Source organism: Hyla sarda, chromosome 4 (genome assembly GCF_029499605.1).
Source record: "Hyla sarda isolate aHylSar1 chromosome 4, aHylSar1.hap1, whole genome shotgun sequence".
NCBI lineage: Eukaryota > Metazoa > Chordata > Amphibia > Anura > Hylidae > Hyla > Hyla sarda.
In genome coordinates, this window is record NC_079192.1 from 62,432,509 (window position 1) to 62,504,597 (window position 72,089).

At 42.0% G+C, this 72,089-nt stretch overlaps 1 protein-coding gene and 1 long non-coding RNA gene across 2 annotated transcripts; one reads left to right on the forward strand and one right to left on the reverse strand.

Moving 5' to 3' along the window:
• Positions 1 to 11,302: 11,302 nt before the first annotated feature.
• LOC130366814 (uncharacterized) lies at positions 11,303 to 27,124 on the reverse strand. Its single transcript, XR_008891935.1, has 3 exons — positions 27,055 to 27,124; positions 24,977 to 25,143; positions 11,303 to 11,503 (listed from the first exon to the last, which is right to left on the reverse strand). It is a non-coding gene; the product is annotated as an uncharacterized LOC130366814 (long non-coding RNA).
• A 20,875-nt stretch (positions 27,125 to 47,999) lies between these two features.
• NKX3-1 (NK3 homeobox 1) lies at positions 48,000 to 53,270 on the forward strand. Its single transcript, XM_056569183.1, has 2 exons — positions 48,000 to 48,529; positions 52,471 to 53,270. The coding sequence occupies exons 1-2, from the start codon at positions 48,325 to 48,327 to the stop codon at positions 52,890 to 52,892; spliced, it is 627 nt and encodes a 208-aa protein (XP_056425158.1). The 5' UTR covers positions 48,000 to 48,324; the 3' UTR covers positions 52,893 to 53,270.
• Positions 53,271 to 72,089: the final 18,819 nt, after the last annotated feature.

The following is a 72,089-nucleotide window of genomic DNA, read 5'->3' on the forward strand; positions in this document are numbered from 1 at the left end:
TCACCTTGTAGATTGTAGGTCCTCACAGGCAGGGTCTTCTCTCCCTCTCCTCACATTGTAGATTACACGTCTTCACAGGCAGGGCCTTCTCTCCCTCTCCTCATATTGTAGGTTGTAAGTGTTCACAGGAAGGGCCTTCTCTCCCTCTCCTCACATTGTAGACTGTAAGTCCTCACAGACAGGGCCTTCTGTCCTCTCCTCACCTTGTAGATTGTAGGTCCTCACAGGCAGGGCCTTCCCTCCCTCTCCTCACCTTGTAGATTGTAGGTCCTCACATGCAGGGCCTTCTTTCCTCCTCTCACCTAATAGATTGTAGGTCCTCACAGGCAGGGCCTTCTCTCCCTCTCCTCACATTGTAGATTGCAAGTCCTCACAGACAGGGCCTTCTTTCCTCTCCTCACCTTGTAGATTGTAGGTCCTCACAGGCAGGGCCTTCTCTCCCTCTCCTCCCCTTGTAGATTGTAAGTCCTCACAGGCAGGGCCTTCTTTCCTCTTCTCACCTAGTAGATTGTAAGCCCTCACAGTCAGGGCCTTCTCTCCCTCTCCTCACCTTGTAGATTGTAAGTCCTCACAGGCAGGGCCTTCTTTCCTCTTCTCACCTAGTAGATTGTAAGCCCTCACAGGCAGGGCCTTCTCTCCCTCTCCTCACCTTGTAGATTGTAGGTCCTCACAGGCAGGGCTTTCTCTCCCTCTCCTGACCTTGTAGATTGTAGGTCCTCACAGGCAGTGCCATCTTTCCTCTTCTCACCTTGTAGATTGTAAGTCCTCACAGGCAGGGCCTTCTTTCCTCTTCTCACCTTGTAGATTGTAAGCCCTCACAGGCAGGGCCTTCTTTGCTATACTCACTTTGTAGATTGTAGGTCCTCACAGGCAGGGTCTTCTCTCCCTCTCCTCACATTGTAGATTATACATCTTCACAGGCAGAGCCTTCTCTCCCTCTCCTCACATTGTAGATTGTAAGTGTTCACAGGAAGGGCCTTCTCTCCCTCTCCTCACATTGTAGACCGTAAGTCCTCACAGTCAGGGCCTTCTCTTCCTCACCTTGTAGATTGTAGGTCCTCACAGGCAGTGCCTTCTTTCCTCTCCTCACCTTGTGGATTGTAGGTCCTCACAGGCAAGGCCTTCTCTCCCTCTCCTCACCATGTAGATTGTAAGTCCTCACAGGCAGGGCCTTTTTTCCTCTCCTTACCTTGTAGATTGGAGGTCATCACAGGCAGTCTTCTCTCCCTATCCTCACCTTTTAGATTGTAAGTCTTAACAGGCAGGGCCTTCTCTCCCTCTCCTCACATTGTAGATTGTAAGTCCTCACAGGCAGGGCCTTCTCTCCCTCTCCTCACCTTGTAGATTGTAGGTCCTCACAGGCAGGGTCTTATCTCCCTCTCCTCACCTTGTAGATTGTAAGTCTTAACAGGCAGGGCCTTCTCTCCCTCTCCTCACCTTGTAGATTGTAAGTCCTCACAGGCAGGCCCTTCTCTCCCTCTCCTCACCTTGTAGATTGTAAGCCCTCACAGGCAGGGTCTTCTCTTCCTCCCCTCACCTTGTAGATTGTAGGTCCTCACAGGCAGGGCCTTCTTTCCTCTCCTCACCTTGTAGATTGTAGGTCCTCACAGGCAAGGCCTTCTCTCCCTCTCCTCACCATGTAGATTGTAAGTCCTCACAGGCAGGGCCTTTTTTCCTCTCCTTACCTTGTAGATTGGAGGTCCTCACAGGCACAGTCTTCTCTCCCTATCCTCACCTTTTAGATTGTAAGTCTTAACAGACAGGGCCTTCTCTCCCTCTCCTCACATTGTAGATTGTAAGTCCTCACAGGCAGGGCCTTCTCTCCCTCTCCTCACCTTGTAGATTGTATGTCCTCACCGGCAGGGTCTTCTCACCCTCTCCTCACCTTGTAGATTGTAAGTCTTAACAGGCAGGGCCTTCTCTCCCTCTCCTCACATTGTAGATTGTAAGTTCTCACAGGCAGGCCCTTCTCTCCCTCTCCTCACCTTGTAGACTGTAAATCCTCACAGGCAGGGCCTTCTCTCCCTCTCCTCACCTTGTAGATTGTAGGTCCTCACAGGCAGGCCCTTCTCTCCCACTCCTCACCTTGTAGATTGTAGGTCCTCACAGGCAGGGTCTTCTCTCCCACTCTTCACCTTGTAGATTGTAAGTCCTCACAGGCAGGCCCTTCTCTCCCTCTCCTCACCTTGTAGATTGTAGGTCCTCACAGGCAGGCCCTTCTCTCCCACTCCTCACCTTGTAGATTGTAGGTCCTCACAGGCAGGGTCTTCTCTCCCACTCTTCACCTTGTAGAGTGTAAGTCCTCATAGCCAGGGCCTTCTCTCCCTTTGCACCAGTCTGTCAGTCATATTTGTTGTAGTTGATTTTATGTTGTGTTATGTATTTTAACAACCACCCCCTATTATATGTACAGTGCCATAGAACCAAGGGTGCTCTAAGAATAAATAATAATTCTAATAATCTTGGTAGGGAGTAACCTTTTGGCCCTCCAAGACACTTGTTCACTTGTTGCAGGTCTGAGGAGGTATAGGGATTCATCGAGAAATCATTATGCTCAATAATCATTTTTCAACACAGCCCCAAGAGACTAATAGCAACTTGTTGCATTTCCATATTTTATCGGCTTATAAACTGAGAACAATATTGAGATTTTCCTTCTGCTCAATAAGATATGTGTTCCAGTGATGTCACATTAATACCACTGCTGTAAACCATAAGGCTATGTTTTATGAAAATTTTCGGTAACCAAAGAAATGTCAATTATATTTTGTCTTGGAATGCATTGGTTCCAGCCCTGTAGATGTCACTAGTGAGCTGCTGTTCACACAAAGGACATGAAATCTATAGAACCAGGAGGTAAAGAGCACACAAGACACCTAGTGGCAGCTGTATTTACTGCATCTCAATCTTTATTCCAGAACAAGGGGATACAAATTGGGTCACATTGCGCACCCCATGGATAATAAACAGGGTTATAGAACAGTAACAGCATAAGCCACCAATATTAGATTGGCAGGGTAGAACTCCCTTTTGCAGCTATTTAAAGGGGTACTCCACTGGAAAACTTTTTTTTTTTTATCAACTGGTGCCAGAAAGTTAAACAGATTTTTAAATTACTTCCATTAAAAAATCTTAATCCGTTCAGTACTTATCAGCTGCTATATGCTCCACAGGAAGTTCTTTTCTTTTTGAATTTCCTTTTTGTTTGACCACAGTGCTCTCTGCTGACACCTCTGTCCATTTTAGGAACTGTCCAGCGCAGGATATGTTTGATATGGGGATTTTCTCCTACTCTGGACAGTTCCTAAAATAGACAGAGATGTCAGCGGAGAGCACTGTGGTCAGACAGGAAATTCAAAGAGAAAAGAACTTCCTGTGGAGCAAATAGCAGCTGATAAGCACTGGAAGGATTAAGTTTTGAAATAGAAGTAATTTACAAATAGGTTTAACTTTCTGGCACCAGTTAATTAAAAAAATGTTTTCCAGTGGAGTACCCCTTTAAAGGGGGCCACAACGCTTCAGTCTCTCTTTTCCAAACAGTGTGTCTCCAGCTGTTGCAAAATTACAACTCTAAGCATGCCCAGAAGGCCGTCTGGGCATGCTAGGAGTTGTAGTTTTGCAACAGCTGAAGACACACTGTTTAGAAAAAAACTACTCTACTTCACATTTCTTTTTGGCTGGACCACTGAACAACTATCAGAGAGGATGGATGGTGGAGGCCCCATGACATGAGTGTCATGTGGATTTCCTAAAATCCAGCCCTGTCCATGTATGCTGGGTTAGGAAACACTGAAGTAAATACTAAAATACAGTATACTGCAAAGCTGTTAAATAGAAAATTGCAATACCCAGAGTAACCATTAGGTGGCTACTGGAGCTAGTTTTGAACAGAATTGTACAGCAGGAATTTGGGAATTTTCTGGTATTCTCATTGCAGAACATTCAGATGAAGTGTTAACAGGGGCCAGACGGAATGACAGTAACTGGGGTCAGTGACCTTCCCTGTTATAGAGGTTATCACAACCTTCACTGTCATTACTCCATCATGGGATCATGTCAGACATGTATGATAAAATATACAAAAATAACTGTACAGTTACACAAACTGCTGTTCCATTGATTATATATATATATATATATATATATATATATATATATATATATATACATACATATAAAGATATATATATATATATATATATATATATATATAACTCTGGGGAAATAATCACAACCAACTGGGGCTGCACCAAAAAAACACCTACATCGACAAGGATAGATCATCGACAGTAATTGGGTCCGTCAGGATTCCGTCCGGCTTCCATTTATTTAGCAGGACCTGGCCGAACAAAATAATTAACCCTTAGGCTAGGTTCAGACCACGGAATTCCGAGGGCGGCCAGCGCTGACTGAATCAGTCGGCGCTAGGACCGCGCGGACACTGCAGTCTCCAATAGACTGCAATGTGTTCCGTGTGGATTTCCACCTGAAGAAAGAGCAACCCCTTTCTTTCCAAGCGGATTTTCCGTTCACAAATTCCGCTTCACAAATTCCGAAGTGTGAATTTGAAACCCATTCACTACACTATACATTTTAGCAAGCGGAATTTCCACCTGCAATTTCAAAGCGAAATTGCAGGCGGAAATTCCGTAGTCTGAACCTAGCCTTACAGCATTTTTTTTGTTCACTCAGGTCCTACTAAATAAATGGTTTCTGCGCAGCTCCACCACAAATGTGAACATAGCCTGAGACTGTCTAGTCTAAGTTTCTACCTCATACTCGGCTCACCTTGCAGCGCTTTGCAGCACTTTTGCAGCACTTTATGACAAGCCTGCTAACCCAAGTAAGATGTGAAAAGGGCTTTACAAATAATAATAGTGATGCAAATGTGAATAAGATGCACAAAATATTCCAACAAGGTCTAGGTGCAAACACAGTAATAAATCTTCCATGTCAGCTGCTCATTGTGTGGCCCGACATTTCCTTGTGCGTTATGTTACTGTTACATGGACTTCTCCTAGGCCAAAGCAAAGAAACCTGTATTGACAAATGTGTATTTAATAAGAACACTGACACATTCTGCATCACATTGTTCTTCTATTATCCTGGGCCAAGGGCCAAAGAGTGTCACTATCATTCTGCTTTATTAGGGGTGGAGAGGTGAAGGAAGCACCCCGAGAAGCCACCATAGCACCGGGTGACAGTGACACCTGAATTGTATTCACATCGTTTTTACGTTTTCTGGGCATGCTGGGAATTGTAGTTTCACAATAGCTGAATAGCCATATGCTAGTGACCTCTAAATCACATAGTACATATGGGGCCGGTTCAAGGCTCTGGTGGGCCTTCAGCCGCCACAAATGAAGAATTCTTCCAAACATAACTTGTCTCAGAATCTGCAAGAAAAACATATTAGGTTCCCCTTTTTTCAGAACATTCCCAACCGTTTGGTAAGTGTGTTGGGAGGAAGAGTAGAGGTGTTGGGTGGTTTATTCCCTTTATAAGGTAGATTCCCCAAGTAGGTAGAAAGATAGATAGGTAAGGTATCCCCCAGTAGGTAGGTAATCCCCCATCAAGTAGATACCCCCGTTAGGTAGGTAGATAAGTAAGGAATCCGAATGCCCCCAGTATGTAGGTTGGTAAGGAATCCCCCAGTAGGTAGGCAATTAGGCAAATCTCTTCTCTCCCCCAATTAGGTAGATACCTCCAGTAGGTAGCTAGGTATGGAATCCCCTTGTAGGTAGATAGGTAGGAAATGCTCCCCGTTAGGTAGATAGGTAGGGAATCCCCAAGTGTGTAGATAGGTAGGGAATGTGCCCGGTAGGTAGGTTATCCCCCCCCCCCCAATAAGTTGATATATAAGTAGTTACCCACAATAGTTCCCACAATAGGCACTTCTGATCCAAATCCCTTGTCAGTGGCTGGATTCTGACATTCCCCACCCAACACCCCAGCTGCCTTATGGGCAGTGCATTGTATTGGTCTCCAAATTGTGGACCTTCAGCTGTTACAATGCTACAATTTCCAGCATGCCAGGAGTTGTAGATTTTCGCAGTTTTGACACCTTTTCTCAATATCATATACAAGAAAGTGGTCATGTTTTTCAAATCCCATTGAACTCCAAACACATAGGTTGGCTCAGTAGATGCAAATACTTCTGGCAACTTATTTTCCAGCAAAGCAATGAGTGGACATCAAAATCAAATATGCCTAATATAGACGGGATGCCCCCATACATGGCAGCATGGTGTCTGTTGTATGGACAGGTGCACACCCATGCCCATGGGCCGTCGTTCTTCTCTGCCACCTTATTCTGGTGTCATGACTTGTCTAGGACATAGCTGCTGTATTTAGGACCTTCTACATCCTTTCCTCTAGTATTGGATTAGCAGGCTTTTAGGTGTTACAAGATAACATCATTGATAGGGATTTATGGGGCTGGGTCACATCCAAAATCCATAAGCTAAGCAGCTGTCCTGGCCCTTGTCTGTGTTCGTTTTCCCCCGAATTAATCTTTTAGGTTGTTCTACCACTTACTGATCAATACAAGGACTTCCTATGAGCATTAAGAGACTTGGAAACTATGGGAAACAATTAGCATTAAGAGACTTGGAAACAGGGCTGGCCGAAGACATTGTGCCTGGGTCCAAGAATGCTGCCCCCTCCCAAAATAAAAAGAAATAAAAAAGAAGAAAAAAGAAAAAAAAAAGTTATATGCCATAAAATTGCACTGCAACTCACAGTAATCTGCAGCATTAGGTAGGTAGCAGTTTCCCCACATTAGGTAGCAGTTTCCCCACATTAGGAAGCATAGATTCCCCACATTAGGAATCATAGCTTCCCACATTATGTAGCAGCTTACCCACATTAGGTAGCAAAGTTTCCCCACATTAGGTAGCATAGTTTCCCACATTTGTTAGCATAGATTCACCACATTAGGTAGCATAGTTTCCCCACATTAGGCAGCATAGATTCCCCACATTAGGTAGCAGTTTCCCCACATTAGGTAGCAGTTTCCCCACATTAGGTAGGCAGCAGTTCCCCTACATTAGGTAGCATAGTTTCCCCACATTAGGTAGCAGTTTCACCATATTAGGTAGCATAGTTTCCCCACATTAGGCAGCATAGTTTCCCCACATTAGGCAGCATAGTTTCCCCACATTGGGTAGCATAGTTTCCCCACATTAGGTAGCACAGGTTCCCCATACTAGGTAGCATAGTTTCCCCACATTAGGTAGCATATATTCCCCACATTAGGTAGCATAGATTCCCCACATTAGGTAGCATAGATTCCCCACATTAGGTAGCATAGATTCCCCACATTAGGTAGCATAGACCCTACTCGAGAATAGAATTTCCTCTATAGCATATAGCTGCTAATAAGTACTGGAAGGGTAAAGATTTTTTAATAGACGTAATTTACAAATCAGTTTAACTTTCTGGCACCAGTTGATGAAAAAAAGAAAAATAAAATAAATGTTTTCCACCGGAGTACCCCTTTAACCATTTCCCAAGTAGTACCAGTGTATGTATTTTTTATCTAGTTTCCTACCACTCGGGCTCAGTGGTGGGTTATTGTTGTTGGTGCATGTATTATTGCTTTTTACTGTTTTTTAATAAATATATGAAATTGAAGCATGGTCTCCTGACAATTTTATATTTTACGGTCTAATATTATGCATCAATTTTTATGGTGAGGTCCTTGAGGTTGGGTTGTTTTGCTTTTATATAGAAGTAATTTACAAATCTGTATAACTTTCTGGCACAATTTAATTTGAAAAAAAAAAAAAGTATTTTCTTCCGGAGTACCCCTTTCTCATTCTACATTGCCTTGAGTCATACACATCCTGCTTTCTATGTAACGCACTGGAAATTCCCATGGGCGAGTATTGTCAGGGGACAGATCTGCTGCTTGTTTTCAGTGGTCAGAACAAACAAGGGACCTGCACTAATTCCTGGTGAGCCCTGACTCATTATAAAACAATTAGCTCTTCCCTATGTATACAGGAAGATATCTGCCCCAGTCATCAGCTCAATTACCCCCCCCCCCCCATCTGATGATCCTACCACTCCTGCTAACAAACTGCACAAGCAAATCACCTCGCTGCCCACCCCACCCACACACACTGGGGTTAAGTAGCACGAAAATAAGAGCGATCTGTCTTCCATCACCCACCAGTGACAATACCTGTCAATCTACATCATTACCATTAAAAATGTGTTAGTGGGGCCTGGTATCCTAAGATCCTTCTAACAAATAGTTGATAAGGGTTAAAAAAGGATACAGGTCCATAAAGTGCAACCTATAATCCAGTGTTTTCTAAGCAGGGTGCTTCCAGCTATTGTAAGACTACAACTCCCAGCATGCCCGGACAGCCGAAGGCTGTCCGGGCATGCTGGGAGTTGTAGCTTTGCAACAGCTGGAGGCGGCCTGGTTGGGAAGCACTACTTTAAAGGGGAACTCCGGTGGAAAAAAAATTGTTTTCAAATCAACTGGCGCCAGAAAGATTTGTAAATTACTTTTATAAAAAAAAAACTTAAAGGGGTACTCTGGTGGAAAACTTTATTATTATTATTTTAATCAACTGGTGCCAGAAAGTTAAACAGATTTGTAAATTACTTCTATTAAAAAATCTTAATCCTTCCAGTACTTATTAGCTGCTGAATACTACAGAGGAAATTCTTTTCTTTTTGGAACACAGAGCTCTCTGCTGACATCACGAGCACAGTGCTCTCTGCTGACACCTCTGTCCATTTTAAGAACTGTCCAGAGTAGGAGAACATCCCCATAGAAAACATATGCTGCTCTGGACAGTTCCTAAAATGGACAGAGGTGTCAGCAGACAGCACTGTGCTCGTGATGTCAGCAGAGAGCTCTGTGTTCCAAAAAGAAAAGAATTTCCTCTGTAGTATTCAGCAGCTAATAAGTACTGGAAGGATTAAGATTTTTTAATAGAAGTCATTTACAAATCTGTTTAACTTTCTGGCACCAGTTGATTAAAAAAAAAAAAAAAAGTTTTCCACCGGAGTACCCCTTTAATTCTTCCAGTACTTATCAGTTGCTTTATACTACAGAGGAAGTTGTCTGACCACAGTGCTCTCTGCTGGCACCTCTGTCCATGTCAGGAACTGTCCAGAGTAGGAGAAAATCCCAATAGAAAACATATGCTGCTCTGGACAGTTCCTAAAATGGACAGCGATGTCAGCAGAGAGCCCTGTGCTCGTGATGTCAGCAGAGAGCACTGTGTTCCAAAAAGAAAACAATTTCCTCTGTAGTATTCAGCAGCTAATTAGTACTGGAAGGATTAAGATTTTTTAATAGAAGTAATTTACAAATCTGTTTAACTTTCTGGCACCAGTTGATTTAAATAAAAACCGGAGTACTCCTTAAATTCTTCCAGTACTTAGCAGCTGCTTTATACTACAGAGGAAATTGTCGGACCGCTGTGCTCTCCCCTGACACCTCTGTCCATGTCAGGAACTGTCCAGAGCAGGAGAAAATCCCCATAGCAAACCTTTCCTGCTCTGGATAGTTCCTGATACAGACATAGGTGGCAGCAGAGAGCACTGTGATCAGACTGGAAAGAATAACACAACTTCCTGTGGAGCATTTAGCAGCTGCTAAGTACTGGAAGGGTTAAAAATTTTATATAGAAACAATTTAAAATCTGTATAAATCCCTTTAACTCTATTCTGTTGATCTGGCGGACGGCACAAGCCACTACAAGGTATATGTAAATTGCCCCTTACTATAAGTATTCAAAAAAAGACAATTACAATTAATCCCTGGATCAATGTTTCATCTTTATAAATCTATAATCTCCATAGTCCTAATTTTGGCCATATACATTAGATAGCTGTTGGGAGTCACATTAGACAAGCGACTGGTCCCACACAGATTGGTTGGTTCAGGCAACACACGTCTAATGCTTATAAGACCGTGAGGCTATGTTCACACGGCTGAATTTCTGAGCGGAATCCAGTGAAAAAAATCTGCTCGTAAATACCCTTGCAGCAGAGTCCCATTGCACCTTGCACACAGCGGAATTTCCGCAGCAGAATCCACTCTGAAAATGCATTGATGTCTATGGAGAACGCACATTTCCGAGCGGTCCTAGTGCTGCAGAGAGCACTGCGATCAGACTGGAAAGAATTACACAACTTCCTGTGGAGCATTTAGCAGCTGATAAGTACTGGAAGGGTTAAGATTCTATCGTCACCCACTATTTGCAAGAAATCCGCCTAAAATTTTTCCAGGCGGACATTCTGTCGTGTGAACACACCCTAAATGTACAGAGAATATGTGGCCACCATCCCCGTAACCTATATAATCACAATGTAATTGACCTTCCTAATAAAGTGATATAGGTTCGGCTGGATCCAACCTCTGTGACTATTGCGGAAAATAAAGGTACCAAAATATTCATTTTATGGATGGAAAGCAGGACAGACATGCAACACTGTTCTCCAAAAACATGAATGGGGGCAACATAGACTGTCAAATGTGGAAAACCCCTTTCAAAGTTGATCATTTATGGTTTGTTTGGAGAGTCACACCTCAAGACCTTATCAGGAGATCTATACAATTTGCTGTTGTCTTACGTGAGTCTTGATCAAGGCGTTAATGATCTAATCACAACGTCTACACCAGTGGTCTCCAACCTGCGAACCTCCAGATGTTGCAAAACTACAACTCCCAGCATGCCCGGACAGCCGTTGGCTGTCCGGGCATGCTGGGAGTTGTAGTTTTGCAACATCTGGAGGTCCGCAGGTTGAAGACCACTGGTCTACACCTCACCAATACATACCTTAAAGGGGTACTCCGGTGGAAAACGTTTTTTCCTGGTGCCAGAAAGTTAAACAGTTTTGTAAATGACTTCTATTAAAAAATCTTTACCCTTCCAGTACTTATTAGCAGCTGTATGCTACAGAGGAAATTCTTTGTTTTTTTAATTTCTTTTTTGTCTTGTCCACAGTGCTCTCTACTGACACCTCTGTCCGTGTCAGGGCCTGTCCAGTTTCTGAAAAAGAAGGAAAAGAGAGGGACCGTGCCTCGTGTATTACCCAAGACACTAGGTGGACCCGGGGATGGGAGAGTGGCACCAGCCTTTCGGTTGGCCGCTCACTTTATAGCAGATAGTCAACGCTTATCACCCCTTAAAGGGGTAAAGACATACATAGCCTGGGAAGGAACGAAACTGCAAGCCCAGTGCGTCACAGGGGTGGAAGATCCAGTCCTGTTCTGATTAGTAGAAATGAAGTACAAAATGACACAAAGATCAGGCGCTGTTTCAGGTTCCAAAATTACGAAGCCAATGCAGATGTAACAGTTAAAGTAACAGCAGGTACTGTATTTATTAATTCAGAAACCAATGACGCGTTTCGGAGGTGAAATCCTCCTTCCTCAGATTGGCATCTGTCCAGAGCAGCATAGGTTTGCTATGGGGATTTTCTCCTGCTCTGGACAGTTCTTGATACGGGCATCAGGTGTCAGCAGAGAGCACTGTGGACAAGACAAAAAAGAAATTCAGAAAGCAAAGAATTTCCTCTGTAGCATACAGCTGCTAAAAAGTACTGGAAGGGTAAAGATTTTTTTTATAGAAGTAATTTACAAATCTGTTAAACTTTCTGGCACCATTTCATTTAAAAATAAATCTTTTCCACCGGAGTACTCTTTTAAGCTGCCCATTAGCCAAAGCCCCCCAATTTAATTGAGGGCTGCTGAACATCTAATGTGTATGGGGGTCTTCCAACTTTCCCATAGATCCAGAAGTGGGGGAAAGAAGGATCAAGCAGTTGGATCTCCACATGCCTGATCCTTTTGTTCTCAGGGCAGATGAACCACCACAAGAGCCGAGTGTGCATGTGTATGAGGGCTTCAGGAGAAATTGCTGCAGTGTCCAGTTGACAGCTAAGTTGTATCGTCAGCATTAGCCTTTTTGGCGCAAATATATTTTGAGCAGAGTTCAAGTCCTTATTTCTTCACATGTGATTGCAAGTATGGTAACATCTTGTATAGGTCTATAATCACACTAATGACTCCTTTGGGCTCACACTGTCCCTTCCTGTCCCTGTGATTATGTATGGAAGCATATTGAGTATTTTTTATGGATTCTGTGGGAATAAGAACATATCTTGGCATCCAGCGGCATTTCCCTCTGGTGTTGTAGAAAAAGTATTTGAATGGGACAGTTCACAGTTATCTTGCACCCCAATATGGATGCCAGATGGCTGGCAGGCCCGTGTCTACAGGACAGGCAAACCAAGCAATTGCTTGGCCCGGGTTCGGCAGCTCGCCCTGTCGGCCGGCCGGGTCAGCAGTGCGAGAGCCTGGAGCGGGAGGCAGAGACTAAAGCCGCTCAGTTTCCGGCTCCTATTTTTGTGCCCGCCCTGGCTCACCTGTAGACTAGGCTGTAGTTGCCGGGAACTCAGGATGTCCCCGCCCCCAGTACCGTACAGCTACGCGCGTGACATGTCGGCCTCGTATGACTGTTGAGACCCAATTAGCTCCTAGCAGGCTATAACTACCCCTCCCCCTTACTACAATAATTAATTAAATAATAACTGACACAACAACAATTCAACTTTTTTATGGGTGGGGATCGGCCACAGCTTTATTTATAAAATTACTTATATAAATAACAATTTAACAGTAACAAAGACACCGATTGGCTTCTTACCAACCCGAGAGGTGCTGCCACACTGTCCTGTGTGGAGGTCTACCCCGGGTTGACCCCGCTTTCACCGTCTTCTTACCGCCAAGCTGTGACTTACAATAAACAGAGATACAAAAAGGGAGGGAGGGAGGGCAAAACTCCGGGTCCTGGGCAGATTGAGGGGGGAAGGGAGGTACCACAGCAATGAATACCCAGGGGAGGGCCCCTGAAAGCCCGGGAAACTATTACACCCCTGATTGGTGCACTCCTTCCCCCCCACCCATGGGACATACCACTATAATTACCAACAAGTTTTTACAGGCGGGGGAGGGGGCTAAAAACCTTGCCTGTATATTTCTTAACCCCTTAACTGCTCACCAGTCAGGGGGCAAGCTAGTTATGCACAGCTTGCCCCTCCATGACATTCGCGGCGCTCACGTCACATCACGCTCCCAGAATTCAAGGGCCGGTGTTACTACGTCCTGACGCCGGCCCTAGGTATTCTAAGAGTGTGACGTGCGCGGTGCGTGAATATCATTACTGCGCGCTACGCAGCAGAGGTACCAGCCGGGGGGGGTTCTAATCTAGGGGTACTAGTAGTTGAACCCCATCCCCCCAGTGGGCAGGTCGTACTGTACTACCTGCCTACTGGGGGAGGGGGTTAATCTGGGGGTACTACCTTCCTACTAGGGGGAGGGGGTTAATCTGGGGGTACTACCTGCCTACTGGGGGGGGGGTTAATCTGGGGGTACTACCTGCCTACTGGAGGGGAGGGGGTAAATCTGGGGCCCCCAGATTAACCCTCCCCCCCCCCAGTAGGCAGGTAGTATCCTCCATGTCTATTTTGCTTGGGGCCCCCAAATTCCTTCAAACAGCCCTGATGGCTGGACACGCTGCACAGTGCCAGACAGGGAAACGCATCTTGCAGCGTTCCCCCATGCGGCGTTTAGAAATACTGGATGCCGGATTCTAAATGACTGATGTTAACTCATGCTCCTAAGTCATCAGTCGTGACATCAGTTGCGGAAAGTTTTAGGCAGGGTTCACTGAGTTGGATGCTGGATATATGTCAAACATTCAAGGTTCACTGCAAAAAGGTAACATCTTAGATTTCATCAAATAGAAAAACCTTATTCCTCCAAAGTACAATCAGACATGTGACGTTTCAACCCTGTAAGGCTGGACGCCTCTATTTTTTGTGATTGCTATACAAGGTCCATGACTGTAACAGTGTTCTGCACATGGACCCCACCATTGGGTTTATATATTCCGATCATTTCTCCAGTTGGACACCCAACCGTTTAGTTAATATCAGGTAGAGATGGATCTGATCTAATTTAACATGAAGAGATATTTTGAATAGATGGGAATAGGAAGCATTATTTACACCCTGGCAGTATAAGGTCAGGTTCACATGGCCAAGAATGTGCAGAATTTCCACAAGTCTATTCTTTCTGCAGACTCCGGCATCACGATTTCTGCAGAAGAAACATCTGCCGTGAAAATTTGCCGTGTGCACAGTGCAACGGAATCCCACTGAATTTGATGGGACTCTGCTGCAGCGGAATGTCCGTGCAGAATATTCTGCCGTGTGAACATACCCTTTGGGATCTTCCTTGTATAAATATAAATCTTTTATAAAAGTGAGGGAAACATTGGATCTGATCACATAGAACACATAGAACTTATCACTACTATGGGACATTCTTAGTCTAATCATATCATAAATGGTCACACGTAAAGCAGGTCATACTGCAGATTTTGGCAGGAACTGCAACAGTTTTATGTAAATTGAGGCCCTTCTATAGTACCCTATCAGTAGATGTTGGAGGCAGGAAGAATAGGACGTGATGGATTTCAATGTTATTGCAGAAGATAAGCCAGTGCCAGGGGACTTCTTTCTCTCTCCTGAGCATACATATAATGCCTAATGGTGGCCGGACGTAGTAACAAATGTTGTTATGCACACTAAACTGATTAATAGTAGGAGTGAAGAGTGGCAGCTCCAAGAACCTCCCGCTGATACACCTGAGATCGGGCTGGCGGTAGGCGTAACCCGCCGTAACAGCAAGACAGAAACAGAATGTCCGGCACTAGGTGTCCAAAAGCTTCTTACGTTTATTTTGGCATAAAATCCAAGAGCACAGAGCGTATAACCATGATGCCATGACTAAGGGTAGCAATTCCCGAAACTCGTAGGCTATACGCTCTGTGTTCTTGGATTTTATGCCACAATAAACGTAAGAAGCTTTTGGACACCTGGTGCCGGACATTCTGTTTCTGTGTAACTGATCAATAGTCTCCAATGGAAAAATTGGTCCTTTGAGAGTCACGAGTTAGGAATTGTTCAAAACTTTTTTCTTGGCCTTTACACATAAAAGGCCATAATATTCACAATCTTTGACCAGATAACATGGTATGCCTCTCCAATAAAGTGTGGAAGATTTCGGAAAGCTGGTGGGATCATGGTCAGGGCACCCCGTCTATGGACAGCTTTAGCTAATAAGAAGCAGTGAGGATCCAGAAGTGAGACACACTCCTCACACATGAGTAGTCCCCACTCACTCCAGTGTACATACGGGAGGGGGGTCTCCTGCCCTCATGAGCAAAGAGGTCAGATGTTGTCTGCTCTCCAAACAAACAGTACAATATGTCCTGCAGGTGAGGAGTCCTTAAACTGTTGAGCAGATAGAAGCGGCTCTGGGCAGCCCACCCAGCCAGTCCTCTGGCCATTACAGCACCCCCTGAGCCCTGCACTCTATTAGGAGAGGAGATCAGAGGGCATGACATTGGGCAGACTCACCAAATACTGTATGGTTTCAATTGCCCTATAAATCAGTACAAACTGCCTCTCTGGGGTGATAAGCATGGCCGGGAAGTGTAATGTTACAAGCTCAATGTTTCCAATATGGACACCTTAGTCAGCAAGTTGTTTGTAGAGTCATAAAAAAAAGGCCATGCGGGAGAATTGTCCCAGGAAGGAAACATATTGTGGGATTGTTCTCTAGTAAGACTGAAGACAGACTCAATAATACGACCACTGATGAGTCCTCATAATGATGATTGTTCCCGAAGGGATCGTATACAGTCGACTGGAATCCTATTGACTCTAAGGAAAGAATTTGGGACATATTGTAGAATTGTTATCGTTTTATCATGTAATAGTGACAGCCTGTTATTCACCACAAGGTAGGGCTGGGAGGTGAGGGTGAGCAAGGAGGCATGCCAGATTGTGACCCTTTATTAGCTTGGCTCCTCCTTCTTGACACTTGACTGAGGGAAAAAACTGAGATTTTATATGTTTGGCAACCACCATCAGCTCCACGAAAGGTACAGCTTGCTTTTATCTCTTAGACTAGGTTTAGATTATGGAATTTCCAAGGGTAATTCCGCTTAGAAATGACGGAATTTTAGCTGCGCAGCCTCCACTGCCGAAAGATTGACTAAGGGTATGTTCACAATGCGTAATTCTTCTGTGAGACCCGTTCACACTGAGGAATTTCAGCGGCGGACAATTCCGCTGCTCAAATTGTTCCGCACAAAGAAAGAAAATTTTCATTCTTTGCGCGGAAGTCTGCAAGCACTGCATAGTCGCCAATGTTGACGGCGCAGTGCTGGGCGGTCCTACCGCCGAAGTATTTTCGGTGGCGGCTGCAAGGTGGAATCTCCGCTAGCGGAATTCTGCAAGCATAGATTCCTCAGTGTGAGCATACCCTAATGCTGATTTGTTTTGGCAGAATACCACACAGAATACATTATGGTCTATCGGGACCAGCAATGTCCCCAAAGGATAGGGGATAAATGTCTGATCCTGGGGGCTCCGACCACTGGGACCCCCCGAGATCTCCTGAACAGGACCCCTATAGTCCCCAGGAAGAGGGCGCTTTGACCCCCGCCCAAAACAGCGGCTGACACGCCCACTCGGTGTATCTATAAGGGAGAGCCGGAGATACCCGAACGCTGTATCGCCAGCTCTCTGATAGAAATGTATAGGGACTGCCGTGGTGCCGTGCCGGAGATCGTGGACCCCCCTGCAGTCACACATATCTCCTTATCCTTTGGATCGGGGATTAATGCTCCTGCACTGGAGTACTCCTTTAAATGTTATCGGGGAGATTTATCAAAACATGTGCAGAGGAAGAGTGGTGCAGTTGTCCATAGCAACCAATCAGATTGATTCTTTCATTTTTCACAGGCCTCTTTAAAAATGAAAGAAGTGAGCTGATTGGTTGCTATGGGCAACTGCACCACTCTTCCCCTGCACAGGTTTTGATAAATCTCCCCCTATATGTTTGGGGTCATTGGAGGAGATTTATCAAAACCTGTGTAGAGGAAGAGTGGTGCAGTTGCCCATAGCAACCAATCAGATCGATTCTTTCATTTTTCACAGGTTTCACTTTTTAAAAGTGAAAGGAGCAATCTGATTGGTTGCTATGGGTACTGCACCACTCTTCCTCTACAGAGGTTTTGATGAATCTCCCCCCATTATCCTGCTGCCTAATGATAATTTGGAGCCAATCACTCACCTCCCTGATGGGGGGGACATCTTACTTTGCATCATTTGTTCCCACACCTGCCCTAAACTTTTGCGCAGTGCCATATATGTGCGAACTGTACAGGGGTCCAGTAGTGAAAAGGGCCCACTGCTACCCTCAAGGCCCAAATACACATTAGATATGTGTTGGTCAGCCACCACCAGAGGTGTCTGGCAGCGGCCTATCTACTGTATATTTTTCATTGAGAACACCATGAACACTGGGCTTGGCCGAGCATTCATGTGTATGGACATATAGGGAAGAGATAGTTGTTGACCAAATGAACATTTATTTGACACCTATTGAAGGTGAACGTCTACTGTATCAGTACCTTCTCACCATCTAGCAGTGGTCTTCAACCTGCGGACCTCCAGATGTTGCAAAACTACAACTCCCAGCATGCCCGGACAGCCAACGGCTGTCCGGGCATGCTGGAAGTTGTAGTTTTGCAACATCTGGAGGTCCGCAGGTTGAAGACTACTGATCTATAGGATTTCTTGTATGGATTTGAATGATAGTCTCCAAACCATGGACCTCCAGATGTTGCAAAACGCAACTCCCGGTATTGCTGGGAGTTGTGGTTTTGCAACATCTGGAGGACCACAGTTTGATGACCACTGTTCTACAACTTGCTTTTGGGGACCAAGGATGATATATTGTGCTTGCACAGGGACCCTCTTCTTTCAGTGCCAGTAGAAAAATAGAAGAAAAGAAGTATATGCATAAAAAACAATGGGATCTCCGGGACTGTTCATACCCCCTCCCCAGCATTGCTGGATCCTGTGTATTCCACACATATTATACATATATATAATTACTCGCCTGTAATCCACAAAGCCCCGGAGTGGAAATACTCTTATTTGTGTAGAGGAAGCAATGAGAATAGCTGAGTCTAAAACCAAAACAGCAGTAGCGGGCGGATTATGCCCAGGAAGTGGCTCTGACCATTGGTTGCCAGTCTGTGCCCACCAGAGTGACTGTAATTATCTGCCGCCTAATTATGATCTGTAGCCCCCGGCTAATGATAGGCGTCATCCTACAAACACCAACACATTATCTACATGTTATTAGTCCGGGGGGGAAATAGCAACAAGTCAGTGCATCCTCATCGCATGTCATTTTGTGTGCAACTGCTTCTGGGTGCACTGGATGGGTAGAAGGGCACCATAACAGCTTTCACAGAGGATGAGGAGCCGTGCACAATACTGAATTATATATATATATATATATATATATATATATATATATATATATATACTGTATGTAGAAATAGATAGATAGATATGAGATAGATAGATAGATAGATATGAGATATGAGATGAGATAGATAGTTATGAGATAGATAGATAGATAGATAGATATGAGATAGGTAGATAGATAGATATGAGATAGGTAGATAGAAAGATAGATATGAGATAGATAGATATGAGATAGATAGATATGGGATAGATAGATAGATATGAGATAGATAGATAGATATGAGATAGATAGATATGAGAAATTAAATAGATAGATAGATATGAGATAGATAGATATGAAATATGAGATAGATAGATATGAGATAGATAGATATAGATAGATAGATAGATAGATAGATAGATAGATAGATATGAGATAGATAGATAGATAGATAGATATGAGATAGATAGATAGACAGATATGAGATAGAGAGATAGATAGATAGATATGACATATGAGATGAGATAGATAGATATGAGATATGAGATGAGATAGATAGTTATGAGATAGATAGATAGATATGAGATAGGTAGATAGATATGAGATAGATAGATATGAGATACCGTATATACTCGAGTATAAGCCGACCCGAGTATAAGCCGAGGCCCCTAATTTCAACCCAAAATCCCAGGAAAAGTTATTGACTCGAGTATAAGCCTAGGGTGGGAAATACATCATCCCCCCTGTCATCATCCAGACCCCCATCATTAACATCCTCATTATCATCACCGCCTGTCATCATCCAGACCCTCATCATCATCACCTGTCATCATCCCCTTGTCATCATCCCACACCCCCCCCTTCATCATCCCCTTGTCATCATCCCCACCCCCCTTCATCATCCTCTTGTCATCATCCCACACCCCCCCTTCATCATCCTCTTATCATCCGCCCTCAGTGGTCTTCAACCTGCGGACCTCCAAAGGTTTCAAAACTACAACTCCCAGCAAGCCCGGGCAGCCATCGGCTGTCCGGGCTTGCTGGGAGTTGTAGTTTTGAAACCTCCGGAGGTCCGCAGGTTGAAGACCACTGCGGCCTTCGACATCATCCAGCCCCCTCTCACCCCCTTTTAGTTCAGTACAGTACTCACCTCCGCTCGGCGCTGGTCCGGTGCTGCAGGACTGTCCGGAGAGGAGGTGGTCCGGTGGGATAGTGGTTCCGGGCTGCTATCTTCACTGGGGGCGCCTATTCTCCGCGCTTCTGGCCCAGAATAGAGGCGTTGCCTTGACGATGACGCAGAAGTACGTTGGTAATGAACGTACCTCTGCGTCGTTGTCAAGGCAACGTGACTATTCTGGGGCCGGGCCCGAAGCGCTTAGAAGAGGCCTCCCCGGTGAAGATAGCAGCCCGGAACCACTATCCCACCGGACCACCTCCTCTCCGGACAGTCCTGCAGCACCGGACCAGCGCCGAGCGGAGGTGAGTACTGTACAGAACTAAAAGGGGGTGAGAGGGGGCTGGATGATGTCGAAGGCCGCAGTGGTCTTCAACCTGCGGACCTCCGGAGGTTTCAAAACTACAACTCCGAGCAAGCCCGGACAGCCGATGGCTGCCCGGGCTTGCTGGGAGTTGTAGTTTTGAAACCTCTGGAGGTCCGCAGGTTGAAGACCACTGCGGGTGGAGAGTTCACTCGAGTATAAGCCGAGGGGGGTGTTTTCAGCACGAAAAATCGTGCTGAAAAACTCGGCTTATATTCGAGTATATACGGTAGGTAGATAGATAGATAGATATGAGATAGATAGATAGATATGGGATAGATAGATAGATAGATAGATAGATAGATAGATAGATATGAGATAGATAGATAGATATGAGATAGATAGATATGAAATATGAGATAGATAGATATGAGATAGATATAGATAGATAGATATGAGATAGATAGATAGATAGATATGAGATAGATAGACAGATATGAGATAGAGAGATAGATAGAGATACATAAATAGATAGATATTAGATAGATAGTTAGACAGATGGATATTAGATAGATAGATAGCAAAAAAGATCTCGCCACAGCACCAATTCAATCCAACGTGAAATTTATTCCGTAACGTCTGTCGTTACAAAAAGTGACGTTTCAGCCGGCTCAACCCAGCCTTTCTCTGTAGATAGATAGATATGAGATAGATAGATATGAGACAGATAGATATGAGATAGATATATATGAGATAGATACAGTAGGGATGAAAAGTTTGGGCACCCCAGGTAAAAATTTGTATTAATGTGCATAAAGAATCCAAGGAAAGATGGAAAAATCTCCAAAAGGCATCAAATTACAGATTAGACAATCTTATAATATGTCAACAAAAGTTAGATTTTATTTCCATCATTTACACTTTCAAAATAACAGAAAACAAAAAAATGGTGTCTGCAAAAGTTTGTGGCACCCTGCAGCGTTAATATCTTGTACTGCCCCCTTTGGCAAGTATCGCAGCTTGTAAACCAAGAGTCTTTCAATTCTTGTTTGAGGTATCTTTGCCCATTCTTCCTTACAAAAGTCTTCCAGTTCTTTGAGATTTCTGGGCTGTCTGTCACGCACTGCTCTTTTAAGATCTATCTATAGATTTTCATTTATGTTGAGGTCAGGAGATTGTGAAGACCATGGCAAAACCTTCAGTTTACGCCTCTTGATGTAATCCCCCATGGATTTCGAGGTGTGTTTAGGATCATTATCCATTTGTAGAAGCCATCCTCTCTTTACTTTCAGCTTTTTCACAGATGGCATCAAGATAGCATCCAAAATTTGCAGACATTTTATTGAATCCATTTTTCCTTCTACTCATGAAATGTTCCCTGTGCCACCGGCTGCAATACAACCCCAAAGCATGATTGATCCACCCCCATGCTTAACAGTTGGACAGAGGTTCTTTTCATTAAATTCTGTTCCCCTTCTTCTCCAAACGTACCTTTGCTCATTCCGGCCAAAAAGTTCAATTTAACCTCATCGGTCCACAGAACTTGTTTACAAAATGCATCATTGTTCATTTGAAAAGTTCAAACGCAAATTTTTGTGGTGAGGATGTAGAAGAAGTTTTCTTCGGATGACTCTTCCATGAAGACCATATTTGTACAAGTATCTCTTTATAGTGTACCACAGCTCCAGTGTCTGCCAGATCTTTCTGGAGGGATTGTGCAGTCAAATGTGGGTTTTGAATTGTTTTTCTCACAATCCTGCGAGCTGTTCTGTCTGATATTTTTCTTGGTCTTCCAGATCTTGCTTTAACTTCCACTGTTCCCGATGACTGCCATTTCTTAATTACATTCCGAACAGAGCATATTGACAACTGAAAACGTTTTGCTATCTTCTTGTAGCCTTCTCCAGCTTTGTGAGCGTCAACTATTTTCAGTTTTCAGATTTCTAGACAACTGCTTAGAAGAACCCATGGTGCTGATTGTTGGGGCAAGGTCAGAGAGTCTGGGCATTTAAAACCTTTGAGATTGACATCACCTGGTCTTCCCAGACGATGATTGAGAACAATCCATGACATTGGCCGGTCTCAGCTTTGCAAAGGGGGCAGTGCATGCTATAAATTCTGCAGGGTGCCCAACCTTTTGCAGATGCCATTTTTTTGTTTTCTGTTATTTTGAAAGTGTAAATGATGGAAATAAAATCTAACTTTTGTTGACATATTATAAGAATGTCTAATCTGTAATTTGATGCATTTTGGAGATTTCTCCATCTTTCCTTGGCTTCTTTATGCACATTAATACAAATTTTTACCTGGAGTGCCCAAACTTTTGATCCCCACTGTAGATATGAGACAGATAGATATGAGATAGATAGATAGATAGATAGAAAGAAGGAAAGATATGAGATAGATACATACGAAATAGATGATAGATAGATAGATAAACAAAGAATTAAACAGTAGAATTAGTCCATAAATGAATCCATAATTAATGGTGTACAGTGTCTGTGCTAATTAGTGATACCTCAGTGAAGCAGGGAGGGAGGAGCTCCAGCATGCATATGCTATCCCCCCCCCCCCCCCCCCCTGCTGCACTGAGGTATCAATAATTTGCACATTGTACCAGGGGTCTCAAACTCAAATTATCAGGGGCCACTGGAGGTAGCGGCTGGGTGAGGCTGGGCCGCATGCGCCCCTCACATATAATGCCCCCATCATGCGCCCCTCACATATAGGGCATCTTATTTATTACGATGGTGCAGCAGGATGATGAATTTTGCGCAGCTTTGCTGTGGTGGGAAAAGCTCTACCACATACACTTTTTCTAGACGTTTGTGAGGGAGGGAAGTAAACACTTTCCCGGGTCCTGAATTTGGTAATTTAGGTGTTTTTATTTACTTTCACAGAGCTGCCGGGACATTTTTTACTTGCATTTTAGATGCTACAATCAAACTTGATTGTGGTGTCTAAGGGGTTAAAGCCGGGCACCACCGTGATCGGTGATGTCTGGCATTAGAGATGGGTCCTGGTGGCAGATAGCCCAGCTAGGACCACCCAGCTATGACCCACACTCGGCTCCTGAGCGTGTGTCATAGAAGGGGAGTGGGACGCTCTCGTCCACAAGAGGTTAAAGGTTGAATTGCGGAAGGTAGAAATTATTCTCATGCCTACTAGTAGGTGGTGTAGCTTTGCGCCTATAAAAGTAAATTTGCGCACAAAATAGTGACTTTTGACAAAAGTCGCAAATTATAAATATGTGACCACTGTATTGTCAAAAAAAGATCTACAGGTAGGCAAAAAGAGTGAAACTGTCTATATCAAAAGGCGCATAAAAGTCTCAAAATATGCTGCTTGTATCTGAACTGCGTCAAAACATAGACAAAAAAATGCTCTAAAAGCAATGATGAATCTCCCCCATAATGCCCCCATCATACGCCCCTCACATATAATGCCCCCATCATACGCCCCTCACATATAATGCCCCCATCATACGCCCCTCACATATAATGCCCCCATCATGCATCATGATGGGGGGGGGGTGCTACTTCTGGGGGGGGGGGGGAGCATTAGGTAGGCAGCAGTTTCCCCACATTAGGAAGGTAGCGGTTTCCCGACATTAGGAAGGTAGCAGTTTCCCCACATTGGGAAGGTAGCAGTTTCCCCACATTAGGAAGGTAGTGATTTTCCCACATTAGGAAGGTAGCAGTTTCCCCACATTAGGTCGGCAGCATTTTCCCCACATTAGGAAGGTAGCATGTTCCCCACATTAGGAAGGTAGCAGTTTCCCCACAATAGGAAGGTAGCAGTTTCCCCACATTAGGAAGGTTGCGTGTTCCCCACATTAGGAAGGCAGCAGTTTCCCCATATTAGGAAGGTAGCATGTTCCCCACTTTAGGAAGGTAGCAGTTTCCCCACATTAGGAAGGTAGCGGTTTCCCCACATTAGGAAGGATGCATGTTCCCCACATTAGGAAGGTAACATGTTCCCCACATTAGGTAGCATTGTGTCCTGCTCCCCCCCCCCTGACACACACACACACACACACATAGACACACACAGACAGATACACATACACACGCACATAGACAAAAACAGACAGACACACACACATACACACATAGACAGACACACACACATGCAACACACACATAGACACACTTACCTGTACTGCGCTGCGCTTCTCCTCTCCTAAGGCGGGCTGACCAGTGACATCACTGACGTCCTCCAGCGCGGGTCTACGGAGGGATGTCACTTGCGCGACGTCCCTCATCAGACTCGGGCCGGCCAACCAGAGACGGGAGGGAAGAGGGCGGGGTAAGTGAAGGTAATGGGCTCTATTGGACGGGTGGGGTGAAGTCTTCTGGCATTTAGCGCTACTTGCCCAAAGCAGTGCTAAATGCCTGAAGAAGTCAACTGCCCGGCGCCCGGAACTGCATGTCCTGGGCGTCGGGCAATACAAATTACACATCCCTGATGCTAAATTTCATTCCGCCGGCCGGGACTTTGAGACCCCTGCAGTACACCATTAATTATGGACTCATTTATGGACTATTTCTACTGTTTTATGCACTAAGTTTTATATTTACATAGTAAGAGCTGCTTATAAGTGTATAGAGTCTTTTTATGAACCTGATCTATGTAATCTTAATCACGGGTTGTCTGTAAATGTCTTAATTATTTTGTCACTGTAACACTAATTGTAATATTGGATGTAAGCTATTTATATCCAGCACTTTGTACCATTTGTTGCTCGACAATGGCCGTGAGAGACGGCCGAAATGTTGCCTATGTTTGGTGAATAAAGCCACATATTCTTTGTATTCCAAGATAATAGGAAGGATGAAATGTAGAGGATCGCACTCAACACATGTGCCCAAGAGTCTTTATTATAACATTTACGGCAGGTACAGGTAACTCAGAGGCGGGGGCGCCTCCGTGGGACGGTGTCCGTTTCGTGTGACAAGCGCACTTCGTCTAGCCAACGCTCACCGAGTGGCACATGTGGTAAGTGCAATCCTCTACATTTCATCCTTCCTATTATCTTGTTATGCACTGTTTTGTGATCTGCACCTCCACGCCTGGACACACATGCTGACACCCACCTCTGCACCTGCATCACAGGGTTCATACTTACCCGGAGTGAAGTGCCAGACATCTTCTACTTTCTCGTGTATCATTCTTTGCATTCCCTAAGTGCTGCTGCCATTCTTTGTTTGTGGATTACCCTGGACTTGTGGACTCAAGTAAATTACAGCCTGCTCCACCGCACAAATCTTCAGTGTTAACCTGCTTCTGGATTTCCTAGATAGATAGATAGATAGATAGATAGATAGATAGATAGATATGAGATAGATAATTTCAGTGAAATTCCACCTGGAAAAGCCCATTAGTCGATTGGACTTTGAATTGCAGGGGTTAATTTTAGCAGCAGATTCCACAGAAAATGAACCTGGGAAGTGTGGATCTTTCCATAGTGTGTATTGGCCCCAACACCCTTCTCCAGGCCACTGAACCTGAAGTCCACTTCTAAAGCATTACAGACGCTGGGGTTGTATCACTGCACAATGCTATGCCATTCAAGGCTTCTGGGTGACTACCCCTATGGAACCTTTTGTGGTATGGCAGGGTTTGTGGTGCAGGGCAGATGTTGTTACCCTAGGGGCAGATGGTATTAACCCTTTGTGTTCGCGATGCCAGGGCGTGGTTTAGCCTTAAAGGGGTAGTCCAGTGGTGAAAAACGTATCCCCTATCCTAAGGATAGGGGATAAGTTTGAGATCGCGGGGGGTCCAACCGCTGGGGCCCCCTGCGATCTCTCTGGCTCTCCGGCCAGATAGCGGGTGTTGACCTCCGCACGAAGCAGCGGCCGACACGCCCCCTCAATACATCTCTATGGCAGAGCCGGAGATTGCCGAAGGCAGCACTTCGGCTCTGCCATAGAGTTGTATTGAGGGGGCGTGTCGGCCGCCGCTTCATGCGGAGGTCAACACGCCCCCCTTCCCGCGGGCTATCGGGGCTCCGTACAGGAGATCGCAGGGGGCCCCAGCGGTTGGACCCCCCGCGATCTCAAACTTATCTCCTATCCTTAGGATAGGGGATAAGTTGTTCACCACTGGGTCACCACTGGACTGGACATAGGACTGTGACTTTAGTTTACTGTGCACTTGACTTGAGACTGCAGGACTTGACTTGAGGCTGCAGGACTTGACGTAAAGGGGTATTCCAGGAAAAAAAAAACTTTTTATATATCCACTGGCTCCAGAAAGCCAAAACAGATATGTAAATTACTTCTATTAAAACATTTTTTATCCTTCCAATAATTATCAGCTGCTGAAGTTGAGTTGTTCTTTTCTGTCTGGCAACAGTGCTCTCTGCTGACATCTCTGCTTGTCTCGGGAACTGCACAGAGTAGAAGAGGTTTGCTATGGGGATTTTCTTCTGCTCTGGACAGTTACCGAAACTTCTACAGAAAAGAACAACTCAGCTTCAGCAGCTCATAAGTACTGAAAGGATTTTGATTTTTTAATAGAAGTAATATACAAATCTTTTAACTTTCTGGTGCCAGGTGATATATATAAAAAAAAGTTTTTTTCCTGGAGAACTCCTTTAAGGCCTCCAATGTTCTGGACACACACACTAAGATTACTTGATTGCACTGGACCTCAGGAACAAGAGCAGAGCTCAAAGAGAGAGAAGCTCCACCCAGGGTTTATATGGGGAGACTAGCATGGAGCCCATAGGTCACCTTTGGGGTCAGCTGGTCACTAGTACCTCCTGGATAACAATCACATGGTACATTTATTAAAGTCACAACACACAATAAAATGCATAACATATTTGCATGGGGGAAAACAACTGCAAAGGACTATGCATTTTAGGACAGCATCAGCCGTCAGCTGTACCTCCCTCATCCTTCATCCAAAACAGCGTCCCGCCTCATCACTGCCTGACAGGGCAGGAGAGTACGGGGAAACGCCATCCTGCACTGGGCAACCACTTTGTTTTGTGCTTTATTCATTTTGGGTGAAAATTCTCTTTAAAGGGGTTGTCCTTTTTGTTGATGTCCCAAAGGCTCTGTGTGATTAATTAATTATTGATTAAATGCCCAGTGGCCCCCAGATGGAGAGCTGGGTTACATTCTGTGCCCGTTGTTCTAATATAGAAGGTTTGTGAGAGATGTTTGTGGTGACACAGGGTGGTGTTGGTGGAAATACCTGATCAGTTTGTGACGCCAGGGCACTGTTATCCTATCCACGGTACGAGGTTTGGGTACAGCTTCTCCTGGGCCAGACATGGGGAGCAAATGAACACGCTGACATCAGGTTATGGATAACTGTCCTTACTGAGCTGGGTGCAGATGGTATTACACATAAAGCTGGCTTTAGGTGAGAGAGTGCAGCATAACCCCTTGGGAGCCCTGTTGCCATGCTGAGACTTGTGGTGCTTTCACCAGACATAATTTTACTGACTTGAGACTGAAGATTAAATCTTGGTTGATATGGTCCTGCCAAAGTACAGAAGACTGTTCTGCTGAGGCAGGAATTTCCTCCTTGCGAGTAATCCTTGCAGGATGACCAGTTGAGAGATTAGAGTAGAAGTAGGCCTCTCCTCAGAGCACACAACACACAGCACACCTGAGCTAAGCTGTTGCTCAGGAGCCACACTAGGGTGAACTAACAGTGGACTGACTAACTCCTCCCCTGCAGCTCACTATACAGGGGAGACTTTTCGGGTCTCATTGGCAAGCAGGGTCACATGGGGTTCACTGCTCACTAGGGATCGAGCGATTATCGGTATGGCCGATATTATCGGCCGATAATCACGATTTTGGGCATTATCGGTATCAGCAATTACCTTGCCGATAAGCCGATAATGCCCCGCCCCCCGCACCGCCCCCACCGCACCGCAACCGCCCCCGACCCGCCGCACCGCACCGCGACCGCCCCCCCCCCGACCCACCGCGTCGCACCCCCACCGTAGTGCTGGGCAGTATACCGGTATGGAATTTTGCCCATACCGCTATACCGGTCGGGCCCCTCCCCCACCCTCCGAGTCAATAAAAAAAAATTAAATAAACGTACCCGTAATGGGGGTGGTCCGAGCCATCCATCCACCACTGCGCAGCGGCGTCTATGCAGCGTACTAGGCCGGAGCCTGCCCGGAGTGGAGAAGAGGACCGCTGGAGAAGAAGGACAGCCCAGACCGGTGCACCCTCCACCCGGAATGCCGCCGGACACTACAGTAAGGAAGGAAGGAAGGATGGATGGATGGATGGCCCGGACCACCCTGACAGGTAGGGGGAGAGAAGCGGGTGGCGGCGGCGGCCTATGGCACCGCAAAAGCCACTGCAGTGCATTGATTTAAAGCGCTTTAATCTCCACCGATTATCGGTATTGGCCCTAAAAAAACGATATCGGTCGATCCCTACTGCTCACAATTAAAGGCACAGTAACAGGAAAACATTTGTACATTCAAGAATAACAAAATTAATTTAGAAAAATATATTATCTGTCGTTATCATTCTCACTCATTAATATAACTGTAGCATTCTGGTGGGCCCAACACCTTGTCCTGCCAAGCTGCCCAATATAGTCCAAAACCACGGGACAGCTTCTGCTGCTGGGACATCACATGTTAATAATTGTGTCAATGATATCCCAAACAGGATTGGTCCTCCTTGTTAAAGGGTGGTTTCCAGCTCTATGTTTAGGAGATTCTCTGCTTTGAACAATCTCTACTTGTTAGAAGGGACTTTTGACAACACACAGATTGCAAAGTGTCCACCTGCTGATTACCTGTAATCTGTGGAGAAAAGCTGGTAGTAAATGTCCAGACTGTTGAGACCCAATTAGCTCCTAGCAGGCTATATCTACCCCTCCCCCTTATTACAATAATTAATTAAATAATAACTGACACAACAACAATTCAACTATTTTATGGGTGGGGATCGGCCACAGCTTTATTTATAAAATTACTTATATATAAATAACAATTTAACTGTAACAAAGACACCGATTGGCTTCTTGCCAACCCGAGAGGTGCTGCCACACTGTCCTGTGTGGAGGTCTACCCCGGGTTGACCCCGCTTTCACCGTCTTCTTACCGCCAAGCTGTGACTTACAATAAACAAAGATACAAAAAGGGAGGGAGGGAGGGCAAAACTCCGGGTCCTGGGCAGATTGAGGGGGGAAGGGAGGCACCACAGCTATAAATACCCAGGGGAGGGCTCCTGAAAGCCCGGGAAACTATTAAACCCCTGATTGGTGCACTCCTTCCCCCCCACCCATGGGACATACCACTATAGTTACCAACAAGTTTTACAGGCGGGGGAGGGGGCTAAAAAACCTTGCCTGTATATTTCTTAACCCCTTAACTGCTCACCAGTCAGGGGGCAAGCTAGTTATGCACAGCTTGCCCCTCCAATTCCCCACAGCACCACCACAGGAGAAATGGGGTATTACACAGTGATCACATCAATCACTGTGGACAGGTCCTTCAGATACAGATTCACTCTTTGTAACTGTTGTCCATGATAAATAGATAGAGAGAGAGACAGAGAGAGAGAGAGAGAGAGACACAGAGAGAGAGAGAGAGAGAGAGAGAGAGAGAGAGAGAGAGAGAGAGAGAGAGAGAGAGAGAGAGAGAGGGAGAGAAATAGAGAGAGACAGAGAGACAGAGAGACAGAGACAGAGAGAGACAGAGAGAGAGAGAGAAATAGAGAGAGAGAGAGAAATAGAGACAGAGAGACAGAGAGAGAGACAGAGAGACAGAGAGAGAGACAGAGAGAGAGAAAGACAGAGACAGAGAGAGAGAGAGAAATAGAGAGACAGAGACAGAGAGAGAAATAGAGAGACAGAGAGAGAGAGAGAGAGAGAGAGAAATAGAGAGAGAGAGAGAGAGAGAGAGAGAGAGAGAGAGAGAGAGAGAGAGAGAGAAAGAGAGAGGAGAGAGAGAGACAGAGAGAGAGAGAAATAGAGAGAGAGAGAGACAGAGAGAGAGAGAGAGAGAGAGAAATAGAGAGAGAGAGAGAGAGAGACAGAGAGAGAGACAGAGAGAGAGACAGAGAAATAGAGAGAGACAGAGAGAGAGACAGAGAGAGAGACAGAGAGAGAGACAGAGAGAGAAATAGAGAGAGAGACAGAGAGAGAAATTATATATATATATATATAGAGAGAGAGAGAGAGAGAGAGAGAGAGAGAGAGATATGTGTGATTGATGATAGATAGATATGAGATAGATAGATATGAGATAGATAGATATGAGATAGATAGATATGAGATAGATATGAGATAGATAGATATGAGATAGATAGATAGATATATATGAGATAAATAGATTTGAGATAGATAAATATGAGATAGATAGATAGATAGATAGATACGAGATAGATAGATAGATATGAGATAGAAATGACATAGATAGATATGAGATAGATAGATATGAGATAGATAGATAGATAGATAGATAGATAGATATGAGATAGATAGATAGATAGATAGATAGATATGAGATAGATAGATAGATAGATAGATATGAGATAGAAATGACATAGATAGATATGAGATAGATAGATAAATATGAGATAGATAGATATGAGCTAGATAGATGAATAGATAGATAGGTATGAGATAGATAGATAGATAGATAGATAGATACAATGCAAATAGAAACGGCACTACCAATATCCAGAGTAGAAAAGAAATTTGGGGTGCCTGCATATCTGGAACCTGGGTCCTCCGGTTCCTTAATCCAGATAAAGCAAATATGATGCAGCACTCCACAGATAGCAAAGAAGGGGGTTTTATTCCATCATGTGCATAGGCAAAGTTTCACCAGTCTCACACTCTGTGTGAGACTGGTGAAACGTTGTCTATGCACATGATGGAATAAAACCACCTTCTTTGCTATCTGTGGAGTGCTGCATCATATTTGCTTTATCTAGATAGATAGATAGATGTGAGATAGATAGATATGAGATAGATAGATATGAGATAGATAGATATGAGATAGATAGATATGAGATAGATAGATAGATAAAACACGTCCTTGAAGCGTATAGTCAGAGAAGGATGGAGCACGCAGAAAACAATTCCCCACTGTGATGCATTGTGCTGTCCCCAGGAATGATACTTTTCTTGCGCATATATCAAGATCACACCTACCTCATATGAACTCTGTACTATGCGCAAGAACATCTTGTACCGATACATAGAAGGACTCTTCTGAGCATGCGCCAGTTACGGCACAGTCCGGAGTCGGGTCTCTATGGATACATAGACCCGGAAGTACTTCTCTTCTCCTTGATGCACACTACACACATGGCGCTTTGGCGCCTGGGATCAGGAAACCTCGCGGCGGGACCCCGGAAGGCATTCACGGCTATACACGTAATTATGGATCACAGTCACTACACTATCTGCATTTTAAGTAAAACATTTATGTTTATATAACTGATGATTACTGTATGTTTATATATGACTTTAGCACTATGTTTTTGCATTATTGATTGCACAATGTACCATGATCGCTTCTGTTTACATATGTAAATCATGCATTGCTTATGTCACATGACCCAGTGGGCGGTCTATAAATACCCACCTGTATCACTATTATTCACTTGAAAAAGCCAGTGGGAGACTGGTGAAACGTTGTCTATGCACATGATGGAATAAAACCACCTTATTTGCTATCTGTGGAGTGCTGCATCGTATTTGCTTTATCTAGATAGATAGATGGATATGAGATAGATAGATATGCGATAGATAGATAGGTAGATATGAGATAGATAGATATATATGAAATAGATAGATAGATATGAGATAGATAGATAGATAGGAGATAGATAGATATGAGATAGATAGATAGATAGATATGAGATAGATAGATAGATAGATAGATAGATAGATAGATAGATATGAGATAGATAGATAGATATGAGATAGATAGATAGATATGAGATAGATAGATATGAGATAGATAGATAGATATATATGAGATAAATAGATATGAGATAGACAGATATAAAATAGATAGATAAATATGAGATAGATAGATAGATAGATAACATCCAATGATTCCACAGCACACAGGAGTTTATCCAAAAAAAGAGAAGGTGGTTTATTCCATTCCCAGTGTTACAAGATAAGTGCTACGTTTCAGCAGCCTCACGCCGCCATTTTCAAGCATGTTCAAGTGACTTATGGAGAGGGTATATATAGCCCCTCCCATTAATCAGTGTCTTTACATAATTATACATAATTATACATAATTTAACATCATAAAGTGCATATAAGGTATGATTTTCAAGTAAACACATTATAAAGTGCATCAGTGTACAGTCTCATATAAAAAATAAGTGCAAATTCAAAAACATTACAAAAATAAAGTGCCAGTGCATGTAATACCTTATAAACTAATCCACCTGTGTTTCATAAAAACAATAATAGCGATAATCGGTGGAGGGGGGCGTTGCACATACCATTGTAAACACAGTACATCGCATCTCCATGCTTGTCCTCCATATTGGCGTGGATCCTCTCTGGTGCGCAGCCGCGCACCGGGTAAGCCGGAAGTTGTAGCTCCCATCTTCATCCAATAGTGTAGAAGCTTCACCGTAGTCACGGAAACTCTTCAGTAGTGATTTGCGCATGCGCGCCCACCTCCTTTGCTCCCCAAGTCGCCATCTTAGATATGGGCAAGTTGCATAAAGTCCGTGCATATAAAAAATTAACCCATAACCCTGTCGGCGGTGCGTGAGCAGACACATCCAGAGACCATGGAGCCATCAGCACCACCGTCCCTGGAAAAAGCGGAACGAGGCACCGCACCAACCATATAGTCGGCGCGATGCTCCTCCCACTCAGTTGGCTACCCCGCACCGCCGCTCACAATGTAGGGTATAGGGTGTCAAATCATTCATGCATAATATTGGACCTGTTGGAAGCCATAGGTGATAAGTATAGATACTCAGAGTATTCCAATGATGAATATTATATGGATGGGCATTATTGATGAGGATCTTGACTCTAAAGTAAATGGTTATGTGCAAACGCCTCCCCATTCCACGTTTCTAGAAAAATAAAAGAGAAAAAAAGCGTTTAGAATATATTACTGTCAAATGAACATCCTACTCGGATCACCGCAGACCCATCACCCTGAGGACCACTGCGGGGGTGCCCCAATCCAAATAATCCCACCATGTAGACTTAATCTCCTGATTTCACATCATCATAATAGTCTAAAATCTAAATAATGTCTCAAAAAAATACCATAAAATTATGTAATTAATAACATCAATATGATAAAAAATCAATAAGTCTTAAATATTAATTTAACTTATCTAGTATTATAGAATAAATTATAAATATTAGATATATTAGATTGACATACCAGGGGTTACTTTGAAATCTACATTTAGCCCTCTAGGTTTTAATGCGCCCAGTCTACAGATCCATTGTAGTTCACGTTTTTTTAAAAGTAAACTTCTATTACCACCTCTTTTTGGCACTGGGATATGGTCAATAATCATAAACTTTAGGTCTCTTTCTTTGTGGTTAGCCTCTGTGAAGTGCTTTGAGACTGGTAAATCCAGTCTCTTCTTCCGTATGGTGTAACGGTGCTGGTTCAGTCTAGTTTTAAAATCTAGACTGGTTTCTCCTACATAAAGCATCTCACACGGGCACCACAAGACATAGATGACAAAACTGGAATTACAGTTAAGATAAAATCTAATGTCATATTCTTTTTTTGTATATGGATGGACAAATTTTTCCCCTTTGCACATGTAGTTACAACTCACACACATACAGCAAGGGTAACATCCTTTTCTCTTGACCGTTAAGTATTTTTGTGTATCATTTTTCGGAATAGCTACATCGGTTTTTACCAGCTTGTCCTTCAGATTAGAGCATCTGCGGTATGACATGAGGGGAGAATGTTCAAAATCAGGTACTTGTTTATGACAGTCCTTAATAACATGCCAATGTCTACGTATACTTTTAGCCACCAAGTTGGAGCATTCGCCATAGGTTGTTACAAATGGTATACATTTTACGTTTTTCTTGTCATTTTTCTTCAAATTTTTCTTTATGATTGCCATTTTCTGTTTTTCCACCAATATTTTTGGATAGCCTCTTTCACAAAAACTGGCAGCCATTCTGTCCAAAGCTCTCTCCCTCTTGTCATCTGAATCCACTATTCTATCCACTCTCAACATTTGGCTGTACGGTAATGATCTTATCATCGCCTTGGGGTGGCAGCTGTCAAAGCGCAGTAAATTATTACAGTCCGTAGGCTTGCAATATATATCAGTTGAGATAGTCTCATTTCTTATCGTTAATGTCACATCCAAAAAATTCACCTTTTCATCTGAGTACGTTAGTGTGAAACTGATGCCATCCGTGATGTTGTTTAAAAAAGAGTGGAACTCACATAATTGGTCTGCAGAACCTGTCCACAGGAGGAAGACGTCGTCAATGAACCTCCACCACCCCAGTACATGACTGAAGTGGTGGGATCCATAGACGATGATGATGATGTGAAATCAGGAGATTAAGTCTACATGGTGGGATTATTTGGATTGGGGCACCCCCGCAGTGGTCCTCAGGGTGATGGGTCTGCGGTGATCCGAGTAGGATGTTCATTTGACAGTAATATATTCTAAACGCTTTTTTTCTCTTTTATTTTTCTAGAAACGTGGAATGGGGAGGCGTTTGCACATAACCATTTACTTTAGAGTCAAGATCCTCATCAATAATGCCCATCCATATAATATTCATCATTGGAATACTCTGAGTATCTATACTTATCACCTATGGCTTCCAACAGGTCCAATATTATGCATGAATGATTTGACACCCTATACCCTACATTGTGAGCGGCGGTGCGGGGTAGCCAACTGAGTGGGAGGAGCATCGCGCCGACTATATGGTTGGTGCGGTGCCTCGTTCCGCTTTTTCCAGGGACGGTGGTGCTGATGGCTCCATGGTCTCTGGATGTGTCTGCTCACGCACCGCCGACAGGGTTATGGGTTAATTTTTTATATGCACGGACTTTATGCAACTTGCCCATATCTAAGATGGCGACTTGGGGAGCAAAGGAGGTGGGCGCGCATGCGCAAATCACTACTGAAGAGTTTCCGTGACTACGGTGAAGCTTCTACACTATTGGATGAAGATGGGAGCTACAACTTCCGGCTTACCCGGTGCGCGGCTGCGCACCAGAGAGGATCCACGCCAATATGGAGGACAAGCATGGAGATGCGATGTACTGTGTTTACAATGGTATGTGCAACGCCCCCCTCCACCGATTATCGCTATTATTGTTTTTATGAAACACAGGTGGATTAGTTTATAAGGTATTACATGCACTGGCACTTTATTTTTGTAATGTTTTTGAATTTGCACTTATTTTTTATATGAGACTGTACACTGATGCACTTTATAATGTGTTTACTTGAAAATCATACCTTATATGCACTTTATGATGTTAAATTATGTATAATTATGTATAATTATGTAAAGACACTGATTAATGGGAGGGGCTATATATACCCTCTCCATAAGTCACTTGAACATGCTTGAAAATGGCGGCGTGAGGCTGCTGAAACGTAGCACTTATCTTGTAACACTGGGAATGGAATAAACCACCTTCTCTTTTTTTGGATAAACTCCTGTGTGCTGTGGAATCATTGGATGTTATATACTGAAGGAGTCCTTCACCTAGACTCTGACCTCTGCGAGCACCTCTTCATTTATTTTTTCTACATTTTTAAATCTGTAGTTGTGCTGTTCTGTTTGGGATTAGATAGATAGATAGATAGATATGAGATAGATAGATATGAGATAGAAATAACATAGATAGATATGAGATAGATAGATATGAGATAGATAGATAGATATGAGATAGATAGATAGATAGATAGATAGATATGAGATAGAAATGACATAGATAGATATGAGATAGATAGATATGAGATAGATAGATAGATAGATATGAGATAGATAGATAGATATGAGATAGATAGATAGATAGATAGATAGATATGAGATAGAAATGACATAGATAGATATGAGATAGATAGATATGAGATAGATAGATAGATAGATAGATAGATATGAGATAGAAATGACATAGATAGATAGGAGATAGATAGATATGAGCTAGATAGATGGATAGATAGATATGAGATAGATAGATAGGTATGAGATAGATAGATAGATACAATGCAAATAGAAACGGCACTACCAATATCCAGAGTAGAAAAGAAATTTGGGGTGCCTGCATATCTGGAACCTGGGTCCTCCGGTTCCTTAATCCAGATAAAGCAAATATGATGCAGCACTCCACAGATAGCAAAGAAGGGGGTTTTATTCCATCATGTGCATAGGCAAAGTTTCACCAGTCTCACACTCTGTGTGAGACTGGTGAAACGTTGTCTATGCACATGATGGAATAAAACCACCTTCTTTGCTATCTGTGGAGTGCTGCATCATATTTGCTTTATCTAGATAGATAGATAGATGTGAGATAGATAGATATGAGATAGATAGATATGAGATAGATAGATATGAGATAGATAGATATGAGATAGATAGATAGATAGATAAAACACGTCCTTGAAGCGTATAGTCAGAGAAGGATGGAGCACGCAGAAAACAATTCCCCACTGTGATGCATTGTGCTGTCCCCAGGAATGATACTTTTCTTGCGCATATATCAAGATCACACCTACCTCATATGAACTCTGTACTATGCGCAAGAACATCTTGTACCGATACATAGAAGGACTCTTCTGAGCATGCGCCAGTTACGGCACAGTCCGGAGTCGGGTCTCTATGGATACATAGACCCGGAAGTACTTCTCTTCTCCTTGATGCACACTACACACATGGCGCTTTGGCGCCTGGGATCAGGAAACCTCGCGGCGGGACCCCGGAAGGCATTCACGGCTATACACGTAATTATGGATCACAGTCACTACACTATCTGCATTTTAAGTAAAACATTTATGTTTATATAACTGATGATTACTGTATGTTTATATATGACTTTAGCACTATGTTTTTGCATTATTGATTGCACAATGTACCATGATCGCTTCTGTTTACATATGTAAATCATGCATTGCTTATGTCACATGACCCAGTGGGCGGTCTATAAATACCCACCTGTATCACTATTATTCACTTGAAAAAGCCAGTGGGAGACTGGTGAAACGTTGTCTATGCACATGATGGAATAAAACCACCTTATTTGCTATCTGTGGAGTGCTGCATCGTATTTGCTTTATCTAGATAGATAGATGGATATGAGATAGATAGATATGCGATAGATAGATAGGTAGATATGAGATAGATAGATATATATGAAATAGATAGATAGATATGAGATAGATAGATAGATAGATAGATATGAGATAGATAGATATATATGAAATAGATAGATATGAGATAGATAGATAGATAGATAGATAGATAGGAGATAGATAGATATGAGATAGATAGATAGATAGATAGATATGAGATAGATAGATAGATATGAGTTAGATAGATAGATAGATATGAGATAGATAGATAGATATGAGATAGATAGATAGATAGATATGAGATAGATAGATAGATATGAGATAGATAGATAGATATGAGATAGATAGATATATATGAGATAGATAGATAGATAGATATATATGAAATAGATAGATAGATATGAGATAGATAGATATGATATATATATATATATGATATAGATAGATAGATAGATAGATAGATAGATGGATATGAGATAGATAGATAGATAGATGGATATGAGATAGATAGATAGATATGAGTTAGATAGATAGATAGATAGATAGATAGATATGAGTTAGATAGATAGATAGATAGATATCAGATAGATAGATAGATAGATAGATATGAGATAGATAGATAGATAGATATGAGATAGATAGATATGAGATAGATAGATATATATGAGATAGATAGATAGATAGATGATAGATAGATATGAGATAGATATGAGATAGATAGATAGATAGATATGAGATAGATAGATATGAGATAGATAGATATGAGATAGATAGATATGAGATAGATAGATATGAGATAGATAGATAGATATGAGATAGATAGATAGACAGATATGAGATAGATAGATATGAGATAGATAGATAGATAGATATGAGATAGATAGATATGAGATAGATAGATATGAGATAGATAGATAGATAGATATGAGATAGATAGATAGATATGAGATAGATAGATAGGATATGAGATAGCCCTGAACACCCAATCCTGCAGATGAATATTGGACGGTCACTATCAGTCATGTGCAGTGTCGGCCAATAATCCGGATACAGGTGACCTGTAATCCCTCAGGCTGTGGCCCCGGAGAATTTCCCTTCTCTATCAGATACCAGTGAATGCCTCTTCCCATAGCGGATTATACTGACACAATGAGATAACGCAGGATAATTATCACTTGTACAGATATACTGGGGGCACACAGTGATATGATGGGCACATACAATGATCTCTACTATTATACTACATATATACCCATCATCACCTGTACAGATATACTGGGGGCACACAGTGATATGATGGGCACATACAATGATCTCTACTATTATACTACATATATATACCCATCATCACCTGTACAGATATACTGGGGGCACACAGTGATATGATGGGCACATACAATGATCTCTACTATTATACTACATATATACCCATCATCACCTGTACAGATATACTGGGGGCACACAGGGATATGATGGGCACATACAATGATCTCTACTATTATACTACATATATACCCATCATCACCTGTACAGATATACTGGGGGCACACAGTGATATGATGGGCACATACAATGATCTCTACTATTATACTACATATATACCCATCATCACCTGTACAGATATACTGGGGGCACACAGTGATATGATGGGCACATACAATGATCTCTACTATTATACTACATATATATACCCATCATCACCTGTACAGATATACTGGGGGCACACAGGGATATGATGGGCACATACAATGATCTCTACTATTATACTACATATATACCCATCATCACCTGTACAGATATACTGGGGGCACACAGTGATATGATGGGCACATACAATGATCTCTACTATTATACTACATATATACCCATCATCACCTGTACAGATATACCGGGGGCACACAGTGATATGATGGGCACATACAATGATCTCTACTATTATACTACATATATACCCATCATCACCTGTACAGATATACTGGGGGCACACAGTGATATGATGGGCACATACACTGATCTCTACTATTATACTACATCTATACCCATCATCACCTGTACAGATATACCGGGGACACACAGTGATATGATGGGCACATACAATGATCTCTACTATTATACTACATATATACCCATCATCACCTGTACAGATATACTGGGGGCACACAGTGATATGATGGGCACATACAATGATCTCTACTATTATACTACATATATACCCATCATCACCTGTACAGATATACTGGGGGCACACAGTGATATGATGGGCACATACAATGATCTCTACTATTATACTACATATATACCCATCATCACCTGTACAGATATACTGGGGGCACACAGTGATATGATGGGCACATACAATGATCTCTACTATTATACTACATCTATACCCATCATCACCTGTACAGATATACTGGGGGCACACAGTGATATGATGGGCACATACAATGATCTCTACTATTATACTACATATATACCCATCATCACCTGTACAGATATACTGGGGGCACACAGGGATATGATGGGCACATACAATGATCTCTACTATTATACTACATATATACCCATCATCACCTGTACAGATATACTGGGGGCACACAGTGATATGATGGGCACATACAATGATCTCTACTATTATACTACATATATACCCATCATCACCTGTACAGATATACTGGGGGCACACAGTGATATGATGGGCACATACAATGATCTCTACTATTAAACTACATATATACCCATCATCACCTGTACAGATATACTGGGGGCACACAGTGATATGATGGGCACATACAATGATCTCTACTATTATACTACATATATACCCATCATCACCTGTACAGATATACTGGGGGCACACAGTGATATGATGGGCACATACAATCATCTCTACTATTATACTACATATATACCCATCATCACCTGTACAGATATACTGGGGGCACACAGTGATATGATGGGCACATACAATGATCTCTACTATTATACTACATATATACCCATCATCACCTGTACAGATATACTGGGGGCACACAGTGATATGATGGGCACATACAATGATCTCTACTATTATACTACATATATACCCATCATCACCTGTACAGATATACTGGGGGCACACAGTGATATGATGGGCACATACAATGATCTCTACTATTATACTACATATATACCCATCATCACCTGTACAGATATACTGGGGGCACACAGTGATATGATGGGCACATACAATGATCTCTACTATTATACTACATATATACCCATCATCACCTGTACAGATATACTGGGGGCACACAGTGATATGATGGGCACATACAATGATCTCTACTATTATACTACATATATACCCATCATCACCTGTACAGATATACTGGGGGCACACAGTGATATGATGGGCACATACAATGATCTCTACTATTATACTACATATATATACCCATCATCACCTGTACATATATACTGGGGGCACACAGTGATATGATGGGCACATACAATGATCTCTACTATTATACTACATATATACCCATCATCACCTGTACAGATATACTGGGGGCACACAGTGATATGATGGGCACATACAATGATCTCTACCATTATACTACATATATATACCCATCATCACCTGTACAGATATACTGGGGGCACACAGTGATATGATGGGCACATACAATGATCTCTACTATTATACTACATATATACCCATCATCACCTGTACAGATATACTGGGGGCACACAGTGATATGATGGGCACATACAATGATCTCTACTATTATACTACATATATACCCATCATCACCTGTACAGATATACTGGGGGCACACAGTGATATGATGGGCACATACAATGATCTCTACCATTATACTACATATATACCCATCATCACCTGTACAGATATACTGGGGGCACACAGTGATATGATGGGCACATACAATGATCTCTACTATTATACTACATATATACCCATCATCACCTGTACAGATATACTGGGGGCACACAGTGATATGATGGGCACATACAATGATCTCTACTATTATACTACATATATACCCATCATCACCTGTACAGATATACTGGGGGCACACAGTGATATGATGGGCACATACAATGATCTCTACTATTATACTACATATATACCCATCATCACCTGTACAGATATACTGGGGGCACACAGTGATATGATGGGCACATACAATGATCTCTACTATTATACTACATCTATAACCATCATCACCTGTACAGATATACTGGGGGCACACAGTGATATGATGGGCACATACAATGATCTCTACTATTATACTACATATATACCCATCATCACCTGTACAGATATACTGGGGGCACACAGTGATATGATGGGCACATACAATGATCTCTACTATTATACTACATATATACCCATCATCACCTGTACAGATATACTGGGGGCACACAGTGATATGATGGGCACATACAATGATCTCTACTATTATACTACATATATACCCATCATCACCTGTACAGATATACTGGGGGCACACAGTGATATGATGGGCACATACAATGATCTCTACCATTATACTACATATATACCCATCATCACCTGTACAGATATACTGGGGGCACACAGTGATATGATGGGCACATACAATGATCTCTACTATTATACTACATATATACCCATCATCACCTGTACAGATATACTGGGGGCACACAGTGATATGATGGGCACATATAATGATCTCTACTATTATACTACATCTATACCCATCATCACCTGTACAGATATACTGGGGGCACACAGTGATATGATGGGCACATACAATGATCTCTACTATTATACTACATCTATACCCATCATCACCTGTACAGATATACTGGGGGCACACAGTGATATGATGGGCACATACAATGATCTCTACTATTATACTACATATATACCCATCATCACCTGTACAGATATACTGGGGGCACACAGTGATATGATGGGCACATACAATGATCTCTACTATTATACTACATATATACCCATCATCACCTGTACAGATATACTGGGGGCACACAGTGATATGATGGGCACATACAATGATCTCTACCATTATACTACATATATACCCATCATCACCTGTACAGATATACTGGGGGCACACAGTGATATGATGGGCACATACAATGATCTCTACTATTATACTACATATATACCCATCATCACCTGTACAGATATACTGGGGGCACACAGTGATATGATGGGCACATACAATGATCTCTACTATTAGTGTTGCTCGCGAATATTCGCAATTCGAATTTTATTCGCGAATATCGCATATTCGCGAATTCGCAAATATAGCGCTATATATTCGTAATTACGAATATTCGTTTTTTTTTGGTTTTTTTTTCACAGTGATCATCCCTCTCTGCTTCCAGCTTGTGTGGTGTAAAGAAGGCTCTAATACTACTGTGTGAGACTGGTGTGCGAATCGCATATGCGAAAATGTGCATATGATAATTTTCGCATATACGAAACTTAGCTTATGTTAATTTTTGTATATGCAAATTTTCGCATATGTTAATTTTCGTACACGCGCATATTCGCATATGCGAAAATAAAACGAGAACATTACGAATATGCGAATATGACGAATATTCGTCCATATATTCGCGAATATTCGCGAATTCGAATATGGCCTATGCCGCTCAACACTATCTACTATTATACTACATATATACCCATCATCACCTGTACATATGTACTGGGGGCACACAGTGATATGATGGGCACATACAATGATCTCTACTATTATACTACATCTATACCCATCATCACCTGTACAGATATACTGGGGGCACACAGTGATATGATGGGCACATACAATGATCTCTACTATTATACTACATCTATACCCATCATCACCTGTACAGATATACTGGGGGCACACAGTGATATGATGGGCACATACAATGATCTCTACTATTATACTACATCTATACCCATCATCACCTGTACAGATATACTGGGGGCACACAGGGATATGATGGGCACATACAATGATCTCTACTATTATACTACATATATACCCATCATCACCTGTACAGATATACTGGGGGCACACAGTGATATGATGGGCACATACAATGATCTCTACTATTATACTACATATATACCCATCATCACCTGTACAGATATACTGGGGGCACACAGTGATATGATGGGCACATACAATGATCTCTACTATTATACTACATATATACCCATCATCACCTGTACAGATATACTGGGGGCACACAGGGATATGATGGGCACATACAATGATCTCTACTATTATACTACATATATACCCATCATCACCTGTACAGATATACTGGGGGCACACAGTGATATGATGGGCACATACAATGATCTCTACTATTATACTACATATATACCCATCATCACCTGTACAGATATACTGGGGGCACACAGTGATATGATGGGCACATACAATGATCTCTACTATTATACTACATATATACCCATCATCACCTGTACAGATATACTGGGGGCACACAGTGATATGATGGGCACATACAATGATCTCTACTATTATACTACATCTATACCCATCATCACCTGTACAGATATACTGGGGGCACACAGTGATATGATGGGCACATACAATGATCTCTACTATTATACTACATATATACCCATCATCACCTGTACAGATATACTGGGGGCACACAGTGATATGATGGGCACATACGATGATCTCTACTATTATACTACATATATACCCATCATCACCTGTACAGATATACCGGGGGCACACAGTGATATGATGGGCACATACAATGATCTCTACTATTATACTACATATATACCCATCATCACCTGTACAGATATACCGGGGGCACACAGTGATATGATGGGCACATACAATGATCTCTACTATTATACTACATATATACCTATCATCACCTGTACAGATATACTGGGGGCACACAGTGATATGATGGGCACATACAATGATCTCTACTATTATACTACATATATACCCATCATCACCTGTACAGATATACTGGGGGCACACAGTGATATGATGGGCACATACAATGATCTCTACTATTATACTACATATATACCCATCATCACCTGTACAGATATACTGGGGGCACACAGTGATATGATGGGCAAATACAATGATCTCTACCATTATACTACATATATACCCATCATCACCTGTACAGATATACTGGGGGCACACAGTGATATGATGGGCACATACAATGATCTCTACTATTATACTACATATATACCCATCATCACCTGTACAGATATACTGGGGGCACACAGTGATATGATGGGCACATACAATGATCTCTACTATTATACTACATCTATACCCATCATCACCTGTACAGATATACTGGGGGCACACAGTGATATGATGGGCACATACAATGATCTCTACTATTATACTACATATATACCCATCATCACCTGTACAGATATACTGGGGGCACACAGTGATATGATGGGCACATACAATGATCTCTACTATTATACTACATCTATACCCATCATCACCTGTACAGATATACTGGGGGCACACAGTGATATGATGGGCACATACAATGATCTCTACTATTATACTACATATATACCCATCATCACCTGTACAGATATACTGGGGGCACACAGTGATATGATGGGCACATACAATGATCTCTACTATTATACTACATATATACCCATCATCACCTGTACAGATATACTGGGGGCACACAGGGATATGATGGGCACATACAATGATCTCTACTATTATACTACATATATACCCATCATCACCTGTAAAGATATACTGGGGGCACACAGTGATATGATGGGCACATACAATGATCTCTACTATTATACTACATATATACCCATCATCACCTGTACAGATATACTGGGGGCACACAGTGATATGATGGGCACATACAATGATCTCTACTATTATACTACATCTATACCCATCATCACCTGTACATATATACTGGGGGCACACAGTGATATGATGGGCACATACAATGATCTCTACTATTATACTACATCTATACCCATCATCACCTGTACAGATATACTGGGGGCACACAGGGATATGATGGGCACATACAATGATCTCTACTATTATACTACATATATACCCATCATCACCTGTACAGATATACTGGGGGCACACAGGGATATGATGGGCACATACAATGATCTCTACTATTATACTACATCTATACCCATCATCACCTGTACAGATATACTGGGGGCACACAGTGATATGATGGGCACATACAATGATCTCTACTATTATACTACATATATACCCATCATCACCTGTACAGATATACTGGGGGCACACAGGGATATGATGGGCACATACAATGATCTCTACTATTATACTACATATATACCCATCATCACCTGTACAGATATACTGGGGGCACACAGTGATATGATGGGCACATACAATGATCTCTACTATTATACTACATATATACCCATCATCACCTGTACAGATATACTGGGGGCACACAGTGATATGATGGGCACATACAATGATCTCTACTATTATACTACATATATACCCATCATCACCTGTACAGATATACTGGGGGCACACAGGGATATGATGGGCACATACAATGATCTCTACTATTATACTACATATATACCCATCATCACCTGTACAGATATACTGGGGGCACACAGTGATATGATGGGCACATACAATGATCTCTACTATTATACTACATATATACCCATCATCACCTGTAAAGATATACTGGGGGCACACAGTGATATGATGGGCACATACAATGATCTCTACTATTATACTACATCTATACCCATCATCACCTGTAGAGATATACTGGGGGCACACAGTGATATGATGGGCACATACAATGATCTCTACTATTATACTACATCTATACCCATCATCACCTGTACAGATATACTGGGGGCACACAGTGATATGATGGGCACATACAATGATCTCTACTATTATACTACATATATACCCATCATCACCTGTAAAGATATACTGGGGGCACACAGTGATATGATGGGCACATACAATGATCTCTACTATTATACTACATATATACCCATCATCACCTGTACAGATATACTGGGGGCACACAGTGATATGATGGGCACATACAATGATCTCTACTATTATACTACATATATACCCATCATCACCTGTACAGATATACTGGGGGCACACAGGGATATGATGGGCACATACAATGATCTCTACTATTATACTACATATATACCCATCATCACCTGTACAGATATACTGGGGGCACACAGTGATATGATGGGCACATACAATGATCTCTACTATTATACTACATATATACCCATCATCACCTGTACAGATATACTGGGGGCACACAGTGATATGATGGGCACATACAATGATCTCTACTATTATACTACATATATACCCATCATCACCAGTACAGATATACTGGGGGCACACAGTGATATGATGGGCACATACAATGATCTCTACTATTATACTACATATATACCCATCATCACCTGTACAGATATACTGGGGGCACACAGTGATATGATGGGCACATACAATGATCTCTACTATTATACTACATATATACCCATCATCACCTGTACAGATATACTGGGGGCACACAGTGATATGATGGGCACATACACTGATCTCTACTATTATACTACATCTATACCCATCATCACCAGTACAGATATACTGGGGGCACACAGGGATATGATGGGCACATACAATGATCTCTACTATTATACTACATCTATACCCATCATCACCAGTACAGATATACTGGGGGCACACAGTGATATGATGGGCACATACACTGATCTCTACTATTATACTACATCTATACCCATCATCACCAGTACAGATATACTGGGGGCACACAGTGATATGATGGGCACATACAATGATCTCTACTATTATACTACATATATACCCATCATCACCTGTACAGATATACTGGGGGCACACAGTGATATGATGGGCACATACAATGATCTCTACTATTATACTACATATATACCCATCATCACCTGTACAGATATATTGGGGGCACACAGGGATATGATGGGCACATACAATGATCTCTACTATTATACTACATATATACCCATCATCACCTGTACAGATATACTGGGGGCACACAGTGATATGATGGGCACATACAATGATCTCTACTATTATACTACATATATATACCCATCATCACCTGTACAGATATATTGGGGGCACACAGGGATATGATGGGCACATACAATGATCTCTACTATTATACTACATATATACCCATCATCACCTGTACAGATATACTGGGGGCACACAGTGATATGATGGGCACATACACTGATCTCTACTATTATACTACATCTATACCCATCATCACCTGTACAGATATACTGGGGGCACACAGTGATATGATGGGCACATACAATGATCTCTACTATTATACTACATATATACCCATCATCACCTGTACAGATATACTGGGGGCACACAGTGATATGATGGGCACATACAATGATCTCTACTATTATACTACATATATACCCATCATCACCTGTACAGATATACTGGGGGCACACAGTGATATGATGGGCACATACAATGATCTCTACTATTATACTACATATATACCCATCATCACCTGGGGGTACACAGTGATATAATGGGCACATACAATGATCTCTACTATTACACTACAGCTATACTGGGGGTATATGCCAGGTCCTGGCTGGCACAGTATCTGGGTATGGGATGGCAGGAGGATGGGTGTGACACTGGAGCTGCTCTACCTGCTTTATCCCTGAGTACAGAGGAGGGGTGTGAACTCACAGATCAGAAGTGAAGGGGTGTGAGCTCAGCCAATGAGAAGTTACACAGGGGTGTGAGCTGAGCCAATGAGGAGTTTCCCAGGGGTGTGAGCTCAGCCAATCAGAGGACAGAAGAGGAGCACAGCTGGAATATATACAGAGAGGAAGGTTCTTAGCAGAATAAGGAGACAACTGCCTGATGTGACCATCTGGGATGCAGTGACCTCAGGAGACCACCTATATTCCTTCTGCTGGACCCTATATTCTTCTCACTCCCCCTCAGGAGACCACCTGTATTCCTTCTGCTGGACCCTATATTCTTCTCACTCCCCCTCAGGAGACATGTCTCTCTCCTCCAGACCTCTCACATCTTTCCTCATCCAGGACATCCTCTCAGACCTGGGCTGCAAAGGCAAAGAGAGACACTTGGAGGTGCAACCTGAAGACCATGAGAGGCAATCCTCAGGAGACCTCTCCCCCAAGACAGAGCCCTCAGATGGTGATAGAACCAAAGCCCACTACTCACTGGAGACCAATCTCATGACAGGTGAGGGCATACATTCCTCTGCACCCTCACAAACCTGAGGTGTATATGCTGGGACCTGTGGTTCCACAAGTACAGACTGGCAACCCATGCCTCAAAGTTATTAAAGGGGTATTCCAAGCAAAAACTTTTTATATATATATATATATATATATATATATATATATATCAACTGGCTCCGGAAAGTTAAACAGATTTGTAAATTACTTCTATTAAAAAATCTTAATCCTTCCAATAGTTATTAGCTTCTGAAGTTGAGTTGCTGTTTTCTGTCTAACTGCTCTCTGATGTCTCACGTCCCGGGAGCTGTGCAGTTCCTATGGGGATATTTTCCCATCATTCACAGCTCCCGGGACGTGACATCATTATTGAGCAGTTAGACAGAAAACTTCAGAAGCTAATAACTATTGGAAGGATTAAGATTTTTTTAATAGAAGTAATTTACAAATCTGTTTAACTTTCCGGAGCCAGTTGATATATATATATATATAGAAAAAAAAAAGTTTTTGCCTGGAATACCCCTTTAAGCAACATTTCCAAACCTGCTGCAAAAGTTATGTATGCAAGGATAGTGCCACTGTGTAATAGTCTGCAGTGCAGAACATCACCCTGTCAATGCACTAAGTCTGCTGGTCAGGGGTTATTATGGTGTATAGCAGTGGTCTCCAACCTGCGGACCTCCAGATGTTGCAAAACTACAACTCCCAGCATGCCCGGACAGCCAACGGCTGTCCGGGCATGCTGGGAGTTGTAGTTTTGCAACATCTGGAGGTCCGCAGGTTGGAGACCGCTGGTGTATAGAAATAGACAGCAGCTACTGTGTTACTCCATTACTGCCCCTATTCTACATGCACAATGCTTACACCCCCCATGTGTTTCCCACCAGTCACAGGTCTGATCCTCTCTGTTTTTACAGGTTAAATGAACCTGAACAGGGCACAAGGGTCAATGCTAATTCACTAGCGGTTGTGATCATCCCAGTCCTACCACCCACAGGCAAACACATACAGTCTTGTCTTTGCATGTGACTTGTATATTGATTTGGGAGCGGGGGCGTAACTATTAGGGGGTGCAGAAGTAGCAGTCACATCGGGGTCCTGGTGCCTAAGGGGCCCTAAGGCACATCTGCCCCATAAGAGACCAGTATCATAAATGGCACATGGGGCCCTGTTGCAGATTTTGCATTGGGACCCAGACGCTACAAGTTACACCTCTGTTTGGGACTATATTTAACATATTAAGGACAAAAAATTTAGGGTGACCCTAGACTCAAAGATATGACATATAGGGAATGCAAATTAACATTTGGACAATGCTACTCTTAAAAGGTTCCTTTTTTTTTTTTTTTTTATGAATTGGTGCCAGAAAGATAAATTAAACAGATTTGTAAATTACTTCTATTTAAAAATCTTAATCCTTTCAGTACTTATTAGCAGCTGTATACTACAGAGGAAATTCTTTTCTTTTTGACTTTCTTTTTCGTCTTGTCCACAGTGCTCTCTGCTGACACCTCTGTCCGTGTCAGGAACTGTCCAGAGCAGCATAGGTTTGCTATGGGGATTTTCTCCTGCTCTGGACAGTTCCTGATACGGGCATCAGGTGTCAGCAGAGAGCACTGTGGACAAGACAAAAAAAGAAATAAAAAAATAAATGAATTTCCTCTGTAGCATACAGCTGCTAATAAGTACTGGAAGGATTAAGATTTTTTTTTTAATAGAAGTAATTTACAAATCTGTTTAACTTTCTGGCAGCAGTTGATTTAAAAAAATAAATAAAAATGTTTTCCACCGGAGTGCCCCTTTAATATATATATATATATATATATATATATATATATATATATATATATCCCAATAAGGTATATGCATACATCTGATGGATACATGTATACCCCTTAGCCAGCTACTGTATAATGCAGTGTTTTCCAAACAGTGTGTCTCCAGCTGTTGCAAAACTACAAGTTTTGCACAAGTGTCAATGCTTATTCACTAGTTATTGTGATCATCCCAAACACAAAATTAAAGCAATGCTATGGGGGGGGGGGGGGGGGGGGGGGAATGAATATTCCAATAATGTATATACACATATTTTGATGGATACATGTATACCCCCTTGCCAGCAGTTTTCCAAACAGTGTGTCTCCAGCTGTTGCAAAACTACAACTCTCAGCATGCTCGGACAGCCGTAGGTTATTGTTCATTATTGCTACTGTAACATATTGCGAAGCAATGCTACTCTTAATATTGGGATGAATATTACAATAAAGAATATTCATACATTTAGAGGATACATGTATAACCCATTGACAGCTACTGTAAAATGCAGTGTTTTCCAAACAGTGTGTCTCCAGCTGTTGCAAAACTACAACTCCCAGCATGCTCGGACAGCCTTAGGTTATTGTTCATTATTGCTACTGTAACATATTGCGAAGCAATGCTACTCTTAATATTGGGATGAATATTACAATAAAGAATATTCATACATTTAGAGGATACATGTATAACCCATTGACAGCTACTGTAAAATGCAGTGTTTTCCAAACAGTGTGTCTCCAGCTGTTGTGACACTACAACTCCCAGCATGCACAGTTCATTCAAAATGATAGTTTATAAAAAATAAATGAATGTTCTGGAGTTTTGTTGAAAGCTTTGTTTATGTTGTGTTTACAAAATAAACATATAAATAAATGCTTTTAAAATAAAACAAATGAATGTTTAAAAAACAAATATTGTGGAATAAACAGTAAAGAGCAGTGTTTCCCAACCAGGGCACCTCCAGCTGTTGCAAAACTACAACTCCCTGCATGCCCGGACAGCCAAAGGCTGTCCGGGCATGCAGGGAGTTGTAGTTTTGCAACAGCTGGAGATACATTGTTTGGAAAACACTGGTTTAATGACACCAATTTTTGTATAGTTTCTTGGCAATCAGTGGGGTATCTATGGGAGGGCAGAGGTAAGACTTGCACCCATGCCTCGGATACGATAAAGACACCAGAATTATTGAAAGAACATGGTAGGGGGGGGGGGGGAGGCACTGTTACAGATTTCGTATTCTATGCATCAGTAGAACATAATAAATCAGTAATGCTAAAGTCTTGACAATGTCGCACTTTATCTATAGCTTGGTAGCAGACTGTGCATAACAATCGGGGTGCATTAGTAACAGTTGTACCCAGGGGCGTAACAATAGGGGGTGCAGAGGTAGCAGTGGCATTGGGGGCTCCAATGCCTAAGGGGGCCCCAAAGCACATCTGCCCCATAAGAAACCAGTATTATAATTGGCACACAGGGTCCTGTTGCAGATTTTGCATTGATACCCAGAAGCTACAAGTTAAAGGGGTACATGTTTTTTAATCAAGTGGTGCCAGAAAGTTAAACAGATTTGTAAATTACTTCTATAAAAAAAAAAAAAAAAAAAAAAAAAAAATCTTTATCCTTCCAGTACTTATTAGTGGCTGTATGTTACAGAGAAACTTCTTTTCTTTTTGGATTTTTTTTTCTGTCCACAGTGCTCTCTGCTGACACCTCTGTCCGTATCAGGAACTGTCCAGAACAGGAGCAAATCCTAATAGCAAACCTATGCTGCTCTGGACAGTTCCTGATACAGACAGAAGTGTCAGCAGAGAGCACTGTAGACTGGAAAAAAAAAAAAAAAAGAAATCCCAAAACAAAATAACTTTTTCTGTAATATACAGCCGCCAATAAGTACTGGAAGGATAAAGATTTTTTTTTTTTTAATAGAAGTAATTTACAAATCTGTTTAACTGATTAAAAAAAAATATGTTTTCCACTGGAGTACCCCTTTAAGTCTCTGGTGGTACCCTGTGCCACCTAAGAAGACATTAGGATTGTAAGCGGCACATGGTGGCCAGGGTGCCAGGTTAGAGATTTTCTACGTCTGATATCATAGTTACTTACTCCCATTTTCTGCCTATTTCCCTACAGATGATCTTGAGGTCGAGCACTCGGACCACGCCAGCACTCCACGACCACCATCAGGAGAAGAGGATAAGGCCGGCAAACAGCCTCCAAAGAGGTCCCGGGCAGCCTTTTCCCATTCTCAAGTCATAGAGCTGGAAAGAAAGTTCTCCAGCCAGAAATACCTCTCGGCCCCCGAAAGAGCCCAGCTGGCCAAGAGCCTGAAGCTAACCGAGACCCAAGTGAAGATCTGGTTCCAGAATCGTAGATATAAAACCAAAAGGAAGCAACTGGCCACCGACCTGGAGGACCTGGATAAGACTTCTTCTCTCCCTATACTATGCCGGGATGGAGAACTAAGCCGGACCTCTCTCATGAATCTCTACCAGAACTACAACTACTACCCATACCTGTATTACCTGGCAGGGTGGCACCCGCCATTGTGGTGATCTCAACCACCAAACTCCCAGACTGAACAAATCCTAATATATTTTTTATTATTATTATTAACAATTACATTCGATATACAGTGATCCCTCAAGTTACAATATTAATTGGTTCCGGGACGACCATTGTAGGTTGAAACCATTGTATGTTGAGACCAGAACTCTATGGAAACCTGGTCATTGGTTCTGAAGCCCCCAAAATGTCATCCAAAAATAGGAAAAAAGTGAGGATTAAAGAAAAATAAGTAGATAACTAATATAGATAAAGCAAATCCTTACATATAAAAGTAAGAAAGATCTGCTGGGAGCTGTAATCACTGTCTATGTCAGTGTTTTCCCAGCAGGGAGCCTCCAGCTGTTGCAAAACTACAACTCCCAGCATGCCCGGACAGCCAAAGGCTGTCCGGGCATGCTGGGAGTTGTAGTTTTGCAACAGCTGGGGGCACCATGCATGGGAAACACTGGTCTATGTAGAGGACAGGAGCTTCTTCAGGGTCCTGTACAGTACACAGTGTCCTAAAAAAGTAACATGGAGTCACCCTCACCTGGTGTCCAAAGGTGCTGATAACCTTGGTACAGGTAAAGTGTACAGAACATGTAATACCTCCCTGTACTGTAGGGGGCGCTACCAGACATCAATCAGTGCATACGCTTCAGCAATACAGGTAAAGAGTACAGAACATGTAATACCTCCCTGTACTGTAGGGGGCGCTACCAGACATCAGTCAGTGCATACGCTTTAGTAATACAGGTAAAGAGTACAGAACATGTAATACCTCCCTGTACTGTAGGGGGCGCTACCAGACATCAGTCAGTGCATACGCTTTAGTAATACAGGTAAAGAGTACAGAACATGTAATACCTCCCTGTACTGTAGGGGGCGCTACCAGACACCAGTCAGTGCATACGCTTTAGTAATACAGGTAAAGAGTACAGAACATGTAATACCTCCCTGTACTGTAGGGGGCGCTACCAGTCACCAGTCAGTGCATACACTTCAGTAATACAGGGGTTTTACCAGTGAAATGCCCATTCTGATTGGTCTGTTCTTCCGGCCATTGACACGTTTCACAGATCTGGACTGTCCGTACATTGTATGTTGAGTCTGGTTTCAAGTTACAATGGTCCAGAAGAGACCATTGTATGTTGAAACTATTGTATGTTGAGGCCATTGTAAGTTGAGGGATCACTGTATATTGATTCCAGGTGGGATTTCATATCCGGCACAGAGCGTCCGGCAGAAGTGATGGCAATTTTGGGTGATTCTTTGGTGTCCAGCTTTAGGGTATGGGTGGTTAGGTGGTCAGTAACCAGCTGTAGACTTTATGTACTTGCCGAAAGTTAACCCATTGTGTCCTATGAGGTTTGTGGGGGGGATGAGCCTGTTTAGATATACAAAGAGGGTCGGCTTAGCATAGACGGTGTGGGTCTAATTTTCTAACGGAGATTTGCGCTCTGGTGGTGAGAGGCGCTGGCCTGTATCAGGTACTTTATTTAATATTTCGGCTTATATGTGAAATGTGGCAATTTGATTTCCCCCACTATTTTATGTAATATGTGCACTTATAATCTATTAAAGAAAAAAGTGACTTTCATTTGTGGCTCTTATACGGAACTTCAAAGTCTTTCTTTAAAATATTATCTCTACATAAACTGCATACAGGGTACAAATACTAGTAGGAATGACAAGCTGTGACCGGGTTGTGCTGCTTCTTATTGCTTGGATTTAAGATAGATATGAGATAGATAGATAGATAGATAGATAGATAGATAGATAGATAGATATTAGATAGATAGATAGATATGAGATAGATAGATAGATAGATAGATATGAGATAGATAGATAGATAGATAGATATGAGATAGATAGATAGATAGATATGAGATAGAGAGATATGAGATAGATAGATATTAGATAGATAGATAGATATGAGATAGATAGATAGATAGATAGATAGATAGATAGATATGAGATAGATAGATAGATAGATATTAGATAGATAGATAGATAGATAGATAGATAGATAGATATGAGATAGATAGATAGATAGATAGATATGAGATAGAGAGATATGAGATAGATAGATAGATATGAGATAGATAGATAGATATGAGATAGATAGATAGATAGATAGATATGAGATAGAGAGATATGAGATAGATAGATAGATATGAGATAGATAGAGAGAGAGATATGAGATAGATAGATAGATATTAGATAGATAGATAGATAGATAGATGTGAGATAGATAGATCGATAGATATATATGAGATAGATAGATAGATATTAGATAGATAGATAGATATGAGATAGATAGATATGAGATAGATAGAGAGATATGAGATAGGTAGATATGAGATAGATAGATAGATAGATATGAGATAGAGAGATATGAGATAGATATATAGATAGATATGAGAGAGATAGATATGAGATAGATATGAGATAGATAGATAGAGAGAGAGATATGAGATAGATAGATAGGAGATAGATAGATCGATCAATAGATAGAGAGATATGAGAGATAGATATGAGAGAGATAGATAGATATGAGATAGATAGATAGAAATGAGATAGATAGATATGAGATAGATAGATAGAAATGAGATAGATAGATATGAGATAGATAGATAGATATGAGATAGATAATAGTTAGATATGAGATAGATAGATATGAGATAGAGAGAGAGATAGATAGAGAGAGAGAGATATGAGATAGATAGATAGATATGAGATAGATAGATAGATATGAGATAGATAGATAGATAGATATGAGATAGAGAGATAGATAGATAGAGAGAGAGAGAGAGATATGAGATAGATAGATAGATATGAGATAGATAGATAGATAGATAGATAGATATGAGATAGATAGATAGATATGAGATAGAGAGATATGAGATAGATAGATATATATATATGAGATAGATAGAGAGAGAGATATGAGATAGATAGATAGATATTAGATAGATCGATAGATAGATAGATAGATATATATGAGATAGATAGAGAGAGAGATGAGATAGATAGATAGATATTAGATAGATAGATAGATAGATAGATAGATAGATATGAGATAGATAGATATGAGATAGATAGAGAGATATGAGATAGGTAGATATGAGATAGATAGATAGATATTAGATAGATCGATAGATAGATAGATATATATGAGATAGATAGAGAGAGAGATGAGATAGATAGATAGATATTAGATAGATAGATAGATAGATATGAGATAGATAGAGAGATATGAGATAGGTAGATATGAGATAGATAGATAGATAGATAGATAGATATGAGATAGAGAGATATGAGATAGATATATAGATAGATATGAGAGATAGATATGAGATAGATATGAGATAGATAGATAGAGAGAGAGAGAGAGATATGAGATAGATAGATAGGAGATAGATAGATCGATCAATAGATAGAGAGATATGAGAGATAGATATGAGAGAGATAGATAGATATGAGATAGATAATAGATAGATAGATAGATATGAGATAGATAGATAGATAGAAATGAGATAGATAGATATGAGATAGATAGATAGATAGATATGAGATAGATAATAGTTAGATATGAGATAGATAGATATGAGATAGAGAGATAGATAGATGGATATGAGAGATAGATGATAGATAGATAGATAGATAGATATAAATATTCTTATGGAAAGCTCTTGACTGGGTTGATAGTGGGTTAACAAGTTAACCCCCTCAACCCCCTTTGTGCCAGGATCCCTGATAAAAATCTGATCACAGGCAGTTCCAGTAGCAATGTTTATGTGGGACTTGTTAGTGCAGCGCCCCTGCAGGGGAAAGGAAGCATTGCACAGTTCATTTGAAATAGTAGTTTGAAAAAATAAATGTTTACAAATAAATACATAAATAAATAAATAAATATTGTGGAGTATACAGTATAGGGCAATGTTTTCCAACCAGGGTGCCTCCAGCTGTTGCAAAACTACAACTCCCAGCATGCCGGGACAGCCGAAGGCTGTCCGGGCATGCTGAGAGTTGTGGTTTTGCAACAGCTGGAGGCACCCTGGTTAAGAAACACTGGTATAGAGGATTACTACAGGGCTCTTATCCCCCCACTGTCTGCAGACCAGCCATTCTCTATCTGCACTGCACTAATAAGCTCCTTACAGTCAGACAACAACACTTCCCTATCAGTGAAATAAATCTAATCCTAATGCCCCTCAGATCCCTCCCCAGACCAAACTGTTCCCTCCACAGCCACGCATGGGAACTATTAGACTTGCTTTGCATCTGCAAAGGAACAGGTTCCAAACAGATTTCCTTTGCTAAATGAATGATTGCAGATGTAGCAGAGCTAACTCGGTTCTTTGTGCTTTTATACATGTAGCTTTGTATATATGTAGCAGAGCTGACTCGGTTCTTTGTGCTTTTATACATGTAGCTTTGTATATATGTAGCAGAGCTGACTCTGTTCTTTGTGCTTTTATACATGTAGCTTTGTATATATGTAGCAGAGCTGACTCGGTTCTTTGTGCTTTTATACATGTAGCTTTGTATATATGTAGCAGAGCTGACTCGGTTCCTTGCGCTTTTATACAATGCAGAAGAGTAAGTTGCACTAACATAACTTTGAGGTGGTTCAAACCCATTCCCTCTGCATCTGTGCGGCCATCATATACAGAACATTTTCTGCAACTAGAGACCTCAGCATAAGTTACTTAAAGATTTTCAGCAAAATTTGTCCCAAATACAGAGAGCACGCTTTCCTCACATGAGTTCTCCCTCACGCCCTTCAAATTTCATGCAGTTGTGCTCTACATTTATAAAGCATTGGCAACGTGGCCAGTGCCAAATAGGGTTGGTCTGCCAATGCCAGGTCAAACCAGGCGTACACAGGCAAAGAGGTGCCGATGCACTGGTGCGACATTATAGGCTTCAGTGGGCATGTGTACCAAATTTACATATGGACATGCATCAGTTTGGTGGAACAAAAGCCTTTTTTAACCAATGTTTACGGTAAAAATAATGCTTTATTACCCCCATTGTCTGTTGTGCCATGAAATCCAATGAATGCATGTGCTACATTGTGTGTTAAAAAATAAATATAAAATATAATATATATATAGTATTTAACTCAGGGAGAGTTCACCACTCCTGGTGTGACGGAGCTTTCAAGGGCCACTAAGCACTCCGCAGGCATTCTGGGTAGGGGAATATGCAAATCAGCTCATTACATCACCTTTTCAGGCGATGTTCCCTGGTATCAGCTTAGCTCCAGTTACGGAATCTGCCAAGCCAGATTACCCTGCTCTGTACTGACGAGGGGCAAGTACCCCGAAACAGCTGTCTGCAGATGGGTGCTCTTTCCCTCTGGAGAGAGAGTTCTGGCTTGGCATTAATCCCGATTAGCTTTTTATATTCCGTAACTGGAGCTAAGCTGATACCAGGGAACATCGCCTGAATAGGTTATGTAATGAGCTGATTTGCATATTCCCCTATATATATATCCAATATAGCAGCAGCACACAATGTACAAGGTGCAAAATTAGTGGTTTATTGCATCAGTGTAGACAGAGCAACGTTTCTGCGACCTCCTCATCGCCTTTCTCAAGCTTGAGAAAGGCAACGAGGAGGTCACAGAAATGTTGCTCTGTCTACTATCATGCAATAAACCACTAATTTTGTACCTTGTACATTGTGTGCTGCTGCTATTTTGGATTTATCTAACTGGGATCCCGGTACCAAGGCTCCTACACAGTGTGCACCATATACCTGGATTACTCATATATATATATATATATACATATATATACAGGGGTCAAGTCCTGTGGAAAAAAAAGTGTGGGAACTCACCAAAGATATCCAATTAAGGGCTAGTCCTGCTAATGGGAACTGTGTTCCTGCTGTGAAAAAAAGTACAGGAACTAAGTTCCCACTAGTTCCTGCAGGACTTGAGCCCTATATATATATATATATATATATATATATATAATATAGATATTATAATACTTAGTAAAAAAAATGTATCACATAAGTGACCTAAAAAAGTTGATTGGGTAACAAAATATAACTATAAGAATTCATATATATGCAGGAACTGGGTAATATAAAGTGCAATATGAAGATGATGTTGGATGAAGCGGTGAGTGCAGTCTATTCACTTCTATTGTTATTATTATATATACATATACACGTGACGAGCAAGCGTGAGATATGACGTTGTTCATGTCCTGTTTGCCAGTAGTGAAGAAGGTGAATGTATAAAGAGAGCCTGTTGAGTGGCTTTGCGTATATATATATACCCCAAGCTCACATCCGAAAAGGTAATGGTGAAAAGTGACACCAGAGGGTAGGTGATAAAGATGAAACATAAAAATAAAAAAGTAAATCAATAGGAGCTAGAAGCCTCATAATTACCTATAACATGTAACCCCCGGGTGTATACTGCCTGTGATATGTGATAGATAGATAGATATGAGATAGATAGATAGATAGATAGATAGATATGAGATAGATAGATAGATAGATAGATATGAGATAGAAAGATAGATATGAGATCGATAGATATGAGATAGATAGATATGAGATAGATAGATATGAGATAGATAGATAGATAGATAGATATGACATAGATAGATATGAGATTGATAGATATGAGATAGATAGATATGAGATAGATAGATATGAGATAGATAGATAGATAGATATGAGATAGATAGATAGATATGAGATAGATAGATATGAGATAGATAGATATGAGATAGATAGACAGATAGATATGAGATAGATAGATATGAGATAGATAGAAAGATATGAGATAGATAGATAGATAGATAGATATGAGATAGATAGATAGATATGAGATAGATAGATATGAGATAGATAGATATGAGATAGATAGACAGATAGATATGAGATAGATAGATATGAGATAGATAGAAAGATATGAGATAGATAGATAGATATGAGATAGATAGATATTTATACCACCATTGACCAAGGGACAAAACCCTGGGTCACTAATACCCTTCTTAATCCCACCCCCTAAAACTTAACTTTTATTAAGGTCACAATAATAATAGTGATATGGTGATCAACTGAATTAAAATGAACCTCCTTGTGTGTATATAACTGTATAATTGTTGAACTGTAAGCTAGTTGCTTCCTAGTAATTGGTCATAGCCAGTGGTCTGCAGTCTCACTGGTTAATAAGACACAAGGGAGGTTTTGGATAAAAACTGAATATGCCCCCTCTACATGTTTCGTTGCAGCAGCAACGTCTTCAGGAGGGAAATTGGCATCAACCTGTGTTGTCAACTCACCAACTATTTATGGACCAGACCCTCATGCTGACACCGCCCCAACCTTCGTTCTGACCAATCAGTATTCGCTAGTCCTATCAGATTGTCATACACACCTGCCGTTCATAACATCTCTACAGTACCACCAATCAAATCAAGGCTAACCTCGTAACTCATCCGTGCGCGCCTCCTTGCGCTTTCACCTGCGTTCGTCAGCGTCTCTTTGTTTACTTTCGTTATCGGGTCGGCGCATGCGCATTGCCGCTCCGCTCGTTCCTATCTCAGCGCAGGCGCGCAGGATGTCAGACGGCACTTAGGATTATTCTGTTAGTTGTTCTAAATAGCGCATGCGTGAGTATAGTTCTCCATCTGACTGTTAATAGATTATTTATATTATAGACTTAAGGCTTTGCAGGTTGGCATTCACAAATGCCTATCCAGTGACCCAAAGGAGTATTATGTTAGATCTAATAGTTATGCTCCTTATCTTTCATTAGTAGGTGGTAATGTTTATATAGTAGTACAGTACCAATATATGTCATTTAGGTCTAAATACCTATCATGGGCAAATGGTATTGACTATAACATATGGATAGCACCGTGATATGAGTATATTAAGTTTTAAGAACATCAGGTCATAAACGACAGGGATCGCAAAAGCCTACTACCATCTGCTGGATGTAATTAACAGAGATATATATAGTAGTGGTATAGTTAAGTATTCCATGAGATTCATTTCATGGACACCTCACTATAATAGTTAAGGGGACCTTGATATTATTCATATATGGCAACTGTACGGGTTCATAATATATGGTCATTGGAGAGGTCCTGCATGTCAATATTGTTCTGGGCTAAATATATATTGTGTCTGGTCCATCCTGTATAAGGGAGTATACAACTTAAGAATCTACCGATATAACTAAACAATAAATAAATTAACACAAATTGTGCTAATAATATTGTCGCAACGAATCATAGGAAGGCTGTGAAGGAAAACCCTTCATTTAGCCCATTAGGCGACAGGCTTTTCAGCCTGTAAATCCATTTGGCTTCCTCTCTAAGGAGAATCTTGTCGATGTTCCCCTTCCTGGGGCCTAGTCTTAACTGGCACAATCCCCAGAACTTCAAGTCCTGTAGTCTACCTCCATGCATAGCATGCATGTGTCTTGCTACCGGTGTGTCAGTATTCAACCTGATGTTACTAAGGTGTTGACAAATTCGTCTCCTAAACTCCTGCGTGGTTTTACCCACGTATAACTTGGGACATCCGCAGCTGGCAATGTATATGATGTTCCTAGACCTACAGTTCATGAACTGTCTAATTTCGTATTCACGGTTGTCCACTGGATTAACAAATTTCTTAATCCTCGGTAAGTATGGGCAAAAACTGCACTTGCCACAGCTGTAGGAGCCAGTTGTTTTGCTCCTCAACCAACTGTGGGGTTCACTCTCCTGGGAGAAGTGACTCCTCACTAGGAGTTCTTTTAGGTTAGGCCCCTGACGAAAGGTTACATTTGGTTTATTCCCTATCGCGTCTGCTAGATCAGGATCCCCTGATAGCATATGCCAATGGCGACGTAATATCTGCATGACGGCATCTGTATAGCCATCATAAGTCCCAATGCAACGAATCTTCTGTTGAGAAGGACCATTGTTTCCTCCATGTCCTTTAGGTTTATCATCCAGGAGAGATTTCCTATCACTCCCTATTGCCCTATGGTAGGCCGACTTTAGATGTTTTTTCGGGTATCCCCTCTGTCGGAAACGATTGTACAATTCACGACTCTCTTTCTGGAATGTTACCTCTTCGGAGCAATTCCGCTTGGCCCTCAAATACTGGCCAATGGGTATGCTCCTCTTTAGAGATCCCGGATGCCAGCTTTCCCAGTGCAATAGTGCATTAACCGATGTAGGTTTCCTGTAGATCTCGGTTTGTAACCTGTTATATCCGTCTACATAGATGTGAATATCCAAGAAATTTATCTCCTTGCCTCCAATTTCATAGGTGAAGGCCATGCCTATCTCATTAGAGTTTAGCCTAGTAACAAATTCTGAAAAGAAATCCCTCTCACCATCCCACAAGATGAGGACGTCATCTATATAACGTCCCCAAAATAAAATGTGCTCAGTGTAGTGATGAAGTGTCTCACCAAAAACAATAGTGTCCTCCCACCACCCCAAAAATAAATTTGCATAATTAGGTGCACATGAGGCCCCCATAGCGGTGCCTTGTGTCTGGTGATAGTGTTTGCCATTGAAAAGAAAATAATTGTGCTTCAAGACAAAATCCAGAAGTGCATATACAAAATCATTGTGCTCAGAAAAATAAGTGCTCCTAGTGCTCAAAAAGTGTCTAATAGCTATCAGGCCTAGTTCGTGTCTGATGTTGCTATATAAGCTTTCCATGTCTAGACTGGCCAAAATCATAGAATCTGTGACAGTGATGTCCTGAATTTTCTTAAGTGTGTCTTTAGTGTCACGTAAATGTGATGGTAGTGAAGTGACAAAAGGTGCAAAAACTAAATCCAAATAAATACTCGCCCCCTGTGTTAGGCAATCATTGCCCGACACTATCGGGCGCCCTCTAATGGGGTTCACTGACTTGTGAGTTTTAGGTAAAGCATAAAAGGTGGCTAAAGTGGGGTGAGGGTTAAACATAAATTTTAATTCCTGATCTGAAATGAGCGATTTACTCCTGGCTTCACTCAAGAGATTCTTATAGGTTTCCAAATAGGCTGATGTAGGATCTGTTGGTAGATTCTCATATTTTTCTCTATCTGAGAGGAGTGTCATCACCATATCAGTATATTGTGTTTTATCCATGATGACGATGTTACTCCCTTTGTCTGAGGGTTTGATCACTATGGTGTCATCTACCCTCAGACTTAATAATGCCTGTTGCTCATCTTGGGGTAAGTTATTCATCTCCATGTTTACCTTGGGGCGGATACTCTCTATGTCCCGAGTCACAGATGTAACAAACATTTCCACATTTGGATATTGTGAGAAATGAGGGGTCATCTGTGACTTGGGCTTGAGATCTGTGAATGGAGCCATGAACTGAAGCTGGTAGCCTTCACTATCAAGCCAGAGTTCATGGAGGTTATTACGTGTTTCTTCGTCACTTTGTAAGATAGATCGTGCATCGGAGTTGTATTGTATATGCCATTTATGAAGTGCAACCTTCCTAGCAAACATATTGACATCCTTTATCCAAGAGAACTTGTCAAACCTTGGTATGGGTGCAAAGGACAAACCCCGACTTAGAAGTTTCTTTTCTGTTGAATTCAGTTCCCGTGAGGAGAAATTGAAAATCTGTAATTTATTGTCAGGTTGTTCACCTATGTCATGTCCGTCCTCCCCAGTTGTGAAGGCCGGGGCGGGCCTAAAAAAGGCATACCTGCTTGTGGGGGGGCCTGTGTTAAAAATAGGCACACTATTGTTTTTGGTGAGACACTTCATCACTACACTGAGCACATTTTATTTTGGGGACGTTATATAGATGACGTCCTCATCTTGTGGGAAGGTGAGAGGGATTTATTTTCAGAATTTGTTAATAGGCTAAACTCTAATGAGATAGACATGGCCTTCACCTATGAAATTGGAGGCAAGGAGATAAATTTCTTGGATATTCACATCTATGTAGACGGATATAACAGGTTACAAACCGAGTTTCTACAGGAAACCTACATCGGTTAATGCACTATTGCACTGGGAAAGCTGGCATCCGGGATCTCTAAAGAGGAGCATACCCATTGGCCAGTATTTGAGGGCCAAGCGGAATTGCTCCGAAGAGGTAACATTCCAGAAAGAGAGTCGTGAATTGTACAATCGTTTCCGACAGAGGGGATACCCGATAAAACATCTAAAGTCGGCCTACCATAGGGCAATAGGGAGTGATAGGAAATCTCTCCTGGATGATAAACCTAAAGGACATGGAGGAAACAATGGTCCTTCTCAACAGAAGATTCGTTGCATTGGGACTTATGATGGCTATACAGATGCCGTCATGCAGATATTACGTCGCCATTGGCATATGCTATCAGGGGATCCTGATCTAGCAGACGCGATAGGGAATAAACCAAATGTAACCTTTCGTCAGGGGCCTAACCTAAAAGAACTCCTAGTGAGGAGTCACTTCTCCCAGGAGAGTGAACCCCACAGTTGGTTGAGGAGCAAAACAACTGGCTCCTACAGCTGTGGCAAGTGCAGTTTTTGCCCATACTTACCGAGGATTAAGAAATTTGTTAATCCAGTGGACAACCGTGAATACGAAATTAGACAGTTCATGAACTGTAGGTCTAGGAACATCATATACATTGCCAGCTGCGGATGTCCCAAGTTATACGTGGGTAAAACCACGCAGGAGTTTAGGAGACGAATTTGTCAACACCTTAGTAACATCAGGTTGAATACTGACACACCGGTAGCAAGACACATGCATGCTATGCATGGAGGTAGACTACAGGACTTGAAGTTCTGGGGATTGTGCCAATTAAGATTAGGCCCTAGGAAGGGGAACATCGACAAGATTCTCCTTAGAGAGGAAGCCAAATGGATTTACAGGCTGAAAAGCCTGTCGCCTAATGGGCTAAATGAAGGGTTTTCCTTCACAGCCTTCCTATGATTCGTTGCGACAATATTATTAGCACAATTTGTGTTAATTTATTTATTGTTTAGTTATATCGGTAGATTCTTAAGTTGTATACTCCCTTATACAGGATGGACCAGACACAATATATATTTAGCCCAGAACAATATTGACATGCAGGACCTCTCCAATGACCATATATTATGAACCCGTACAGTTGCCATATATGAATAATATCAAGGTCCCCTTAACTATTATAGTGAGGTGTCCATGGAATGAATCTCATGGAATACTTAACTATACCACTACTATATATATCTCTGTTAATTACATCCAGCAGATGGTAGTAGGCTTTTGCGATCCCTGTCGTTTATGACCTGATGTTCTTAAAACTTAATATACTCATATCACGGTGCTATCCATATGTTATAGTCAATACCATTTGCCCATGATAGGTATTTAGACCTAAATGACATATATTGGTACTGTACTACTATATAAACATTACCACCTACTAATGAAAGATAAGGAGCATAACTATTAGATCTAACATAATACTCCTTTGGGTCACTGGATAGGCATTTGTGAATGCCAACCTGCAAAGCCTTAAGTCTATAATATAAATAATCTATTAACAGTCAGATGGAGAACTATACTCACGCATGCGCTATTTAGAACAACTAACAGAATAATCCTAAGTGCCGTCTGACATCCTGCGCGCCTGCGCTGAGATAGGAACGAGCGGAGCGGCAATGCGCATGCGCCAACCCGATAACGAAAGTAAACAAAGAGACGCTGACGAACGCAGGTGAAAGCGCAAGGAGGCGCGCACGGATGAGGTACGAGGTTAGCCTTGATTTGATTGGTGGTACTGTAGAGATGTTATGAACGGCAGGTGTGTATGACAATCTGATAGGACTAGCGAATACTGATTGGTCAGAACGAAGGTTGGGGCGGTGTCAGCATGAGGGTCTGGTCCATAAATAGTTGGTGAGTTGACAACACAGGTTGATGCCCATTTCCCTCCTGAAGACGTTGCTGCTGCAACGAAACATGTAGAGGGGGCATATTCAGTTTTTATCCAAAACCTCCCTTGTGTCTTATTAACCAGTGAGACTGCAGACCACTGGCTATGACCAATTACTAGGAAGCAACTAGCTTACAGTTCAACAATTATACAGTTATATACACACAAGGAGGTTCATTTTAATTCAGTTGATCACCATATCACTATTATTATTGTGACTTTAATAAAAGTTAAGTTTTAGGGGGTGGGATTAAGAAGGGTATTAGTGACCCAGGGTTTTGTCCCTTGGTCAATGGTGGTATGTTTAATTGACCCTAACCCATTCCGGGGTAAATAATTGTTGTTTATAGATAGATATTGTTACGCCGAGCGCTCCGGGTCCCCGCTCCTCCCCGGAGCGCTCACAGCGTTCTCCTGTTCGCAGCGCCCCGGTCAGACCTGCTGACCGGGTGCGCTGCGATAATGTCCCCAGCCGGGATGCGATTCGCGATGCGGGACGCGCCCGCTCGCGATGCGCACCCCGACCCGCTTACCAGAATTGTTTCCCGTCTGTGCTGTCCCGGCGCGCGCGGCCCCGCTCCCTAGGGCGCGTGCGCGCCGGGTCTTTGCGATTTAAAGGGCCGGTGCGCCACTGATTGGCGCATGGGTTTTAATCAGTACCTTCACCTGTGCACTTCCCTATATCACCTCACTTCCCCTGCACTTCCTCGTCGGATCTTGTTGCCATTGTGCCAGTGAAAGCGTTTCCTTGTGTGTTCCTAGCCTGTGTTCCAGACCTCCTGCCGTTGCCCCTGACTACGATCCTTGCTGCCTGCCCTGACCTTCTGCTACGTCCGACCTTGCTCTTGTCTACTCCCTTGTACCGCGCCTATCTTCAGCAGTCAGAGAGGTTGAGCCGTTGCCGGTGGATACGACCTGGTTGCTACCGCCGCTGCAAGACCATCCCGCTTTGCGGCGGGCTCTGGTCAAAACCAGTAGCAACTTAGAACCGGTCCACCGACACGGTCCACGCCAATCCCTCTCTGGCACAGAGGATCCACCTCCTGCCAGCCGAATCGTGACAGATATGAGATAGATAGATAGATAGATATGAGATAGATAGATATGAAATATGAGATAGATAGATATGAGATAGATAGATATGAGATAGATAGATAGATAGATAGATAGATAGATATGAGATAGATAGATATGAGATAGATAGATAGATAGATAGATAGATATGAGATAGATAGATATGAGATAGATAGATATGAGATAGATAGATAGATAGATATGAGATAGATAGATATGAGATAGATAGATAGATAGATATGAGATAGATAGATAGATAGATAGATATGAGATAGATAGATAGATAGATATGAGATAGATAGATATGAGATATGAGATATGAGATAGATAGATATGAGATAGATAGGAGATTCTCCTTCCTAGGAGCTTGAAGATGGCGGCGAGAGGCCGTGGAAACTTTGCTTTTGTTAAGTGGTGATGCAATAAATATCCACCAAGCTTGTGTGCTGCTGGAGTCTGGATTCTGTATTTCAAGTAAGGACCCCTCACCAAGGTCTCTTTCTAGCGTGCACCACTTACTGCATTGGAACATTTTTTTGTTGTGCTGCTCCTCTGGATTTATTTTTTATTTTTTAGATAGATAGATATGAGATAGATAGATAGATGTGAGATATATAGATAGGAGATAGATAGATATGAGATAGATAGATATGAGATAGATAGATAGATAGATAGATGTGAGATATATAGATAGATATGAGATAGATGTGAGATATATAGATAGATATGAGATAGATATAGTCATTTCTTATTGTGTAACTGTATTGTTTGATATTGTATAGTTTCTTACATAATGTTTTATATGGAGCTACTTGTAATGTCACTGTACAGTATGTGGTGTCATAGAGGACTGTATGGGGGCACTGCTATGTAGCACTATATGGTAGATTATTTTTGCAGTGTGTGGTGATGGTGGAATGTATAGCATTGAAGCAGCATGTCACATGTGCACAATGCCTCACTATTTACTGTCCATGGCACTGACAAAGATGGCCATGTACAACCCTCATCTATCTCGCACAGTCCCATAGCATATGAGAGGAGCAGATCTGCACATATGTGACCAATGTCCCATTTCCACAGGACACTCAGGACCTCCATTCATGGGAGTCCCAGTATTCTGATCTCCCATCCTGTGTAGTGTAATGGAGCAGCCCTTTAATGGTGACATTTTATTACACAGCTTATCCTATTACTCTTGTGGAGCTGTAAATATTCCTCGCTCCCTGTTGTCTGCCTCTGACCATTTATCACCAGTTGACTGCGTGTCGCGTATTTACAAATTGCCGTAAACATCAAGAGGGATTTTTTTCTGGGAAAAAGGTGAAATCTAAATAGTTGGATCTGGACGCTAGAGATATGATCCATCAAGTATTGGGATCATCAGATAACAGTGTGGAGATGAGAGAGGAGACCTGTCTGTTTATCTGAAGACGGGATCCTCTCTATGAACAGAAGCTCTGGCTGCCCAGACATTGGGATACCCTGGAGGAATCCAGAGACATTCTTAGATAAGGCAAATATGCCAAAGCATAAAATGAAAATGAATCGTGATATTAACCCTTCCAGATACCATGTCTATGCACATTGCACTACAGTATCCAGACATTACAGTAGTGGCCAAAGGTTTTGAGACTGACATACATTTTGGTTTTCACAAAGTTTGCTACTTAAAGAGTACCTGTCACCAAATAAAACTTTTAATATAGTGTTCCTTGTGTAATTAGCAGACACTTTCCCCTTCACTTGCTTTTAAAATTATCAACATAAATATGTTTAAAATGTAATGGAAAAAACGGCCACTAGGTGGCTCTGTTCCCTGCTGCATATAATACAGTGAGTGTGGTCTCCTCCCAGCCTGGCAGGAGACCACACTCAGGAAGTGCTTCTGGCTGCACTGAGTTTGATTGACAGCTGCACAGAAAGTGAAAGCTCCACAGATTCTCACAGAAAGCTGCACAGACTGATAGCTGAAGAAGAGTCTCACTGATAGCAACACAGACTGAGAGCTGCACAGAGCCTGAGGTCTTCTATTCATCACAGCTCTGCAACCATGTGAGGGCAGAAGTGGTCCCCCAGCAGGTCCCCCACCAGAAAGTGCTTGGACAGTCTCTGTAAGAGGATTCAGCTCTGGGATCAGTCCAACACCATTGCAGAGTTTGCTCAGGAATGCAGGCAGGTGTTAGGGCTGGGTTCACATTTGTCCAGCATCCGGTATAGGTGAACTCAGCCTAGACATTGACACAGCTGATGCCACAACTGATGACAAGTTGGCATCAGTTGTATGGTATCCGGCATCCATTGTTTCTGGACAGTGGACAGGGGAACGCAGCAAGCTCCAGCATGTCCAACCATCCAGCGTTAAAATTGAGACGCTGGATGATTGTGAACTGTCCCATTCAAATGAATGGGATCAGTTCTAGCATCAGTTTCCCTCTGGTGCGCCCAGAGAGAAACTATACCGAATGCCTGATATATGTGAACCCGGCCTTAGGGCATTTGTACACACAGTAAGGTGAAGGGTTTTGGAGATGCCTGGTATCAAGAAAGGCAACAGAGAAGCCACTTCTCTCCAAGAAAGACATCAAGAACAGACCGACATTCTGCTGGACATACAGGAATTGGACTGCGGAGAAGTGGGGTAAAGCTATTTTCCCTGATGAAGCCTGTTCACACAGTTTGGGACAACTGGAAGAATTATTGTCTGGGGTAAAAAAGGTGTGGGATGGTTTTTCATCCAAGGATGTTGGCTCGGTCACAAAAACACAGTCATGAATAAAGAATGTAATCTAAATATCTTCCCAACTTCTCCCAAGGCACCAGGAGCATTGTTTTCTCCAGCATGATGGAGGCCATATCACAAGGCAAAAGGGATAACTAAGGGGCTCAGTGAAATTTTGGGTCCATGGCCAGAAAAGTCCCTAAACTCCAAACAGTGATCAGGTAAGAATGGATTGTCATCATTCAGGATTTGGCGCAGAAGCAGATATCCAGCGTGACAAGGCAAAGTGTAGAATTCTTGAATAATAAGAAGGGTTAACACTGTAAATATTCAGCCTTTGAATAAACTTAATGTATTTGTCATAAAAGTTTGAAAACTGTGTTAGGGTACGTTCACACATATGCAGATTTGATGCACAGGATTTTCTGCTGCAGATTTCAATGTAAACTAAATGACTGAGCACAGATTCTAATCTGCAGTTACAAATCCTGAGCATCAAATTTGTTTCAGACTGCCTACAGTATAAAAAAAAAAAAAAGGGGGATACATACCTGCCAAAGCTCCCTCGGTCCCTCCGGTAACCCGCTCCAGCCACTGCTGCTATCCTCTTCCTGGTTGCCGGTGGTCGGAGAGTCATACTGCACCTTGCCCATCGATAGACTATGCGGCAGTGTGACATTTTCGGCCCTGGCACCAGGAAGAAGACCAGTCCCGTGGCAAAAAACGTCACAATGCCGCTCAGCCTATCGCAGGCGGGACTTCGCTGCCTGTGATTGGCTGAGTGCAGTATGACTCACGGACCACCAGCAACCAGGAAGAGGATCACGGCGGAGGCCGGACCGGGTTACCAGAGGCAGCGGGGGAGCAGGGGTAGGTATGTATCCTTTTTTTTTTTTTTACTGCTGGCAGTCTGAAACAAATCTTAACATCCCGGAGTATTCCTTCAAAGGACTTCCGCCACATTATTATGCATTTTCAAACACTTTTCTGCCTCTTCTTCCAATGGGGCATGTACTCGGTTAAAATGTGGTGTGGCATCCCTGAAAAGGGGTGTGGCTTTAGAAACACCAAAAATTGTAAGCAAAAAATAAAAAAAAAATACTTTGTGTAAACTTACCCTTGCAGTCTTCAGATTCACCATATTCATCAATCATTCATCAATTCACACCCTGCTGAAATCTGGGTGTATCCAAAATGAAACCAGTATATTGTAAACTACAACTAACCCACAAAAAAATGCCCCCACACAACGCTATAGATTGGAAAAGGAAAGAAAAACTTGGTGTCAAAATGTGGTTTTATATTTTTAAAAGTTTATAAAATGTTACAGAAACTATCTAAAGTTTAAATCCCTGACCCAAGGAAAAATAATGTTTGCACTGTATCCTATCAGTATGGTTGGGTCCACAACGCGTTTTAGTTTACTTATACACTTTCCCCCCTTTTCTAGTGTATAAATCGTATATGTTGAATGGAAACAAAAACGCAATGTGAATCTACCCTAATCACATGGTTACAAACCCTTGTGGGACTAAAATAGTGTAAAATGTTTAATATAATGTTTATCTTTAAAAAAATATATTTTAGAAAAAAATATATATAAAATAAAAAAGTTAATGAAATCAGTGCTGTTTTTGTTCATCCTACTTCCCAGAAAAAAGAGATACTGGAGATATTTCAATACCTGGTACACATATTACAGGTCGGGATATTAGGACGGGATGAGAGGTCAAGATAGGAGGTCAAGATAGGAGGACGGGATGGTCGGGATAGGAGGTCGAGTTAGGAGGTCGGGATATGAGGACGGGATAGGAGGACCGGGATAGGAGGACCGGGATAGGAGGACGGTATAGGAGGTCGAGATAGGAGGTCGAGATAGGAGGACGGGATAGGAGGTCGGGATAGGAGGACTGGATAGGAGAACGGGAAAAAAGGTCGAGATAGGAGGACGGGATAGGAGGTCGAGATAGGAGGACGGGATAGGAGGACGGGAAAGGAGGTTGAGATAGGAGGTCGTGGAAAGGAGGTCGAGATAGGAGGATGGGATAGGAGGACAGGATAGGAGGACGGGATAGGAGGACTGGATAGGAGGACGGGAAAGGAGGACGGGAAAGGAGGACGGGAAAGGAGGACGGGATATGATGACGGAATAGGAGGTCGGGATATGAAGTCAAAAGCGTCCTCCTTTGTTTATTTTCCTCCCCAACAAGGATTAGGAAGGAAAAACCGGGCAACGCCGGGTACTCAGCTAGTGTATATATATATCAGTAGATTTGATATAATCAAATTGACCAACAGAATAAACTTAACATGTAATTTATTCCGCACTGTGGACATTGTATAAAACAATAAAAATTGCAGCATCCTGTTTTTCCACCCCCAAAATAAATACAAAATGATAAAAAGTATTAGATTTTTCAGTGCACTATACATATACCAACATGGGGTCATTAAAAATACAAGCTTTCATACAGATACTTCATTGGAAAA

What these genes read in the sequence shown, in the direction of transcription:
- NKX3-1 (XM_056569183.1), top strand. Translation starts at nt 48,325, where the DNA reads ATGTCTCTCTCCTCCAGACCTCTCACATCTTTCCTCATCCAGGACATC. An exon ending in GGAGACCAATCTCATGACAG is followed by an intron (nt 48,530 to 52,470) that starts GTGAGGGCATAC and finishes ATTTCCCTACAG; the next exon opens with ATGATCTTGAGGTCGAGCAC.